Source organism: Phascolarctos cinereus, unplaced genomic scaffold (genome assembly GCF_003287225.1).
Source record: "Phascolarctos cinereus isolate Bilbo 61053 unplaced genomic scaffold, phaCin_HiC Scaffold_2;HRSCAF=192, whole genome shotgun sequence".
In the NCBI taxonomy this organism is placed as follows: domain Eukaryota; kingdom Metazoa; phylum Chordata; class Mammalia; order Diprotodontia; family Phascolarctidae; genus Phascolarctos; species Phascolarctos cinereus.
Window position 1 is genome coordinate 22,915,447 of NW_027555625.1, and position 70,424 is coordinate 22,985,870.

A 70,424-nucleotide genomic window follows, 5' to 3' on the forward strand; every position below is an offset into this window, starting at 1 on the left:
TGCAATGAGCCCTCATGAGGACCATCAATCAGGGAGAGCCCCCTCCCTATGGCCCCACCACCCTCAATTGCATTAGCTTGGGCAGCCCATTCATCATCCGGCTTGCCCCCCACCCCCAATCGGATTTGGGGACATGGGCAGGGGGACATAGGGTGAATCAGCTCCCATCCATCTCCTGGGCATCTGAGAGGGATCACCTCCTCCCCATCCCAGCCCTCCCTTCTTCGGTCAGCAGGAATACTGGCATCCCCCTTCCCTACCTCTTGATTAAGGGAGTAGGAGATTAATGACAGATCTCATTTGTTTAAATTTAAAACACCCTGATCCCTCCCCAACAGCCAGGCTGCTTCTTCCAGGGATGCCTGGGCCACATATCCTTAGAGATAACCTGCTTCAACCCCTTCATTTAATGGACAGGAATGCCAGGGTCCTAATGACTTGTCACCCAGAAAGTAAGGGGCAGAGCCCATCCCTCCCCCTGCCCCGGGGAAAGCAAACTTATTGCATTTTGGCTTTCTTGGGGCCTGGGAGTTTGTGCCGGCCCACCTGCCCGGGAATCCCCCAGCTGCTTGTTCCATTCTCACGTCCCAGAGCATAGAAGGCACATAGCTGTGGCCTGGAAGGGAGCCAGGCCTTTCCCTCCATCCCCCTGCCTTAGGACCGAGCTGGACTCTGCTAGGAATGATCCACCCCCTAGGCCCAGCCCCACGGAGCTGAGGGCAGGGGGACAGGGGAGACCCCTTGTTTCATCAGGCCTTTGGCCTACTTTGCTTTCCACCTTGGGAGTCTCTTTGGGGGCTGCCCTAGCCAAGCCTAAAAAAGGCTTACCCAGCCTCAGGTACTGGGGGAGCGGGGGATCTGTACATCACGACAATAGGGAAGAAGGCTTAAGTGGGGGTGTGTGTGTGTGTGTGTGTGTGTGTGTGTGTGTGTGTGTGTGTGTGTGTATGGGGTTGGGGTCTGTCTGTGAGTCTATGGGTAGGTGTCCTTGCATGGCCAGAAGAGTGTGTACATCTGTGACTCTGTCTGCCAATGCTTGTGTGTGCATCTGTGTGGCTGGCCATGCTCTCTCTCTCTCTGTGTCTCTCTCTGTGTCTCTTTCTTTCTCTCTCTCTCTTCTCTCTCTCTTCTCTCTCTCTCTCTCTCTCTCTCTCTCTCTCTCTCTCTCTCTCTCTCTCTCTCTCTCTCTCTCTCTTTCTCTCTCCTCTCGCTCTCTTCTCTCTCTGTCTCTCTCTGTCTCTCTTTCTCTCTCCTCTCTCTTCTCTCTCTGTCTCTGTCTCTCTCTCCTCTCTCTCTCTTCTCTGTCTCTGTCTCTCTCTCATTTATCTCCTCTCTGTCTGTCTATCTGTCTGTCTGTCTCTCCATCTGGGAATGTGTGTGAGTATGTGTGTTTCTCTCTAAGTAGGAAGAAGACTCAAGGTCTGTTGGAGAGAGAGACCTGACTTTAAAGACAAAGGACCTGGGTTCGAATCCTAATTCTACACTTAATGCCCATGTGTGACCTTGGCAAATCATCCCCCCCTCAGTTTCCTCCTATATAGAATGAGGGAGGTGACCTCCAAGGCCCTGTCTAGCTCCAGATTTATTACTCTATGAAATGCGTAATGGATGTGTATGTGTGAGTGTGCACATCTGTGTTTCCACACCTCCATGGGAAAACCCCACACCCTCATTTGCTGAGTAGTGGAAATTCAGGATGGAAAAGAACAGTGAGTCCTGGGGTCCCTAGGGGGCTCCCCACAGGGATGTTTTCCATGTCTCTTTTCCCCCCCAACTTTCCTTTGCCACCCTCCTCCTGAGGGACCCATTCCGTGGTGGTAGGTGCTGCCTGCGTCCACCTGCTCCCTGACTCTGGTTCCTCACCCTGGGGCTGTTCAGCTGAGGTCTCTGAGGAAGCCATTGCCTCGGCTCCCTGAAAGTGCCCCTCCCCGCCCCAACACCAAGCCCGGCCAGCCTCTAGCCTTGGACACAAAGCCCTCCTCCATCAGCCTGGGACAGGACAGAAGCCAGGCTTTGGGATATCGGGCCACCTCTGCTACCTGGAGAGGGAATGTCTGGGCTAGACCGACTCTTTCCCTGCCTGCCTGCCTTGGTCAGTGATTCAGGAAATGCCAGTGTGCCAAGTGTCAACATCTGCCTGAGCTGGGTAGAGCCTGGGGTTGCCTTGGGGGACAAGGGGAGCTGGACATTCTGAAATGTCCGGCTCCTCCTTCATCTGCTCTTGCTTGGCATCACTGGCACCGCCCTCATCCAGGCCTTGCCACTCGGACTCCAGCAGTCGTCTCCTCACCACTAGCCAGCTTAGAGGCTCCTGGATCCGAGCTTAAAGGGACCCCAGAGGCCATGGAGTCCAACCCCCTCATTTTAGAGGTGAGGAAACTGAGGCCAAGAAAAGGCAAGTGATCTCTCTAAGGTCACACAAGCTAGGAAGCACCAGAGATGGGATCATTCTCAGCTCCAAAACCATCTATAGCTCCCTACTACTGAGTAGAGAAAGTCCTCTCCACCATCTGCCCAGCCCATTCTTTCAGCTTGATCTTTTGTTATTGCAAGAGTATCCTTTGTAATCTCTCTATGGTCCAATTCAAACACTTCCTCCTCCAGGAAGCCTTCCTGATCTCTGCTCTGTGGACCACAATCTTTGCTCTTTCTGACTCAGTTGCACATTTTTGTACCTTCTCAAATCATTGATAACACTCCTTTTGCATTATACTTCTCCATGTTGTATCTTATAACCTATCTGACTGTAAACACCCTGTACCTTCCCCAACCCTCTACACAGTTGCACAGTGTTCTGTATTCACTTGGTGCTCAATAAATGTTTATTCGAGTCTCACCTCCTCCAGGAAGCCCTCTAGTTCACAGCCTTTCTGTCCCCAATCTCCAATGATGACACTGACTCTCTGAGCCATACATGTGGCCCCTCTCACACTCAGCAGCACCCTGAGTGACCTTGCCACAGAAGCTCTGAGGCTACTAAATCCAGCCCTGACAGATGAAGAAACTTCTTGTGGCCCAGAAAGAATGAGCATCCAACATCACACAGTAAGCCAGAGAGAGGATTTGAATCCAGATCCTCGGTCTCGGGGTCACTGCCCTTCCCTCTGTGGCAAGCCAGCCCCTCTTCCTCTGATTCCCCGCTGCTGCCACTACTGGACCAGGATTCCTCTTAGGAGCTGAGCTGGCTGAGGGGAGGTCACAGGATCAGAGGAGGTCAAGTTTGGAAGGGATTTTAGGAGATTCTCTATGTCTGCCCACCTTATTTTATTGATGCTTTTATACGTTTTATCAACGGCTTTAATTTCTTAAACCACAATGATTTCCCCTAAATAAATCTCCGCCCCCCCGCTCCCCACCATGAATCCTCTGTTGTAATGAGGGAAAAAAAAATAAGTAAAACTCAGCTGGAAAAGTGAGCACATCTCTTGGTGCATGCAATGTTCCACATCCATAGTCCCCCTCTCTCAACCGTCTAGCCTTTCTTCCTGGGACCAGAATTCTACCCTTTTAGAGGAAGAAACTAAGGCCCATGGGGGTGATTTGCCTGAGATTGACCAGAGTTTAAGTAATAAAAGTGCTCTTAGACTTTTGTTCCTTTGTCCTTAGCCCTAGGTCCTAATACCTGGCCCTCCTTCATTCATACCGGGCCCTCCTGCACTCCTCATTCATCTAGCCTCCCCAAACTGAATGTGATGTGGAAAATCAAAGTCCCTGATCTGGGAGGGTCCCTCAATGAGGGTGGGTTGGGAGCAAGGCCACCCTGCGGCCCCAGGCTGCAGAAGCTGTTGAGGGGTCCCTGGCATGCTCCCCCTCCCTGGGCAGGCAGTCCAGGGGAGTGTACTCTCCTCTACAAAGAGAGTGGTGAGCTAAGAAGGGAAATGGGGGAGGAGTCTAGGAAACACTGGGTGTCAGCACCCAGCAAGACCAGGAGAATTCAGACCTAAGGGATGGGGACAAACCCAGGGGCAACATGGCTTAGGAGCCCACGTCACAGATCTAGGGCTGGAAGGGACCTCGGAGGCCTTCTTGTTGAATCCCCTCCTTTTACATATAAGGAAACTGAGGCTGAAGAAGGGGGGATAGAAAGCCCAGAGGCAAAGGGCATGCACACACATGCATGTGCACACGTGTGCATGTGTGTGTATGTGTTGTAGGGACCAAATGAGAGCTGAAACGCTTCAGACTTCACCAATGTGGTCACCCCCTCCAACAGTGCAGTTCACAGATCAGTCCAGCCTGATTGACTTGTCTTCATAATCCCAGTGACCCTTCTTGCTGGGGATCTTTGACCCTTCTGGAGGCCCCAGAGAGTGTCCTGTCTGCTAACCCTGCCTTCATGAGGGCCCCCTCCTTGTCCAATCCTGCCCATCCTGCCTCTGGGGAGGAGAGGGCTTCTCTCTTGCCTCTCCCCTCCCCTCCATCTCCTGAGGACCCTAGCTTCTTCCCTCTCTAACCCCATCCAGCAAAATGAGGGATGCCAGCCAAGGTGGGGCCACTGTCTCCCTGAGTTGTTTACACTTTCAGGGACCCATGGGCCAGGAAATGGGAGGGCCCTTTTGAGAGGATGGAGGGAACAATGATGGCAGAATGAGGCTGCCTCCTCTCATGCTGGGCTGGGGGAGAGGAGGGGAGGGGGGAGGGCCTTTCGAGATCACTTCCTCTGTGCCTGGCACATGTGCTGGGTGCCTTACAAATCTCTCTTCTCCTCACAGTAAACCTGCAAGACAGGCGCTACTATTGTCTCTGTTTTATATTTGAGGAAACTGAGGCAGACAGAGGTTAAGCAGGGTCACCCAGCTTATAAATGGGCAAGACCCAGGAGATGAGGCACAAAAGTGAGGAGGGGGTTTGGAGGAAGGGTCAGTGTCAGAAGCATCCCCCGACCTCTCCCTTCCCAATAATTACAATTCTTCAACCCCGCCCCAGTCTAGAGAGAGCCACCAAAGCCCAGGGGTGCCTTCTGGGCTTCTAACCATGGCTTCAAACCCAGAGCAATGTAATCTTTACAAAACATGTTTCTCAAATCAGGCCCAGAGCTCTCCCCATCTGAAGAGGACTGCCTTCCCAGAGGCAGATCCGCAATAGGGCACCTAGGACAAAGGTGTTGTGGGGGGGGGAGGCTGAAATACCATGACCAAGATCGCTCCTGGGGCACCCAGGATTGGGGCAGGAGGGAGAATAAGCTCCCTCCCCCAGAATGGTGCTGTTCGCACCCTGTGAGTCTGCAGCCCTGGATTCCCCTACCCCAGTTATAACTCTGCTGAGAGCCCTGGATGCCCCCACCCCAGTTATGACTGCTGGGAGCCGATGAGAAAGTTGGGCAGAACAGTTGGTTGTCTCCAGACAGATTCCCCCCGCCCCAATTTGTTCTCCCTCTAGCCTCTCTCTTTTTAAGGAGACATCATGGATTTGGCCCAGGGGATGAGAGAAAGCTCAACATTTATGCAGTTGTTTGTAAACAATTCCATAGCCTCTGGGGCACAGAAGTGTCTGGGCTTTGAGTCTCCCCCCACCCCATCATCATTTAAAGCAGCCGCCTGAATCCCTCTGATCCCACTGGACACTGGCCTAGCTGCTGCCCATCGTGGGGATGGAGCTGGCCTAGCCTTGTCGTCCCTCTCTGTGACTGCTGAAGCCAGAAGCTCCATCAGAAGGGAGCTAGATCAAGGATGGGGCTGACGTGGACGGGAAAGCGCCCACAGCATGGCCAGATAGCCTCCTATGAGCTGCCTCTCCTCTCCTGGGACACTCCGCCATGGTCTGGTAGTGAGGCATGAGCGAATGATCCCAAGGTGTCCCTGTAGCAAGACGAGGCAGGACAAAGGTAAGCCTGTTCCCCTCTGCCCCCCAACTTGGGAACCTTCTCTCAGGACCTGGGGCTGGGGCAGGAGAGGAAGCAGCCTGGGAAGGCCATTGAAGTAAGGAGAAGTGTGGAGTCTGAGCTTTGTTGCTCTGTGACCTTGAGTATGTCACCCCTTTTCTCTGGGCCTCAGTTTCCTCTGAAGTAAAAGAGAAGAGTTAGACTAGGTCATAGGATTCAGAGTGGGAAGGGACCTTGAGAATACCCAGTCCTTATTTTATAGATGATAAATCGAGGCCCACAAACAGGAAGTGACCTTTCCAAGGTCACACAGGCAGTAAGTGATTGTACCACTAATCAATCAGGGGCTCTTCCTGCACCCCATGGTCTCCAAGTTGTCTCCAGCCTAGAGAAGCTGCAATTCCATCATCGTCTCCAAAGACGCTGATTCTGAAAAGGACCAGCTATTGGCCGTTGGGGTATTCGTGTTTGTTGGTGTTGTTTTTAATAAACATTCTTTCAGTTCAGGTCCCTGGTGAGGTGAGCCATTGGGTCCCCCTGGGTTGGGGGGCAGGGCAAACACAAGGCCAAGACAAGTGCCCAAATCCCTGCCTTCCCTTTCCTGTCAGGGGTTTGAGGGCTGACAAAAGCCTCTGGTTTTCTCTGTCACGCTTTTCTCCTCCTCGGATCCCCAATTGTGAAGCCCTCAAGGACATGTAGTTGGGTCCTTTGTCCCCGAATGTAATTCGATAAACTCCAAGCAGAAACACACAGCCCTCTTCGTCCTTTCAAAAACTGTTACTGCCGGGGAGAGAGGGAGGGGGGAAAGAAAAGATATCTGAGATCTTTGATTGAACATTTAAACACGCACACACACACACACACACACACACACACACACACACACACACACACACAACACACGGGTTAGTGCGGTGGGGTAGGGGGGTGGTGTCGGAGGATGCGCCAGGGAAAAAGGTTTCATCTGGGCTAAGACATCTGCAGCCTCCTTCCTGAACTTGGTTGGGGCTGGGGGAAGGAGGGGATTGGGGTCTTGGGACAGACTCCCTCTCTCTACCCACCCCACCCCACCCCCCAGCTCTTAAAGGCTCCCAGGCCCTTGTTTCCAACGCCTGTGGTGGGCGGTACCGGGGCAGGTTGGATTCTATAAAACTGTTGGCTGCCAGGCCAGGGCAAAGCAGGCCAGCATTCCACCCTCACTGCTGCCACCGCCACCGTGGTGAGTCTGCTGCCCGGCCCCAAGGGATCTTTGGGGTGGGCACCCCAAGCCTGGCTGTCATCTCCTTAGAAGGCTTCCCCACCACCAGGCCTACTCACCCCTTTACTTTGTGCCTGGCCAGAGAAGGGGAAAAGCATGGGTCGGGGGGATGACTAGATTTTATTTGGGGGGAGGTGTTCCTATTCAGTTTGTAAAAGTTTCTCTTGGGGGAAAATTTCCCAGGATTGTGGGTTTACAAAGGAGAGGGGCCAAGCTGCTATTCCCCATGCAGTCCCCAAAGCACCCCCCAAGGGGTCACCAGTGCTCAGAGAAGGACGAAAGTTCTCTTGTTTCAGGGTGATTTTGTTTCTTCTCCTCAGTGATTTGTCTGGGGTGGGGGAGAACTGTGGGGGGTCCAGGGCTGTGCCCGCAGCCGTCTCATGTGGAGGACAGTTGGTCCGAGCTTCCGCGCTTAGTGCAAGAAGACTCAGGAACCAAGAGAAAGAAGGGGACAGTGGGTGAGTTATACCCAGGGGTGAAGAAGAGGAGGAAGAGAAGAATGGGGGATGGGGCGGAGAATGTTCATCTGGATTTTCAGATATATCTGAATCCCCCATGGGGGGTGGAGGGTATAGTCAGGAGAGAGGGAGGGCAACTAGGGAAGGGGGGGCTTCTTTCTGCAGTGGGTGGTCTGGGAAATTTGGAAATGGTGAGGTAACCTCTAAACCTGAAATGGAGAGAGCTAGACGGACAGAAACAGAGAGTGAGAGAAAAAGAGAGCTAGAGAGAGAGAGAGAGAGAGAGAAGAGAGAGAGAGAGAGAGAGAGAGAGAGAGAGAGAGAGAGAGAGGACAGAGAAAGAAAGAAAGAGGATAGAGAAAGAAAGACAGAGAGATAGACACAGAGAGAGAGAGAGAGACAGAGAGAGAGAGAAGACACAGAGAAGGAAAGAGAGGACAGAGAGAAAAACAGAAAGACACACACAGAGAGAATACAGAGAAAGAGAGAGGATAGAGAAAGAAAGAAAAGACAGGAAGAAAGAGAGGACAGAAAGGCAGAGAAAGACAGAATGACAGAGAGAGAGAGAGAAAAGAGAAAGAAAGAGGGAGAGAAGATAGAGAAAGAAAGAAAAGACAGAAAGAGAGATAGACACAGACAGAGAAGACACAGAAAAAGAGATGACAGAGAGAAAGACACACACATGCACACACACACACAGAGAGAGAGAGAGAGAGAGAGAGAGAGAGAGAGAGAGAGAGAGAGAGAGAGAGAGAGAGAGAAAGTGATCTTGCCTTCTGGACACTGGGGATTCCCAACACTGAGGCGTAACCCAGGGAATAGTCTGAGAGCTCCAGTATCCATATTTCCTTTCTCCTGAGTTTCAAGCCTGGTCCAGTTACAGCCAAAATTGGGACTGTGGGGTCACAGCTGGGAAACCCGAAGAGACCATAAGGGCCATAGTCAATCTCCTCATTTTGAGGCTTAGGGAGCCCTGAGTCACACAGAATCAGAAAAAGCAAGAATTTTAATCAAAGGCCCGTAATTCCCAATTCTCTCAGAAATACTAGCTCACAATGGTCCAGGTGTCCATTTCTACCCTCCCGGTCCCTTGACCTGGGCTGCAGGAAGAGTGTAAAGCGCCCCCAACTCTGGGTAAGGGTGAGAATCTTTGTTGTTCTTTCTCTTCTCTCATCCGAGGGAGGTAGAGGGGACTGAGCACTGTGGAGACTCCAGGGCTTGAAGGCAGGATGCCGGTCACAGTTTCAGCGTCCAGAAAGTCCAGCCCATACAGCCTTTACTGGAGGACCTCCAAGGAGGGGGATCCATTGACTCCCCCCTCCTGCCCGCCACAGCTTATTACGCCCTATGCTAGCTCTCAATATCTGGAAGTGTTGGGGGACAGCAAACCCAAATTCGCTTTCTTTCACCTCATCCCCATTGCTGGATGGCAGAAGAGGGCACCAGTACCAGAATAAACTTTCTATTATGAGGCTGTTAGCTGTCACCCAAGAAAGTGGGTCAGGGAAGGGACATGGGGTCTCATCTGAAGGGCCAGCTTCAGATTGCCCCAATGCCAGAGAGTGTCTAAGAACCCTCATGCTGGGCACCCTTTCTCCATCTCCCAGATTTCCTCAAAATGGGAAGGGGTGAATTTCCCCGGACTCAGAAAAAGGCTTCTCTGGCCCCCTTAATGGGGGCTTATCCCCAAGTCATCAGCCTCAGCAACCCTCTGTAAAGCAAGATTCAAACAGTACAAATGGGGACTGAGCCAGGGCCAGGAAGGTCAAAACCTTCTGCGAAGGGTGTTCTGGCAGTGAGATGAGATGATTGATTTAAGGCACCGTACAAAAGTCAGCTATCATCCATCATCATTATTTCTCCCATTTCGGCTCCAGTCTGCTCACTCCGTGACCTGCCAGGCTCTTCCCTCTTCCAGATCTGTTTCCTCACCAGCCAATTTGAAGGGTTGGAGTGGGGGGCTTCTGAAACTCCTCTCCAGACCCAGATCTATATCCCCTGTGACTCTACAGGTGTGTCCATGGACAAGTCACTTTGTCTCCATGGACCTGCCTCAGTCTCCTCATCAGTAAAATTGGTTAGACCAGATAGTCTCATGAGCTGTGGATGCTATGGGCATAAAGGCTGCTTTTGTTAGGGAGAGACGGTGAAATGGGCCATTCTGGCCCTAGGTCTGTGATCTAACTTGTCAGCCTTGGGCATCATCGAGGGCATGAGCCACTGCTCCTCAGAGCACTGTCACCAAAACCTTCTCCATGGGACCCAAGGCCCCTTCCCTCCCTTCCCTTCAGGCCAGGGTTACAGCAGTGGGGAACACGGTACTGATTTCCAGTGATTTCCATTCTGGACTTAGCCCAGATCACCTGGGCTCACCTCTGCCCACCACGCACACACCTTTAAAAAACCTCCTCCCCAAATGCACCTCCTTTCTCTGGAAAGGGAGGGGGCTGTAGCTGCATCATGTTTCACACACAGTTAGATGGGGTTACTTTGTCAGTTTGGCTCCAGCTGTTTTTCTTTGTCACAAGGGACGACCCACAATGGGGCTGGGGGTGGGTGAGGTGGAGTATATCCAGAAATGACTGTGATGAAAATCAAAGGCATCAATACCATTTTAATTAGAAAACAAAACCATCTCCCCCCACTCCCCAACCTCAGTCCTTCTCCCCCTTCTCCCTCTTCTTCCCACCTGGGTTTCCACCCTCTAAGCCCTCCTGGGTGTTAGTAGGTCAGGGCTAGACAATGGTGCTGACCATGTCTCCCACTCCTGGGCAAATCTGTTCCCTTCTTTTCCTGTCTCACTAACAACAGACCTCAGAGAGGGTGAGAATGGCTCAGTGCGGCCCAGCCCCCCTGCTGTGAACAGAGTACAGAGCTCAATGACTAGGGAAAGGGAGAATAGCTGCGTCTGAGTTTTCTTGTTACTTTGTCAAGTCCCATATTGGCTGATCAATCCTGGATTGATATGTAGAATCCTGGATCGAAAACCAAGGCAAACAGGAAAGAGAAGGGCCCTTCTTTCCTGAGAACCTCTGGTCTGATGGCAGAGGCAGGGGCCCTGCCCTCAAGGATCAGAACTGTGAAAGGTAGAAAGATGGTATAATTCAGGGCAATAGCATGTCCAGTGTGGTGGGGGTTGGACTCTGCTATGTCTCCTGTTAGATGTGGGGCCCGGGGGGAATCTGTTCTACCCAGGGCTCTTGGATCAGGGTAAATAGAATTGGGGACGATGAAGTGGCCCTTCCCTCTGATTCCTCACTCCTAGTTCTTTTTCTAAAGGGGACAAATTGGCTCTCACACATCTTCCTTCAGACATCCTACTGATTTTGTGCCTTCTTCTCACTCTGCTAGACCCAGGAGATATTCCTCTCCCTGGATGGTCACCTGCATCCTTCCCCTCCTCCACCCCTGACAAATATTCCTAGACAAGTCTGCCCTTGAAGAAGGGAAGTCCAATAAGAAGGGAAACAATGTGGGTGATGTATTCTGGAGGCCATAATCTGACAAGAGCAGCCCCAGCCCAATGCCAGTATGGGCTATGTCTCTAGCAGAGGAGATGGCAGCTCATTTCTTGTGGCCAATGGCCTGTGTTTGTAAATAGCCAGTGGGATTAGAGGTCAGTCTAGGACCGGCATAAGGGTTTAGTCCGTAATTGGTGAACTGCCAGTCTCTTTGGGAAGTTGTCTGGCTCCGCTACCTGGACCTCAGTCCCACTAGGCCTGTGCTCTGGGAGGATACCCCCAAGGAAGTTCCATGGAATGCATTTGGATGTTCCCCTGAACTCCCAAGGACAGAGCTCCTCCCATTCCCCAAAGGCCACTGGTCTAGGAGGATAGAAACCTCAGTTTGAATTCTGGATCTTTGATTACCCTGCAATCAGTTATTTAAACCTCTAGCCTCCAGCTTTCTCATTTGTAACAGCAACAGATTGAATTAGATATCTTCTAAGGCCTGGTCCTGTAGAAATCCATGTATGTCTTCCCTGATACTCAGGGCCATAACTAGGGCAGGACAATTGGGCTTTGTCCCAGGGTGCCATATAAGGAGGAGGCTGTCCTCCACCAGCATAGAAACAAAAGAGCTAATTAGTTAAGATAGGATGCTACCAAGCTCTTCCCAGACCTCTGCCTAGCCTCCTTACAGCTGAAGGCCCAATTTGTGAAGTTCACCCTGATGACAGTTTCTAGTGCTTGCTCTGGGTATAAAATGCCCTCATTATGACTTCGCACTTTCTCATTCTAAATCAAGGGTTCTTAAGCTTGTTTTGTGTCCTGGACCCCTTGGGAAGTCAGTCTTGGGGAGCCTGTGGGCCCCTTCTCAGAATCATGTTTTATAATGGATAAAATACTTAGGATTTCAAAGGAAGCCAATTCTATCAAAATATTGTTATTTTTAAAAATTAAGTACAGGGATCCCAGATTAAGAACCCCTGTTCTAGAGCATCGACATTCAAAGTAGGGGCAATCATCTCCTGGGAGCTAAGTGTTGCTTCCAAAGTTTCATGAAGATCAGTAATTTTGGGAGGTGGGGGTGGGTGGAGATCTGAGGCTCTCCCTTTCCCCATGTATTCTGCCTGGTATCTTCTATCTAGGGCCATTTACCTTCTGTAAAATGGGAATAATAAGAGATCTCCCCAGCACCTAACAGGGTTGCGAATCATCAGAAGATAGACCCGAAGGAGCTTGGAGAGAGCAGGAAGGGTAGGGTTGTTATTCACAGACATTTTTAGTTCTAATTTTTCCCCCAGGGGCTGTTTGGAGCAGGAGCAGGGAGTGTGCAAGAGAGAGAAAGTTTGCTTCTAGTCTGAGACTGTTGTCCCAGAACTCACTTCATCCAGATGTGAGAAGAGTTGGGGGAAGGGAGGGAGGGAGTCCTGAAAGTGAGTTCTGACCCTGGCCCCAGGTTCCTCATGGGGGCTCCCAGACAGACACAGAGACAGAGGAAGGGCAGCCAACAGACAGGTGCAGAGGCTCTAGGGCTACCAAAGTCTCTGGAGGATGGGAGCCATAAGGGTCAGAGAGTCACCACAGTGGGGGTCTTTGTGACTGGGCAATGTAGTGGACTTCTGAGAGGAGATAGTGTTTCTGTCTTTGTTTAAGAGGAATTAGACTGACAGGCAGGTGGTGGCTTGATTGGACGTGTGACAGGGTTAGGAGAACCCTGGGGGATGCATTGGGGGGCTCCTGGCAACTTCCCCAAGGCTAAATGTCTACATCACTACTGTTGTCTCCCCTCCCATTCCCCCACACAGATCAGACAAGCATTTATTAAGCACCTATTGTGTGCCAAGGCACATTAGGTGCTGGGGACACCCAGAAAGGCAAAAACACTCCTTCCCTTCAGGAGGAGTGGAGACTACATAGCAATAATGAGGCATAGACATGATAAATACTGAGAATGTAAGAGCGAATGTCAAAAGGAAGAACGTGGGGGGAGGAGTGAGGATGAGGAAGGCCTCCTCCAATGGTGGGAAACTAGGAGATGGAGATGAGTATGGGGGGCAGCCAGGGAGTGCGAAGACAGAGCTGGGTGATGGACATTCATGGGATGAGCCTGGGGCCACTGAATTAGAAAGTACCTTCGGGGTAATCGTGTGGCAGAAGTATGGGGTGGGGGGAAGGGCCATGCAGGTGGGGATGGGAGGCCAGAGCCCTGATTCCTGCTCTGGTGGCCCCCTCCTTTGGTCACCGAGAGCTCAGCCCCACTTTCCTCCCAAGAAAGCCACAAGAGGCGCTAATCAGCTTGTTTGTGCCCAGCTCCAAGCTCTGGTCCCTGCCGCCCCTTACAGGGCAACAAAGCCACAGCTAACTGACTGGAGGGAGGGAGAGAGAAAGCGAGGGAGGGATGAGAGGAGTAAGGATCAGCCATGAGGCTGCCCCCACCTGCATCCCGAAATAACCGCTCTGGGTGCAGAGAGGCCAAGGAAAGCTGCCCGTGGGGCATTGGCCCCTCAGTCCTGGGATGGATGTGAGGTGTCCTGTGTGAGTGTAGAGCATACCAGGGGTGTGTGTGTGTGTGTGTGTGTAGGCTATATTTAGAGCCCTTAGGGTTACCTTTTGCATTGTCTCTATTTTCTAAGAACATGAATGGCAGGAGGCTGCCCTGCTACCACCCCCCCAAGCCTTTATCCTTCTGGCCTTCCTGGACGTGGGGACAATGAGGCCCAGGAAAGGAAGAGGAGGGGGAGTACTGTATCCCCTGAAAACTGCAGTATTCCAGGGCAGTACTGCAGCCATGGGCTCAGCTAAACTGAGGGGGGGGGCGGGGTAGAGCAGGGAAAGCTGCAGCTCCTGCAGGCCCTCAGCGACCCCAGTTTAGTTACTGGAGGAGACAAGGTACTAGAGAATAGAGAAAATGAGAGTTGAATTGTAAAGTATTGGTTGGGAGCTAGGGGGAGAATCATAGCCAGCATCTTCAAAGGGAGTTGATGAAGGCTTCTGGGAAGAGGTGGGACTGAAGGATGGGAGACAGTCCAGGGAAGGAAGGAGACCCGGTTCTGCTGGGAGCACGGCAAGGATGAGCAGGCTGAAGAAGTGTGGCTCATACCATGGGTTCTTAGGGACCCCAGATTTAGAGCTGGGAAGAATAATAAACCTTAGAGATCATCTGCCTCACCCAGCTCCCTCATTATACCGAGAAATAAACTGAGACCCAGGGAAGTATCAGGGACAGGATTTGAACCCAGGTCTCCTTGATTCCAGGCTCCAACTCACTGGTCAGGAGACTGTCAAGCTGCCCAGCTCAGGACTCTGATCTGGGAGTGTCAACTTGTCATTCTCACCAAGGACCAGGCTTGGCTTAGTGGGTCTGAGCTCAAGGAGGCAGGAAGCACCTGCCCTCAGGGAGGTCCTGGGCACTGGCCTCTCCTCAGAGAGCCTCTATCTTGTTCCCTCCCTCATTAGAAGGGAAATTCCATGACTGCAATTTTAAGGGAGGTTTTTTTGGTTTTATTTCTGATTTTCTTTTTTGCCTTTCTTTTTATTCCCAGCACTGAGCACAGAGTAGGCACTATAATGCCTGTTGATAACCTGACAGATCTGCCTAGTGAAGGAGACACAGCCCCTTTGCTGGGTATACCCCCATCTTATGTACCTCCTTCAAGTAGGGAGACAAGTCTCTGACCTTAGGAAGTCCCTGTTCTGAGGGAAGAAACACAGTCCAACACAAGAAAAGGACAGAGAAACATTTAGAAGTAATGCATAATAGCACCTGCTCTCTCTCTCAATCTGTGTGTGTGTCTCTGTCTCTCTCTGTTTCTCTGTGTGTGTGTGTGTGTGTGTGTGTGTGTGTGTGTGTGAAGACAAAAGGAGGCAGATTCCCCAGTGACTGGGAGAGTAATGGAGGTGGGTGGAGGCCTCAGAGAAGGCAAGGCTCCCTACAGCAGGTAGATTTTCAGCAGGATCTGGAAGGAGGAGGAGGAATGTTCTTAGAAAGGAGGAAACTGGCCATGGAGGCCAGAAGCAATGAAGGGTATGAGCTAAGTTTAAGGGGCTGAGTCCTATTGAGATATGTCCTTGGCTGTCCAGTGGTCAACATCAGAAACAGATATGGTTTTTATCAGTGGAAATGACCTGTAGGAAAAGGCATGAGCCTCTGCTATATCCATAGACCATGGGGCCTTTCCATCTGACTTGCCTCTTAGATGTTCTGTCTCCCCGTTCTCTGACCTTCCTCCTGGTAATCTCCATCTAATGCTGGGTTTTCCTTAAATAATGCTTTTTCATTTGCATGGAAGAAGAAGGTCTATGGAAGTTGTCAGCTTCACACAAAGGCTAACTGGGTAACTTGGGCTAGGTTATTTTTCTTCTCCTGGCCTTAGTTTTCTCCTCTGTAAAATTGGGATAATACTACATTAACCTGCCAGAAGTCAGGGGTAGTTAGTCACTCCAGTTCCAAGATCTACAAAATCTAAACCAACTTGATAAAGCATCATTGTTATTTCTTTTTCAAAAATAAATCAGGAACTCATAGAGATAGCAGGGACCTTAGAGGGGGTCTGATCTAACCCTCTCATTTTACAGTTGGGGAAACTGAGGCTGGGAAAGGAAGTGGTTTGTGAGAGGTGGCACAGGAAGTACACAGTGGCAGACATAGAGACAGACCTCTGACATAAATCCAGGGCTCTTTTCATCCATATCATTTTCATCTCTCTCTTTTTTTGGCCTTGACTACCTAATTTTAGAGACACTTGGTAACCCTCGGTAGCTATGCCCCTCCCACTAATCCCCACCCCATGGCCCTCCATCCCTTTTTGGGGAAGGAGCCAACACAATTCTTTGGTGAAGCCCCTGACCTGGGGAGAGGGATAAGGAGGCTCCCTGAAGCTCCTCCCCCTTGGTCAGATGTGGACCCCCACAAGCGCTTCCCCGTCTTAATCTCCTAGTTACTGACGCTGACTCAAAGGCTGGAGGTGTTATTTCCCTTTTTTTCGGCTTTGTTTTCTTTTGTTAGGACGAGGTAAAAGGTGGAAGAAGGGAAGGAGAAAGGGTATGGAGTACAGGGTGTGCGTGTGTATGGGGGGGGTTGCTTCTCCCAGAGCTGCAGTGCCACAATTGTCCACCAGGTGGGGTTATAGGGCAAAGAGTGAGAGGGCCGGAGAGGCAGGCAGAGAGATTTCGCTCCCCCAAACCTCAGTGCGCCACAGAGACAGAAAAGCACCCAAACATATTTTGCACACACGCATCCAGACCCGAGCATACATGCCCAGGCACAAACACAGGGAGGACCTTGGAAGAAGCGGACAGACACACACACACACACTCACACGTGCGCACACGCACACGCAGACTTTCATCCTCCCGTCTGGCCTCCTCTCTCATTCATAGCTCCAAAGTAGGAACGCGGCGTTCAGAAAGCAGAGGCGCCGCTGGTGTCTGGATTCGAGAGAGAAAGGTGCGAAGAGGCGTGCAAGTCAGTTTCCACCGCGCACACCCACACCCACAGCCCGCACACATATCCACCACAGATACTCCCCCCCTCCATTTACACCATACAGACCTACACGTTACTCCCGTTTAGAGGAAGGGGGAGTTGGATTACGTCTTGTTTTGGCACAATCACGGGGCTCCGGCGAGGAGTGGATGGAAAAGAAAGGGGAGGGGTTCCTGGAGAGATGAGAGCCCCCTCCTCAAATTAGACAGGCCCAAGTACAGGCCACCTTTTCCACCTCTGGCGCGCGCGCACACACGCGCACACACACACACCCCGCACAGCTCCACACGTTCTAACTGCAGGGGCACACATGTTGCGCACACACGTGTCATTCTCACACACTCCCCCCCCGCTCCCCCCCCCCGCCCCTGGGCAGCCAGCGCGGGAAGGTGGCGGCCCCTTTCGGAGCGTGTTTATTTACCTATTTGTATCAATGAACGCTTGTGCCCCGGGGCTCCGCCCGCCCCGCCCAGCTCTCGGACTCAGCAGGAGCGCCCAGACTAGCCCGCCTGGCTGCCGTCCGACGTGCGTCCAGCCGGCGCCCGGGCGGGGGGAGGGGGAGCAATCCCCGGTCACCCCCGACTCTCGCCACCCCTCTTCGGCTCGGCGGGCTGAGCCGCGAATCTAGGGCACTTTCTCCCGGGAGTGAGCTGTCCGGGAGGGGGAGGCCCCCTATCTCCATGCGCCTGTCGCCCGACCAGGCTGGAGGCTGGCAGCCGTGGTAGGGGGCTCCAGTGTCAGGGCTGGGGTCTAGGGGCCAAGAGATCCCCACTCTGACTGAGCGGGCGTCCTGGTGCTAGTGGGGTGTGTGTGTGTGTGTGTGTGTGTGTGTGTGTGTGTGTGTGTGTGTGTGTAATCTGTGTGTCTTTTCGTCTTAGGTGCCGAGCCCAGCGCAAGGCAGACGCGCGGCCCGGACAGCTGACAGAGGACGGATGGACAGAGAGGGCCGAGGGAGAGGCGAACTGAGTTTGATCCTTCACCGGCTACAAGTGGGTCCCCGGCAGGCAGGCGGGCGGGCGGGCGCGCATCCAACACTCACACGCTCCCGGGCCGCTGGGCCCGGCCTCTCACCACGCCTCCGGCTTTGTAAGAGTCGGGGGGGGGGCGCGGCGGGCGGAGAGGGGGAGGGGGGAGGCTGGCGGAGGGGGAGACTGGCTGAGCGCCCACGGCGCAGCCTCCCGCCCCTATATAAACACACGCATCGCCTCAAATCACATTGAGAAGCTTTTAAAACCACCAGCCCTGAAATCCTGCCTCCTGCTTTATTTCTTCTTCTGTTTTTTTTCTCTTTTCCCTCTTTCTCCCCTTCCCCCTCCCCCCTTTCCCTAGCAGCAAGTCCAGAGACCAGAGACAAAATCCTGCGGAGTGCCTGCCTTTGCTGATTGATACAATAACCCAGCTCGGCTTCTCCACCGCCCGCCCCCCAACCCCACCCCGCCTCACCCCCTCCCTCCTTCCCTCCCACCGGCCCGCGCCTCCTCCTCCTCCGTCTCCTCCTCCCCTCGGGCTCCGGCTCCGGCTCCGGCTCCGGCTCCGGCTCCGGCTCCGGCTCCGGCTCCGGCTCGGGCTCGGGCTGCTCTCGGCGTCGGTCTCGTCCGCCCCGCGTTAGCTGCTCACTCCGTCTCGTCCGCTCTGCTCTGCTCCTCACTTCTGGCCGCAGCCGTTGCAGGGGCGCACAGGCAGCTTTTAGAGGCTGAGGCACCGCATTAAAGTTTGAACTGATACAGAGTCGGGGGGTAGGTCCCCTCATTTCCCAAACCACCACTTCCTTTCCTCTTCCCCCCAAAAGTTTTGGGGGTTCTCCGGTGATTTTTTGATCTGGGGGAGACACCCTCTCCTTTCCTCCTTAATTAGCATTTTTAATTTTTTCCTCCGAAATTGGAATTAAAAACAAATCCTTTGGACGAATTGATTGCACTTTAATTTTTCGTTTTTGTTTCATCTTATATTTTTTTAATTAATTAATTTTTTTTGGCCTTTCCTCGGAGCGAGGGGGAGGGGTCCGCCGGCCCAAGTTTTCCCAAGTTCACCAAGCGTGGTGCTTGGAGAGCGAGAGAGCGAGAGAGCGAGAGCGGGCGAACTTGAGCGCTTTGTCCTTAGTCCAGTCCCCGCCCCGGTCCCCTCAGCCGCCCCCCACCCCTCTATAAAGGAACACAAAACAAAGTTACACTTTGAGTGGCCTCGGGTCTTTTTTTTTTTAAGGCAGGTTCCCCCCCCCCATTCCCTCTGACACTTCAGGCTCTTTCTCCCCAGTCCCACCCCCTTGCCTTCTCTGCATCTGGGGAGCGGGCAAGGGACCCCACACCGCAGCCCCGTTTCCGGCTCCATCCTTTCCCTTTGCTCCCCTCCCCCACCGCCTCCCCTCCTCTCTCCCCTCCCTCCCAAGCACTTGGAGCCAGCCAGAGAACCAACCAAAAATATGCTCTTTGAGGGGTTTGATCTGGTCTCGGCTCTGGCCACCTTCGCCGCCTGCCTGGTCTCGGTGACTTTGCTCTTGGCTGTGTCCCAGCAGCTGTGGCAGCTGCGCTGGGCGGCCACCCGGGACAAGAGCTGCAAGCTGCCCATTCCTAAGGGCTCCATGGGCTTCCCCCTGATCGGCGAGACGGGTCACTGGCTGCTCCAGGTAAGGGCGCGCGCGCGCGGGCTCCCCTCCTGTTTGGACCGGTCCCAGCCTACTGCCGCAGCCCCTGAATGAGCGCTGTCTCGCCTCAGGGATGGCTGGCCGATTAGGCTTGGACTTTGGGGGCATTGGGGAGGAGGCTCCTTAGGAGGAGGGCACAGAGGAGCATACTAGGGGGTCATGAAAGGTGGCGCAGGTGGGAGGTGTGGCAAGAGGTAAGGAGGAAATGGGGTTCTGCTGAAGGGAGGCTCTCCTGTAGACTCCAGGCGAGGGGGAAAGGGGAAAAGTGCATGTCCACTTGGCAATCTTCTGGAAATGTGACGGGAGGTTAGACTGACCGCTGGGGAGTCTTACGGATAGCGAACCAGGGCGGCTGTGGAACCTGGTGCCTGGCGAAAGGGAGTCTCCCTGGCTGTGGGAAGCGCTCTAGAACCTTAAATCCACTTATCCTCAACTCCTCCAAAAACCATTTGCAGGAGTGGGGCAGGTGTAGAGTGGACCCTCAGAGATGGGGGGGTTGTATATATGGCAGTCCAGGTGTGAGTTCTTCAATGGGGCGAGCGTGTGGCTTTTGGCTGTCGAAGGGGAGACCCCTAGCCTGAGCACGTCGCTATTTCCTACCCACCTGCCTCTTCGGTGCTTCTTCGCCTGCTGTCTGGTCCCCACACTGCCGGAGCTGCGGCTGGGGCGGCCTGGGCTAGGCTGGGGGCGCAAAGCGGGTAGAGAGGAAGGAGAGGAGATTCGAGCCAGCCTTCCCAGGAGGACTTGTCTCTTTAAGGAGAGGGCCGGGTCCTGGCAGCTGGCTCAGCTTGGCCAGGTAAAGCTCGCATTCTGGGAGAGTATGTGTTTGTGTGTGTGTGTTTGTATGTCTGCGTACACGAAAGGAAAAGTGACAAGCTGGGGAAGCCCGAGGCACGCGGCTACCTGTTTGGAAAAGTTTGCTCTGTTTATTTATCTTGAAGAAGAAATAGGAGGGCGGCGAGGTTAGTTAGGGCTGCCCAAGGAAGACAGAGAAGGAAGGGACTGTTGGGCCACGTGTGACCCTGGAGCTCAGCTTGTGCTCCCGGTTTAGCCTCAGAAATCTCGCAACCCCAAGAGCCTTTGGGTATCTGGGGGTAGGAGTGAGGGTGGGGAGGACGCGGACTGGACTCGGAGGTATTGTGGAGATTAACCGGAATTAACCTGGTTAAGTGCTAGACAATAGCTATTGCAATGTGATATCCCCCCTGCCCCCTAGCTGTCCCTCATAGTGGGGTGGGGAGTGGGAGCTTTAAGAGCCAAATAGATGGTAGTGTGGATGGGGGTGGTGGGGTGAGGGTGGGGGGTTGGGAATGCAGAAGGGAAGCTGACCTGAAACCAAGCAGCGCTTAGCTTTCTTCCTATGGCGCTGGAGGAAAGTGGTGAGGGGGATGCTATGCACACCCTGGTAGAGAAGAGTCTGGTTAGAAACGGGAAAACCAGCTTGGAATAGCCGGTCTTGGTCATTTCTCAGGTAGATCAAGTGAGGGGGCGAGGGGAAGGCCATCTTTTACACGTCCCTAGCCCACTTTCGCCCCGTCGGGTCTCTGCTTCCGAGGGAGGGGCGCTCTGTTTGTCTCCCGCATTCCTTTAGCGGGAGGTGTGTGTGTGTGTGTGTGTGTGTGTGCGTGTGTGTGCGCGCGCGCGCTCCCGCGCGTTTGACACAATCCACTCGAGACCATCAGGGAGGCGCGGCAGCCTCCGAGTTCCTCTCCCTCCCACCTGGGCCGCGCAGAAAGGGTTAACAGCGGCCGACTGGGATTTTTTGGCCGCGAAGTTAAGAAATAAAATTTCAGAAGCCACAGAGGCCGCGGCGGCGGGCTCCCTACGCGGTCTGCAGGAGCTGCAGGCTTCAAATCACATCCCAGACGATCCTGTACCCACCCCCCCTGCCCGGCGCCCCCAGCCCCGCCCAGGGGGGAGTCCCACAAACTGAGAGGGCTTGGGGTTGCCTGCAGTCCAGGTCCAAGTGAGGGAGGGGGGAGGGGGCAGCGGCGTCCAAGGGGTTAACGGGCGCCCTGGTGAATCGGACCTTTATGTTTTTCGGGGCCATTTGTCAGATTTTTACGGGGGTCCCTCTAAGGGCTCTCCCTTTCCACTGAGCGCCATCTAAACAGAGCCCCGAGCTAAAAATACAACATTTTTGTATAAATTGGACTCGCGGCTGGAGTGGCCGCCCCGATGAAAGTCCTCTTTGTGGAGGCAGACGGTGGAAACGGAGGACAAATAAGTCTTTATTAATGCCACCAAAAGCGCACTTAATTATAGTTAAGCAGATCAGAGGCGAAGAACTGGGGAGGGGGAAGAGGGGGAGAAGGCGCCCTCAGGAAACTCACAGCCAACTCTAGAAAAAAAACAGGGAGCCCCCCAAAACCCACTGTGGCCCCCGCCCAGTGCAGCTTCTCCCTCTTATTAAGGGATAGCTCTCAAGTGAGTCGGCACTTAGGCGATCGGGAGGCCGTGCCGAGTAGACGGAGGCGGGAGCCAATATCTAGAGTCCCTCCTTCAGGGACCCCGAAGCTTCGGCCCCCCAACTTCTCGTGGGCCCGTGGCCTGCACAGGGGCCTTGCGAACTTCCCCAACTTTCTCTTCCCTCCTGCCCTTGCTCCCCAGACGGCTCCGGCGCGGCGGCGCGGCCTCGCTTCGCCCCTGTGCGGAAGGCCATGTGGAAAAGTGATTGAGAAGTCCTGGCTGGGTCGGAAGGCTGCAGCCCAGCTTGGAGCAGGGGTTCTAGACTTGCGTGCCTGTGCGTGTGGGGGGGGGCGGGGAGGAAGGAGGTGTAGATGTGGGTGTATATGAGAGACAGTCACACAGACATACACACAGATTGACTTCTGGTCTTCTTTTTCCCTGAAAGAAAGAAAAGTGAGGAGAAGGCGGGTTGAGGTGAGGGGGAGAACTCACGGGGATCGATAGGGGTTTGAAGAAAGACGCTGGGCTCATATCCTCCTCTTTCCCCCACATTGGTCCATTGGGTGGGGGTGGGAGGATCTTAAGACCCAACACGACCACCTCAGTGGGGGAGGAAAGGAAGGGGGCAGAAGGTAGACAGGTAATTTCCCTCCGGTGTTAACGGATTGGGGGTGGGGAGAAGGGGAGCCGACAGTGACCAACGTCGGACCGAGAGAGGAACTCTGCTTCCTCCGTAGCCCCCAGCCCTTTGGAAATTTTGAAGGGCTTCCTGTCATTCCAAAGCCCCCCCCCAACTCCAGGCAGCCTGGTCGGGGTCGTCCCAATTTACTGCCCGCCACCCCCTACTCCGGGCCCAGACGGCTGGGATCGAGTTACCTGCAGTCCCTGCTCACTAGCCCCGCACCCCGCCCCGCCCCTCCGGGCTGCGTAATCGCCCCCTAATTAACCCACAGCCGACAAAACCACTTCTGTGTCTGGCTTCCGCGGCGACCCAGCCCCTCTCCGCCCCCCTCCTCATCCCCCTCCTCCCTTCTTCTGCTCTGTCCCGCAGCAGGGGCTCCACCGTCCGCCCCGTCCCGATTCGCCTCGGATCCGCCTGGGAATCCCGCCCGGAGGCGGCTCGGGAGCCCTAGGGCGGCAGGGAACTCACTTTTCTATTATGGTTATGTTCTGAAATAAATTTATTATTTCAGTGGCCATAAACCACCCCGAAGCCCTGCCGCCCTCCAGAGTGCGCCGGCAAGACGGCGGATGACATCATATTAAAATACCGAGAAAAAAATTAAAATTATATATAATATATATTTTTTTGCCAAGCACAGAAATTCCCTCCCTCTCCCCCCACCCCGCCCCGGCACCCCCTCCCTACCCCGCTCTAGAGCGGCCGCCCCGGGGAGGAGGGGACGGTGAGCGGCTATAAATAGGCACTGGCCATTGGCCATCCGGCAGGGAATCGCCAGCCCGTGGACAGGAGCCTGGAAAGATTTATTCTAAGAGTGGATGAGGCGGGTTGGGTCGGGCTGAGGATGGGAGGGGGTGGGGAGCAGGGCTTCGGGCGGGGCGGGGCCGCTTGGGGTCCCTCTGGGGCTCGCGGCTCCGCACATCGCCCCGTACGGTTTGGAGAGCCGCAGTTAAAAGCCGGGGGCCAGGGGAGAGGGGTTTGTAGAGAAAATGTTATCCGACTTATTGCCAACGGGCTGCGCGTCTCCACTTATTACCACGGAGATTATGATGTCTTTTCCAGTTGGTGTTTGAAAAAAATAAAATAAGACGTCAGTGATAGAGAGGAGAGAAAGCAGGGGAGGGCTGAAGGGCAAAAAACAGTTCTGTTGGAGATCCTGCGGATCTCCCTAGTCCCTGAAGGTCACAAAGGGAAGAAGAGTCAGTGGAATTTCTTCCCTCCCCGCCCTAGGCACACACACCATCCAGGATGGACTTGGAGTCAGGAAGACCCGGGTTCAAATCCCGTCTCATATATTTAATAGCTATTGATTGTTGTGATCATCACTTAACCCCTCTCAGCCTCAGTTTCCTCATCTGTAAAATTAATGATAGTATCCAAGGAGCCAAGAATCAAATGAGATAGCATATGTAAAATATTTGGGGACATTACCCAAAGTAGTCTGCCTCTGATTCCCCCAACCCTCCCCCAGCGCTGTTATCACGCTTACTATCTGGGTGATATTGGACATCACTTTATTTCTAAGGGCCTCAGTTTCCTCACCTGTGAAATGTGGGGATTGGACAAGACGGTCCCCAAGGTGCCTTACATCATCCTATTCCTCTCTATTCGCTTTAAAAAAAGTTTCCTTGATTGACCTGGAAATGACTGGCTGCCTATCTGTCCCTTCCCCGTGCCCCCCCTCCCCGCCCCCAGGGCTCGTGCTTCCAGTCGTCTCGGAGAGAGAAGTATGGCAATGTATTCAAGACCCACTTGTTGGGGCGGCCGCTGATCCGAGTGACAGGCGCGGAGAACGTGCGCAAGATCCTTATGGGCGAGCACCACCTGGTGAGCACCGAGTGGCCGCGGAGCACGCGCATGCTGCTGGGCCCCAACACCGTGGCCAACTCCATCGGCGACGTCCATCGAAACAAGAGGAAGGTAAGGCTCTCGACTCGCCTCGGCCTTCCTTGTGGGCAAGCTCGGTTTTCCGTTCGCTTGGTTTCATTTTCAGGTTTCCAGACCCCTGTTACTTTCCACGCCCCCTTCACTCCTCCCCTGACCAATCATTCAGGCTAAGGCTGATCTCCCTGTATCCTCGCACCAGCGCCCCCCACCCTCGCTAGGGAAGGGAAAGCTTCCTGCTACTTTGGGCAAATCGACATTTCTCCGGGTCTCAGTTTCCCCTCCTGCGAAACGAAAGCTTGCATTAGATGGCTTCAGGGGCCCTTTCCAGCTCCAGAAGGAAGGAGAATGTGTGTGCAGAGGCGCTCTCTATCCTCCACCAGTTCAAATTCCCAGGACTCTCTGGGCGGAGCCCCCTCCACCATCAGACCCTCTTGATCCCTTGGCCTCCTCCTTACCTGCTCCACCCGGGTTCAGGTCCTCTCTTCCCTGTGCCCTGCAGGCACTGTGGCGGAGATAGCAGCCCGCGCCCCCTGCGCCGTAGCGCCCTCACTCTGCTGGATCGCGCTCTGGTGACAAGGACACATCACCCCCTTCTTCCCACCCTTCCCAGCCCGAGCTGCGCGGTGCCCGTTCTCTCCCTCCTCCTGCCCCCTGGCGGTCTGTGGGACCCCGGGCCCTTCCCTAACCCCTCCCCCAATCGTTTCTACCTCCACCGGAGACGGGGAACGCCAGGGGACCGCCAGCGCCTCCAGTGGGATTGTCTTTGGCTTTTTCGTGTCTCACGATAGGCACTGGGGGCGGGGGGGGGGCGCGAGGGAGGGTTTCAGGCTTGAGGGGTGGGTTGGGAGCGGGGGTGGGGGGCCAAGCTCGTGGCAGTTGCCGAGTTTCAACGTTCGGGGTCCGAACCTTGAGACCCGGCTCGAAAGTTACGAGCATCCCAAGCTCAAACCGCTGCGTTCCTTCTGAGATTCTATAGAGGAATTTAAAAGGGCAATGCTAGGCTGGGGGTGGGGGGTGTGTGACCGCAGGGAGCGAACGGGATCCGGGCCCCTCCGGGCACTCACTCTGGGAGCCAGGAGCAGAACTTGGGCGCAGCGATGTGGGGGGCATCCCTGAGCACCCCCCTTTCCTGGCCGGCCCCAGGGCCCTAAACAGGAAGGGAAAGTAGAGGAGGGTGTTAGAGCTCGGAGTTCCCCAGCCCGCCCTGCCACGCTCTCCCGCCTCCTTCTCGCTGCCTCCGCAGCAGCCTCAGCGTCTCCCCGGGGTCCGCCCCGTGGCACGTGCTGTTTGAACTACAGTAACCCCAAAGCTGAGCCCGGAGCACCGCCCCCAACTTCCTTTCTTAAAGCTGCCAGGGAGACAGACGGCTGGGCACGCCCCCACTTCCCACCTCCACCTCCCAAGTCCTGGGTTCACTGGGTCCTCACCCAAGCTGGGGACAGGCGGCCGGGGAAAGAAGCTCCTTCTATTTGATGTACAGAGTTTGGGGGGCTGGGACAGCCTTCCCCTTCAAACGGGCTCAGAGATCTCGGGCTGGAGGGGACCTCAGGGACCAGAGCCCAACCTCCCATCCCCCTTTCTCTTTCCAGGCCTCAGTTTCTTCATCTGCAAAATGAAGGAATTGAAGTAGTTGTCCTTTGAGGTCTTTAAGGAATGATTATGAATGTGAAGGCACGTGGGGCATTGTCATTAATAGAGCTCAACTCGATTCAATTTAACTATCCCTAATTAAGAGCCTACTATGTTCTAGGCATTATAGACAAAAATAAGCAAACAAAATGAGGCAATCAGTCCCGGCCCAGAAGAACTCACGTTCTACCCAAGGAGCTTCTGGCATTTTAGGCTTTAAAATTTTTAATGCCTTTATTGCCATCGATTCATTAGAGCATTTCATTTCAGTCAGCAAGCATTTATTAAGAGAATGCTGTGTGGCAGGTGCTGAGGATACAAAGGAAGATACAGAATCAAAGAACTTCCCCGTGGGGGGGAGAGACCATGGTATCTAGATACACTAACTAGATACTAGATACACTATCCACTAACCAGCTCTACAAGATATTTACCCAGAAAAATACAAGATCCCTGGAGGAGATTCAGAAATTCAGGGCAGAAGGGGAGGGGGGCCTTTCTTCATCCCCCTTAATTGTTAATGCCTTCCCTCTATTGTTTTTCTCCAGTTTATTGTGCATGGATCTTGTTTGTACATTATTATTTTCGGGTTATCTCCCCTATAAGACTATCTTTTGCCTTTCTTTGTATCTTCAACATTTAGCAGAATGCCTGGCACATATACAGACTTAATAACTGCTTATTCCTTCCTCCTTTCTCAGCATTGTGCCAGACACAGGGAAAAACAAACTTGATAAGATTGTGCTAGCAACGGGACTCTGGAGTTAGAGGTTGTGGGTTCAAAACTCACTTCTATGCCCAAGATGACCTGGAATCATTGGATGTCTCCCAGCCTCAGTTTTCTCATTTAGAAAATGGGGATAATAATGATCAGTATCTCATAAAGTTGTTGTGAGGAACCAAAGAAACCATGTTTGTAAAGGCCTACAAACCTTAAAGCTTTATCTAGAAGCGACTTTATTATATAGGAATCCAGGGGTTATTGCTCTGCTGCCGGCATTTCCCTAAGGTGACCAAAGGTCTGTGTGTGGCAGTGTGCCCACAGGGAGCCTTTAGTCTAGTAGGAGGCAAGCAGGCCCAGGCACATGGACTATAGATCTGGAGCCAGACAGGACAAACGTGGAATTCTTTTTTTTTTTTTTAACAGTTTACCTTTAGGGGCATCTAGTTGGCGCAGTGGATAGAGCACTGGCCCTGGATTCAGGAGGACCTGAGCTCAAATCTGGCCTCAGACACATAACACTCACTAGCTGTGTGACCCTGGGCAAGTCACTTAACCCCATTGCCTAACTAAATTAAAAAAAAAGATTAAAAAAAGTTAACCTTTAATTTTAATAATACTTGTTATGTTTAAATAGTCATCAATGCATCTTTATTTTTGTATCAAAGATAAAGGTTATTTTAAAATTGTTAGGATTTCTATGCAACTTGAAACTCTGTAGCTTTTGTAAGCAGATTATATTGGGTCTTTTGAGTTTTGTGTTTTTCTATTTGAAGCCAGTTGTAAGGATGTGTAATTCATAGGCTCTTCAGTCCAGAACTGGAAGGGATTTCTGAGGCCAGCCCCCTCATTTTATAGATGAGGGAATGGAAGTTATTTACCCAGGGTCATGCTTCTAGTAAGGAGGAGGGCCAGCATATAAGCCCAAGTGATACGATACACTGCTTACTAAGTAAATAAGAGATGGGAATCTAGTATTGAAGGAGGAGGGAGACCCCACAGGAAATCAGAGACAGCTTCCTGGAGAGGGTGGGCTTTGGGCCATTGCGCAGTCCCTGAAGCCTGCTCATCCAATAGCCCCTAGGGATCGGGCTTGGAGAAGAGTTCCTTGGGGAAGCGTTTGAAGACTCCCCTGGAATAGAATGGCCGTCCATCCTTTAGTAGGCAGGGAAGCCTTCCCTTAAGGGAAGGAATACAGAAAAGGGAAGGGCGGTCTTCCTTTCTAGGAGTTTCCAGGCTGGTTTTGGAGCTAAAAACACACCCAGGAAAAATGTGCTCTCATCTCTCAGTAGAAGGTGGCAAGTGTCTAAGGAAGAATTCAGACCACATGTGCTGTCCAAGTTTTGAGGAGGGAGATATCCAGAGACCTGGGATGCCCTGCACCCTTCCTGTCTTTCTTGGGAAGCCAAGCTTGAAGGGAGCCTTGAAGGATGATGGGAAAAGATGGACTTGCATGTCAGGAGTCTCGTTGGACAGGGTGCACCTGTAAAGTTTCTGTGCCAGTCTCAGCGTAGGTACATGGGCTTCAGGAATCCAGCCAGCAGTTTGTTGGCATTCTTGTTGTGTCTGACTCTTTGTGACCTTATTTGGAGTTTTCTTGGCAGAGATACTGGAGTGGTTGACCATTTCCTTTTCCAGCTCATTTTATAGGTGAAGAAACTGAGGTAAACAAGGTAAAGTGATTTGCAAGGATAGTAAGCGTCTGAGGCTGGGTTTGAACTCACGTCTTCCTACCTCTAAGTCCTTCCATCTATTCACTGAACCACCTAGTTGCCCAGCCAGCAGGATGCAGACCCTAAAGTGTGGCAGTGAGGTGTGACCTCATTTGCTGACTGGTCCAGTGGAAAGAGCCTCGGTTAGAATCCTGGTACTTCCACTTATATCTGTGTGACCTTGGACGAGACACTTCACTGTGAGCCTCAGTTCATCAGAAGAGGTTGGACAAGATGGCCTCGAAGTCTCTTCTGGCTTGAAATCCATTCATCTTGTGAATGGAAAGGCTGGGGTTAGGGGGTTAGAGTCATCGAATTTGGGAGTGTAAAGGGACGTCAGCAGCCATTTAGTTCTACCCTAGATGGAAGAAATCCCCACTAACCTTGGACGATCCATGGCCAGGCTTGGGTGTCATTTTGAGGCCAAGGTTAGGACTCCATCTGTGGCCAGGCTTCAAAGCTATTTTGTGGCTCTTTGGGGGGTCAGTCTGTGGCTAGGGGACAGGACTTAGTCTGGGGTGGGGTTTAGGGCTTGGTGTGGGGGATAAAGTGTGGGGAATTCCTGGCTGGGTGTGGTGAGGCCTCCCTAGTAGAGGCTGAGAGTCACTCTTTCCATTGGTACCAGCCTTCGCTCCCAGCTCTGGGAGGTCTGGCCAGATGTTTCATGGGCCATTCTTATACTTACACTGCCTTCCAGGTGTTCTCCTTTCAGCTGTCCTGGTGGTCCTGGGGCCACTATGGGCTGTGCTGCTAGTGAGAGTCCTGAATGAAAATTGTTCTCAGCCTCCCACAAGCCTGCAAAATCAGGGTGGCAAATGACTCTCTTTCCTTGGACAGGGGTGGGGGGAGGGAGGCTGTAAGGTTCAGTATCCTGCTGGCAGGGAAGAGAAGGAGCCAGGAGAGGCTTCTAATAGGCCAAGAGATGGACCAGATCAGTCGGGGGTGGGGGTGGGGGAGGAAAGAGAATAAGCCTTTGTATAGCACCTACTGTGTGCCAGGTACTGTGCTAACTGCCTTTTTTTTTTAAACAAGTATGATCTCATTTAATCCCTACAACAACCTTAGGAGGATAGTTGCTATCATTATTCCCATTTTACAGATGATGAAGTTGAGGCAAATAGGTTAAGTCACTCACTCAGCCTCACATAGCTAGTAAGTGTCTACTGCTGGCCAGATTTGAAGTCAGGTCGTCCTGTTCTACTCACTGCATCACCAACTGTCTGTAACCCAGTCAAGGCAGTGTGCCCTAGTGGACAGAGAGCTGCCTGAAGAGTCAGGGAAGACCTGAGGTTCAGTCTTACCCCTGACAGATGCTGGGTGTATGGCCCTGCGCAAGCCAATTAACTTCTTGGTGCCCCGAACAGCCTTCCAAAACGTAGATTTGTAATCTTTCCTTTGTCCCGGATCCTTTTGGCAGTCTGGTGAAACCTAGGGACCCCTTCTTAGAAGAATGCTTCTAAATACCGGAGATAAAATGCATGAGATTGGAGAAGAAACCAATTCTTTTGAAATACAGTTTTTGAAAATATTTTTCATAAGTCCAGAGAACTCATGTTTAGAACCCCTGCTAAGGCTTGAAGTCAGGTCCCAGAGCAGAAGCCAGGAGCAGTGGGGAGGGTCATGACACATGACCCACCGTCAGGGTCGCTTCTAGGTCTATCTCTGATGAAAGGACTGTGATAACTAAAATGGTTAGAGAGCCATAGTTTCTGGGTAACTTCATCATTTTATTAATAAGGCCAGAAGATTATTAATAAAAGGATGGTCATTTGGCCCTCTCTCTTAGAACAAAGGCCCCTGTGACTGTGGACTCTCAGTTTATATGCCCTTTGAAAAGGAGGTGTTCCTGAGGGTTGCCTAATCAGCCCTCACTGGCTAACACAATGTGAGGTGGGCTATGTTGGAGTACCTGGCTTAAGTCCCTCAAATCTTGGTCAAAGAGACATCAATTTCCATATCACCTGTCTTGATAATAAGGAGGATCAACCTTTCCCTAGACCTGTCAGAGCAAACACAATGAGCCAGAAATACGCTCATTAGCCTAAACTTAGAATTTCTTTTACTTGTCTGATTAGATCTTGGCCTGGGGAAATCTCTAAGAGAGATTTCCCACACTGGTTGGTTTTCTGGATGAGGAAGTAGGAAAGGAGGAAAACTCTGGTCTTAATACAATAATTAATTATTAAAAATAAGAGAAATATTCATTTCTCACAGGACCCCTGATCCCAGCATCCCTGGCTGCCCCCACAACTTACTCCTTTGACCGAATCTGTCTCTTCCTCCTTGTCTTCTTCCTCCCCTCTCGGCCCCTCTTTCCCCCCTCTTCTTCCTCCTTTCCCTCTTCTTCCTCCCTTCTATCTCCTTCCTCCTCCCCTTCCCTTCCCCTCAAGCTCTCCTGTCACTCTGCTGAGCTCAGCCAGGTGAGCCAGCCCTCCTTACTGAATCTTTTTGCTGAGGGCTCTCTTCCTCCTCCTCTCCTCCTCCTCCCAATTGCCTCTACTTTGTCATCATCTTTGTTGTGGAGATTCTAGAGCACCTCGAATTGAAGGTTATGGCTTGGTTGTTGACATGGGCAGGGTGGGAGACCCTGGCACAGAGCCCTGGCATATGTCATCCTTGGAGACCTTACATTGGGAGGAACCCTAAGAAATGTTCCTTTACCTAGGGAAAGGACCAGACATCTTGTCTCATATAACAACCCCAATCCCATGATATTTTAGAGCTGCAAGGGACTCCAAAGCTCACTTGGTCCCACTCCCTCTTCTTGCACATGAAGTAATTGCAGCCCAGAAACTGAGACTTGCCAAAGGTTGCCCAGGTCAGAGACTTAGCAGGAGTGGGATCTGACTTCCTTGGCAGAGCCAGGGCTTCTTCCCCTGTGCCAGCCTCCCTCTCTTGTTATAGGAGATCTCAGCTCAGCTTTTCTGGGCTGCTGGACATCTATGGACACCTCCTGTCACCTGTCTGGACTTCCACTCATCTCATCCTCAAGATAGTTCTGTTTTCTCTGATGGTTCTCCAATTTACAGACTAATCCTTTTTGTAAGATGCTTCTGAGGATGATGACTTTGATGGAAAGAAGGGACTGTACTCAGCTGTAACTGACAGAGTATCCGAGTTGGCCTGGGGGACTGGAGGATTATGGGAACATGTGCAGGAAGAAGTCACGAGCCTTGATCCTACAAAGCCCCTGATCTGAGCCTGGAGATGAGACCTCATCCCTTCCTTAGATTAAGAATATTTTCAATGAGATAGAATGAACTGAGGCGGTGAGAAGAATTAGGACACTGGAATCAGAGGACCCAGTTTCTGGAAAACGGCAGGGTTGGTCCTGGCTCAGTGCTTGGTGTGCCAGGCCAATGCCACCTTTGGGACAGGGAGGGGCTGTGTCCCAGCAGAGCTCCAGGGTCAGCTGACTGCATCTCTCTCCTCGGCCTGTTAATAGATACACTGACAACCCCTTTGTTTTGCCAACAGAGCTGGTGTCCTTCGCCCACAAAGTTTCTATTTTGCCAGGCGTGAGGTGGGCTGGAGGGAGGGCCATCAGTAGGCTGGCTGCCCACGAGTGATTAGGGCCCAGAGATAGTCAAGCAGTGAAGGTCGCCTGGGGAGATGGAGGTGGGGGGAGACTGAGCTGAGTGCCTGGGAGCAAGAGGAGGGAGGCTGTGTCTGGGTGAGGGGGAGGCTCTGGGGTCCTCCCCTCAGACTTCTTAAACCTTGGAGTGTGATCAGCTCAAGGCTGGCATGGTGTTTTTGTTGATGGCTCTGGACAGCCTTCACCTTGGGAAACTCCCATCCTCTGGAGAGAAATGAGGCCTCACCCATTATACCTAAAGAACACCGGGGAGGGGAGGAGGGTGAGCTACCTTTGAGCCCCTCAGGGTGCCCATGCTCACTCTGGGCAAGGAGAATGAGTCTTCTCTGCCTTTACCTACCACCCACCCCTAGACTAAGCCTGCTCTGAACGGCGGGGACACATTCTGCTACATGCTGCTGGGGATACCTTGACAGTCTTTCCCTCTCTGCCTTGGTTTGCCTCTCTGTAAAGTGGGGGTGCTGGACTTAGTCCCTCTCTAGCTCTCTGACTCTTTCCAGGCCTAAATCTGGTGCTCCTCCTTCATCCTCAAATGATAAGGCCCGAGAACCCTGGCTGTAGAGGTGGAGGGGACTGTAGAGGCCATGGACTCATTTTATATGTAAGGAACTAAGGTCTGGGGGGTAAAGGTCACCTAGGAAGTGTCAGGTGACCTTTGAGCCAAGGTCTCTGAGGTGGTCAGTGACAGACCAGCTGGGCCCAAGGCCCAAGTAGAACTTTCCAGGGACAAGGGACCTAGACTTATGAGGGGAGCAGAATGAGGGCAGTTATCACCCACTTCCAGAAGAGGGCTTCTTCCAATACCCACTCCTCAAGAGCGTCCCTGGATTACAATCCAACTGGCTCCATTGAGTCAGAGGAGCTGAGTTCAAATTCTGGCTCTGATACTTACCCCCGAATGTGACGCTGGGCAAGTCCCTTCCCACATCTGAGGGATTTGGGCTCAGTGACTTCCCAGCTCTAGATATGTAGGATCCCCTGGTCCCCGCTGTTCGACTATAGGTAAGTCACTATCTCACTCTGAGCCTGGGTTTCCTTCCCTGTCCTTGTGGAACAATTCCAAGAAGAAATAAGTGGCCTGGATTCTGTGATTTCCAGGGGTCCATTCCACCTCTATATTCTCTCATTCTGTGATCCTAAGACATGGTGCCTGTCCTCAGGGATCTTATAGTCTACCTGAGGAAGTCATAACCACATTAATAATAGCTAATATCGCTATAGCCCTTAATAGTGCTACATAGAAGGTTCATGGAGTCCTTTACATGGATTATTTCATTAGATACTCGCCCTAACAATCCTGTGAGGTAGATGCTGTCATCACCCTCGTGATGAGTAAACTGAGGCAGACAGAGATTAAGGGACTTAACTGGGTCACACAGCTAATGAGTGTCTGAGGCAGGATTTGACCCCCTATCTTCCCAATTCCCCAGTCTGGTGCCCTGTGTACTGTGCCACCTTCCTCTGAAAGCATAATAAGACAATCCACAGTGTGGGAGGCCAGAGGAAGAGATCAGAGGATCCTGGAATAATCAAGGAAGGCTTTCTGGAGGAAGTGACCTTTGAAGGTTCCTTAGCCAGAGGAGCTAATCTGGGATTGAACAGGAGAGGAGGTCAGGCGGATTCTGTGAGGAAGCTGAGTCCCCAATAGGAGTAAAATGTCAGACAGTGGGATCCCCTTCCCCTCTCTACTCTTATCTGATTTGAATATAAAACACACACCTCTACCTCAGCCTGCACAGGTTGGTAACTCAGTGTGATTCTTTCCATCCGTACAATGGGTCTCCAAGTGGTCTGGCTGTCCCTGAGTCACAGCCCTCTGGGTCCAATCCTGTTCTCCTACTGTTGACTGAGAGTCACTGGCTCTAGGGAACTGCCTCCATTCAAGAGATTCCCTTCTCTCTGCCTCGCCTTCCATTGCTCCCTGCACCCCACCCCCAATCCTGCCAAGCTGCTGCCCCCAGTCTAGTTGTGGTTCTATGGGACCCAGAAGACCTGAGTCTAGCCTCTGACCTGCCCCCAACCCCCCAGAACTCCCTGAGGGAGAGCCCTGATATGAGGTCCAGAAAATCAGAAGAGACCTGGCCAGATAGGCACTGGATTAGGCATCGGAAGACCTGGGTTTGAATACTAGCTCTGCTGCTTAACATCCTTGTGTCCTTGGATTGTCACTATGGACCTCAGTTTCCTTCTCTGCCCAGTAAAGGGCTTAGGTTCACTGATCTCCAAGGTCAGCTACCTTCTGGCTCTGATCCAGCTTGGGTGCCTTCAAACACTCATGAAATGTGAACATTTCCGGGAGACAGTGAGGATGTGGGCCATGGTGCCTGTTGCATAGGGAGGGAAAATGAGGGAAAGACAGAAAAACAAAAGGAAGGAAGGGAGAAAGAAAGGAAGGAAGGAAGGAAGGAAGGAAGGAAGGAAGGAAGGAAGGAAGGAAGGAAGGAAGGAAGGAAGGAAGGAAAGAAGGAAGAGAGAAAGAGCAGGATTTCCCCCAGGGTCATGAGTGTGGCTGGGACCTTCCTTCAAATCCTGTCTCCTACTCTTATTAGCTGTGTGACCTTGGTCTGTTCACTTGACATTTCTGTTCATCACTTTCCTCATGCAATGAGGACATTGAACTCTGACCTCTAAGTCTGTGATTCTGTGAGCCTATGATCTAGCTAGTCTCCCCCTACCCCCATTGTACAGGTGAGAAAACCGAGGCCCAGAAAGATGAAGTGATTTATCTGTGGTTGCACAGAGTTGCCACTAGCAGGAGTGGGATTCGAACCTAGGTCCTCTGAGGGACTGAGCTGGGATTCTTCCTGATGGGACCTGACATTCCTGACTGTTCCCTTCTCTTCATTCTTCACCCAGCCTCATGGAAGCCATGTGCCCCTAGCCTCCGTTCCCGAAGGACTTACACTGTTGCCAAGGTCTCACTCTCTGTGCCCTCTTCCCACTGACCTTGCCCAGGGTCTGGGCTCATTCTCAGCCTCCTTTGCATTTGAAGTGTTTTGGGGAATGGGGGTGGGGGTGGGGAGGGAATTCAGGGGAAGCTCAGAGGAAAGAAGGAAGCAGTGGGGAGAGGGGGAGCATTAGGCATGACCATAGCCTTGGGCACCAGTCATCCTTAGGAATCCCACAGGAGAAGGGGCAAGCGGGTCGGGCTCTTTCTGAGGTTTGCCCAGCTACTGACCCCAGGGTGGCTGATTCAGACTAAGGCTGCCGATTGCCAAAAACCCAGGCCTTGGGTTCAGACCAGACCTCCCTTGGGTGTGGTCCTTTTCAAGAAGGGCTGGGCCTTTCCGAGCCATTGATGGTTCTAAGAAATGTTGAGGTTGGTTAACACTGGGCAGGATGCCCTGGAGATCTCCAAGGGCCAGGAGGCTCCCATATAACCTTGGCTTGGGCTGGTCCAGAAGCAGGAATGTCAGCTTAGTGACCTAAACACACAGAGGTCACTGAAGCTGAGCTTTAGAACTGGGAGGGGTGTCAGAGGTCAAGTCCAACTGCCTTCTTTGACAGAGGAGGGCATGGAAGCCCATAGAGGGGCAGTGAGTTGCACAAGGTCACACAGTCAGTTAGTAGCAGCCCTTGGATTAGGACCCAGTCTTATCTCTTACCTTAGACAAGGGCTCTAGGGCTCTCTCTCTCTCTCTATATATAGTCAGATTCTGTGATCTCTAGGGGCCCTTCCAGCTCTGTCCTCTCATGCTATGATCCTAAGACATGGTCCTTGTATCTCAGTGTTCTATCTCTGTCTTTGTCTTTCTCTGGGTCTCTCTCTCTCTCTCTCTCTCTCTCTCTCTCTCTCTCTCTCTCTGTGTCTCTCTGTCTCTCTGTCTCTCTCTGTGTCTCTGTCTCTGTCTCTGTCTCTCTCTGTCTCTCTCTGTCTCTCTCTCTCTCTCTCCTCTCTCTCTCTCTCTCTCTCTCTCTCTCTCTTTCTCTTTCTCTCTCTGGATCTCTGTCTCTGTTTCTCTCTGTCTGCCTCTAATTCTTGCCTGCCTGCCCCCCTCCAGCCTTCCCCAGAGGAGCACCCTCCTCACCTAACAAGGGCCTGACCCCTTTCAAGGTTCAGGCCACTGATTATCATTCCTCTCAGTCCCTGCTAAAGAGACAAACTCTCCCCCTCAATGCCCTGCCCTGATGGAGTCCAGCAAGGTAGGGGATGTGGGTAGATATTGGGGACTGGTCTGGTCTCTCCATGCTCTGATGACCCTGGGACTTCCTTGGAGAGTAGAGATTCATCAGGTCATCACTATGGGGAAGCAGGCTTTCAGGGAGGGATGAAGCTAAGGGAGAATGAGGCATTGAGTCACTGTGTGCCCAGAACTGTGCTCAGGGCAGCAGCATCCTGGGAAGTGCTCCCTAATAGCCCACTGGCTTTGCCATGCTATCGCATGGACCAGCGCTCTGGAATCCCTGAGCTGGAGTCCAGGGCTCTTTCTGGACAAGTTCTGGAGGCAATGTCATGGCACAGGGGCCAGAAGACTTGGGCTCCATCTCAGCTTGGTTCCATGCTGGTAGCCTAAGGCAAGTTCCTGCTGTCCTCTGGGCCTTGGAAAAGGAGGGTCTCCAGAGGTGTTTCTCATGTACTTTGCACTGGGCTGAGATAAGAAGGAGATGATTCCTGCCCTTGAGGAGCTTCCATTCTACTTCCTTGGTCCCCTCCCCATCTGTACTATGATGTCAATGAGGAATAAGAATAATATGTATAGTATTTATGATGCTATATATTGTATCATATGCAGTACTTATGATAATAATAAGCCACATTTCTATAGTACTTCCTTCACAACAGGCCTGGGAGGTAGAAAGAGCATGTATGACCAGCCCCATTTTGCAAAGGAAGAAGCTGAGGGCCAGAGGCAAAGTGACTCAATGGTTGATTCACCATGAGACCCACCGTTGGGATCCCAGATCAAGAAGGAAGAGGCCATCAAATCCAAGCCTAGTTCCATCAGTTGTATGTGGGAAAAGTAGGATTTGAACTTAGGACTTCTGACCTTTGAGCCAGTGATTTTGCCACTGTTCTCTCCATCCTGCCTCCCAACTCCTGAGTCTTAGAACTGAGATTTGAACATAGGGAGTTGCCCAGGCATTTTGAGTATTTGTACTGAGATTTGCTGGGGGCTCCAGGGAGTGCTGAACATCCTCTAGAGAAGGGTGGGGGGAGTGATGGGGACAGGAAGTCCATCAAGGTTATGTATGGGGAGAAGAGCCATAGAGTTACTTTTGGACAGTGATAGGTAAGATGGGAGTCATTCTCTGCAGCTGCCTGGGAGATGGTGCTTGGTGGACCTGCTTGTGGCCGCAAAGGGTCATGGGCCTGTCAAGGTGACCTTACTGGGTGGGTGCTTTCCCTGGATGGGTGGAGAGAAGGAGGCAGCACCAGTCTGAACCCTTGGACACTCCAGTGTGTGCTCTTGGGACCTAGCCTGGCCCAGCTAGGTGGCCTGGAGATGAGTACTCTGGCTTCTTGCCCTGGTTCCCAAAGCCCATCTGTTTCTCCTTCCCTTACCTCCCAGGTAGTGCCATCTAACTTCCCTCAACATCTGTCACCCACGGACCACTCTTTCTTGTGCCCTGGAGGAGCTATCTCCAGCCAAAGTCTCCAGTAATGTTTTAGCATCCTGCCTTCTCCCTCATCCCCCACCTCCTGTGCCAGACTGGGTGCCCTTGTCAGCCCTTACATAGTCACTCGGCCCTCCCCAGTGGCACCAGCAGCACCCTGGGTTGGTGTCTTTATCAGTAGGACAAGAAGTCATCTCTCCAGTAGTGAAAAGAAAGTCAGAGGGCCTGGGTTCCAATCCCAGCCCTCCCCTTATTTCCTTAGAGTTCCAGTGGGTTAAAAACACCTGGAGACCTATCTCCTTTGGATCCTGAGACAGGAAAGATTAGGGGTAGACAGAAGGAGATCTTTCTATCTGCCTGACTTCATTCATTTCTGGAATGAGTTACTGAGGCCAGCTATGAAATCCTCCTTTTTCTGGGGTGAGCACGTGGTGGGGGAAGGGGGTGGGGGAGGGGGAAGACGCTGGGGAAGTTAGTAGCTTGGAGGCAGGGGTGAGTTAAGATGACCCCGTCCCTATCTATCACCGAAGGCCACTTCCAGTTTTCTGTCCCCAGTGGGAGCAGACCCCCAACACCCGCCCCCCCTCAGACTGTACTGGGCCATCTCTCTCCTCACTCCTTCCTCCCCTCCTTCCCTCCCACCTCCACAGCCACCAGGGATTTCGGTATGAAAGTGCTATTGTGAGGCCTGGCCGGGCCATGGAAGGGCCAGGGCTGTTATTTCAGCAAACCCTCTGGGCCCACGTCCCGGCCCTTAGCCATGCACGTCTCCGGCCAGGAAAATGTTACCTTCTCCTCCTCCAGCTGACTGCAGGGGAAATTCTCAAATTTACAGTTTGTGAGGTTGTTATGTTTGGGGGGGCTTGGGAGTGCTGCTTGGGCACCAGCCCCCATGCATGCGTGCGGTTGGAGTTCTGGGGGCAGCAGGGCCCCAGGAGAGAGATTTTCCCCCTTCCTCGGCCCTGGCCCACCTCTGCCTGCCTCCCCTGCTGACCTCCTTACCTTGTCCCTCCTTCCACCAGCTTGTTTCATCCCCTACCCTCCTCCTGTTGGGGGGGGGGCACAGAGAGGGAGATCGGTGGGATATAGGCCGGGCTGGGCTAGGCACCCACAAATAAACAAACAGCCCCTCTCATCTCCTACACACCATGGGCGGGCGACAGGCTGCCTGAAAAAATGTGTGGGGAGCTGAAGGGGGAGAGAGGGGGCTGGGGCGGGGGGACCTTGGGGAGCCAATCAGGAGGGAAGAGGGGAGGGGAGGTGGAAACAGGGAGTCTGGCCATTGCCAAGAGCAGTTGGGAAAGATAGAAGGGATTAAAAAGGCATCTTGTCTAGGGTTTGGCCACACTTTTTTGATTGGATTAGAGAGTCCTTGGGGTTGGAGGTCATATTCTTCATCCCTCTGTCTCTTGGAGTTGGAAGGAAAAGGAAAGGTCATCTAGTTTAGCCCCCCCTTCATTTTACGAACAAGGAAACTGAGGCACAAAGAGGTTAAAGTACTTGCCTAAAGTCACAGAGGTAGTAAGTAGCTGAGCTAGAGTGTCCAAGGAACCCCCTCCCACACCCGTTTCCCATTCAATTCAAGAAATATTTATTAAGCACCTACTAGTTCCAGGTACTGTGCTAAGCACTGGAGAAGCAAAAAAAAAACAGTCCCTGACCTCAAGGAGCTTACAATCTAATGGTATTCAAGCATCCCTCAATAATCAGCCATGTGTCTGTGGCTTTGAGTCCGGTCCTCTCGGTCCCCTGCCAATGCAGGAAGCAAGTTGACCATTAGGGATATTGTAAGATGCACTCCCCAAACTCACTCCCCCCAACTGGCCCTATAGTCCTGTGCATTTTGTAATTTACCAAGCGTTCTATGTACATTATCTCACTTGAACCTCACCACAACTCTGGGAGGTGGATACCATGGGTATCATCACTTGTGTTTAACAGGTAAGAAACCGAGGCTCAACTGAGACTTGCTTATGGTCATCCAGCTAGTTAACGTCACAGGCCAGATTCTAGGTGTTTTTTCCCTGCCGCCATGTTGATTGTCCAAAATGCTGGCTAATCCACCCAAGTCATTCAATCGGAGATTTGTTTGTACTTCTTGAATAGGACCAAATATCAGACTAGATCAGCTAAGAGATCGGGAGAGCCTAATCAAATGTAGGCTGTGCTTTCTTTAGCCCCGGGATCCATGGCCCAATCAATTCACCTTCTCGGGTCTCAGTAATGGAGCTGAGACATGGACGCCAGACCTAATGTTGGCCTCTAAGGCTAGCCAGTGTTCATCACAACTGCTATCTTTTGTCTTCAGGCCAATGTTGTACCCTAGAGTTAGAAGGTAGACTTGAGGGCAGGAATGGCTTTGGTCAGCTTTGTCTATTTATCACTAGTGCCTAAGTCTGCCTGGAATTATTTACTAAAGGCTTATTGAGTTGAATACAAAGATGAGCTAAGACACATTTCCTGCCCTTATTTCCTGCCTTTCAGGAGCTTATGGTCTAATGGGGGGGCTTAAGACATAGATGGGCAGCCATAGATGGCACAGTGGATAGACTGCTGGGCCTGAAGCGAGGAAGACTGGAATTCAAATTGACCAGACACTGACTAGCTGTGTAACCCCGGGCAAGTCACTTCACCCTGTTTACCTCAGTTTCTTCATCTGTAAAATGATCTGGAGAAGGAAATGGCAAACCGCTCCAGTACCTCTGCCAGAAAGCCCCAGATGGGGTCACAAAGAGTCAGACATGATTGAAATGACTGAACGACATGACAGACAAGGACACTTTAACACAAACCACATAGGAGAAGGACAGGGAAAATCCACAGAAGAGCTCGTGAGAAATGAAAAGGGCCTCCAGTTATTTCTTGTTGGGGCCATCAGGAAACAAGGGCAAGTGTTCAATTGGTCGATCAACAGACAGGCATTGATTGAGTGCGTGATGCTGGCCAGGCACCCAGCTCTGTGTTGAGCATACAAAGACAAAAGCAAACCAATTTCTGCCCTCCAGGTGCTTACAATCTATTGTCGAGGATAACATGCCTGCCTCTGTATAGGACTTCTACTGAATGAACACGAGAGAGTTTGGATTGGGGGAGCTCTAGGAGCTGAGGAAGCCAGCAAAGGTTTCATGAACATCTTCAGCTAAGGCTTGAGACTCTCATCCCCAGAAGTACAAGAAGCCCAGGTAGCAAGGCAGTACATTCTGGGCTAGTGCCAAGGCCCCGAAGTGAGAGATGGAGGGGTGTGTGTGTGTGTGTGTGTGTGTGTGTGTGTGTGTGTGTGTGGACAGGGAGTAAAATAGAAGAAGACCAGAAAGGTAGGAGGGGACTGCCAGGTGGTCAAGGCTCTGGATCGCTCCTCTTCTGTAGGTTTTCTCCAAGATCTTCAGCCACGAAGCCTTGGAGACTTATCTCCCCAAAATCCAGCTGGTGATCCAAGACACTCTGAGGGCCTGGAGCAGCAACCCTGATGCGATCAATGTCTACCAGGAGGCCCAGAAACTCACCTTCCGCATGGCCATCCGTGTCCTCCTGGGCTTCAGTATCCCCGAGGAGGACCTCACTCACCTCTTCGAGGTCTACCAGCAATTTGTAGAGAATGTCTTCTCCCTGCCTGTCGACCTGCCCTTCAGTGGCTACCGTCGGGTGAGTCCAGCACCTTGGTCCTGAGCACATTCTCAGGGCAAGGGCGCCATACTGGGCATTGAAGCCAGGGGGGAAGGTTGGAGTAAGCAAGGGCCCCTAGTCTGAGGGCAAGGCCCCCTCCTCACAGAGGGGTCTTATGTTCTGAGGTAGCTACAGGGGCATACCTATCCAGGACATGCAGAGGGCAGAGAAGAAGCCTGAAATAATGGAGTGGGTTGGGGTTGGAAGTTGAGGGTCTTCTGGGCATTTCTGAGTGAGATAAATCAGAATCCTGTGGGGAAGATGTGTGCCCAGATCCTTTCAAGAAAGATCTCCTTCTGGGAAAGCTGGACATGAGAGTCCTCGTAGGCTGAGGCTGGGGCATAGATAGGCTGGACTCTTCTCTAGCCCTGAGACTGTGTCCGCCGGCATCACTGCCCTTGTGCCCTTGCTACCTTCCCGTAACCTTGTCTCGGGGACAACGGGGGAGCTTGGGCTCCCTTCTCATTCCCTCAGTGGTGCCCGCATTCCTGAAGGCTTCCCTTCCCTTGTAGGGCATCCAAGCCCGGCAAACCCTGCAGAAAGGGCTGGAGAAGGCGATTCGTGAGAAACTGCAGAGCACACAGGGCAAGGATTACTCGGATGCCCTGGACATCCTCATCGAGAGCAGCAAAGAGCATGGCAAGGACATGACTATGCAAGAGCTGAAGGTGGGCAGAGCCCTGCCCAGGGTCTGGGAGGGGTCTCAGAGGCAGTTGATCCCAGCTCTCTCATCTGACAGCAGGGGAAACTGAGGCTCAGCAAGCAGAAGGGACTTGCCCTTTGATGTACTAGGATCACATCATGTCAGAGGGAGGCAGATGAGGAAACTGAGGCACAGAGGCTTCAATTTCAAAGTGGCTTCCCAGGATCAAGTAGCTAGGAAGTATTTGAGGCAGGATTTGAACTCAGGTCTTATAGAGGAGGAAGCTCTGGGAGTTCAAGTGAGTTGGTGGCACCAGGTGGGAAGAGAACAGTTGGGATAAGAGACTTCTAGGTGCAAGGGTCAGCTGCTCCTTCCCCAAAGGTGCCTCAGGGATAGCTGAGGGGCCTTCCGTCAGCTCTGGGGCCAGAAGAGGGGATTCTGGGTAGTGCCCGCTCAGTGGATCCTTGTGCTGACCATGCCCTCCGTGCCCACTGCAGGATGGGACCCTGGAGCTGATCTTTGCGGCCTATGCCACCACGGCCAGCGCTAGCACCTCCCTGATCATGCAGCTGCTGAAGCACCCCAACGTGCTAGAAAAACTGAGGGAGGAGCTACGAGTTAACGGCATCCTGCATAATGGCTGTGTGTGCGAGGGTGCCCTGAGGCTGGACACCCTCATCGGCCTGCGCTACCTGGACTGCGTCATCAAGGAGGTCATGCGCCTCTTCACGCCCATCTCTGGTGGCTATCGCACTGTGCTGCAGACTTTCGAGCTAGACGTGAGTGTGGGCTGTCAGGGGAGAGGGAGCCCCTGGCCTGATGGGGGCAGATAGTCCATCTCCAGTCTCCTGGAAAGAGTATGCTCTGGCCTTTGGACTCAAGGCTGCTGGATTTGAATCCCTGCTCTGTCATTTACGAGTTGTGTGACCTTGGGCAAATGACTTACCCTCTCTGGGCCTCAGTTTCTTTCTCTGTAAAGTGAGGAGATTGCGCTAGCAACGTTTGGGGTCCATTTGAGCCGTAGGATCCCACGCCCTGGTCATCACCCAGCTTTTAAGGCTCCTCTGATTACTTCCCTCCCAGATCCATTCTCAATGGCCTTCTCCCGTTTGTTCTAATCCTTCCGCAGGGCTTTCAGATCCCCAAAGGGTGGAGCGTGATGTACAGTATCCGGGACACACACGACACCGCGCCGGTCTTCAAGGACGTCGATGTATTCGACCCTGACCGCTTCAGCCAGGCTCGGAGTGAAGACAAAGATGGCCGCTTCCACTACCTCCCCTTTGGCGGCGGCGTCCGGACGTGCCTGGGCAAACATCTGGCCAAGCTCTTCCTGAAGGTGCTGGCGGTAGAGCTGGCCAGCACCAGTCGATTCGAGCTGGCCAGCCGGACATTCCCGCGGATCTCCCTGGTCCCCGTCCTCCACCCTGTGGATGGCCTCAGCGTGAAGTTCTTCGGACTGGACTCCAACCAGAACAAGATCCTCACCGAGACCGAGGCCATGCTGGGGGCCACCGTCTAATGGGGCTCCCTAGTGATGTCCTCCCCCTCCCCCTCTGCCTTCCCATAGCTTGGGTGGGGAGGGGAGCCGGTAAAGTAATGGGGGGGGGGTAACAAGGAAACCTGTGTCAGTGTAGGGGGGGACCCTGGAAGCAAAGAGAAAAGGCTGAGGGGGGAGGAGAGAGGATCGCTAGCTTTTCTCTCCTTTCCCTTGGTGGCCCACACCCTGTGGCCGATGCCAAAAGGGTCATCCCCACCATAAGGGGCTGGGAAGAGGGTCCGTCCCTTCCTTTTGGAGCAAGGGGTTGATTTTCCTTCTCTGACTCCCCTCTACTTTCCCTAGTCTCCCCCAGCCCAGCCCCTCCTTCCTCCCTGCATGGGGTGGAATCGCTTGGTGCTGCAGCAGCACCGAGTAGACCGTGATCTGCTGGTGACCCGCATGCCCCTTACAGTGTTAAACGTGTGGTGTTAACAGTGTTTTTTTGATGTTGTTGTTCCACATTGTTCCCTGCCCTCCTCCCTTCCCCCCAATGCCGCATTTTGTTTCTGTTCTCCTTTGGGTTGGGGTGAGGAGGGGTCTAAAGTGCAGGGAAGGGAGCTACCCACTTAGCTTATTTCCCATCCCCCAACAAGACCTGCTCTACCCCCACCTCTTACCACTGCTCAGACCAGGCCTTGAGCCCCTCAGAACCTCCCCAGGCTTGGGGGTTACCCTGCAGCAAGGCATTCTGGGTGACAGCCCTGGGAGGTGGTGAGCCAAAGTGGCTGTGAGTTCCATTAGGGCCCCTCACTGCCAGTTTGGACGTTTGAAATCACCTGTTGCTGCTACTCTTCCCCTCTCTTCCCCCCTCCTCCACCTACCCCCGCCCCCAGCATTGGCCCTGGATGCCCAGGGTGAGCACACTCAGCTTCACTCTCCCCACCTATCAGCCTTGAGCCAGACTCCCCTCCCCACGCCCAACCCCTGCCACTGAGAGCACTTGCGCTAATAAGCCCCTCCCCATGCCATGCCCTTATATTTATTAATGAGTCCCAGGGATGCCTAGAATTTGCAGGACTGGAGAGGTCGTCTGTCTCCTCCACTGCCCCTGCCTCCCAACCATAGCCCTATTCTTAATGATCTCCTGAGAGAGAGGAGGAGGAAATCATGATCTGCCCCAAGCCCTGGCCCCCTGATCCACTATCTGACACCCTTCCCTAGGTCAGAGCATTCTTCTGATGGTCTAACCATAGGCCTTCTTGCTGCAGGTGGAGTATGCATCCTGCATAGTCAGGCAAGTGACCTGTCACCACGAGCCCTTCTTACAGAAATGCCAACCCTCTGGGGATTCAAAGGCCGCTTTGACCTCGTGCCCTGACCTAAGTCCCCCTTTCTCCCCCTCTCTCTCTGGGTGGGTGAATTCAGAGCAGAGGGGACGGGGATAGGGCCGCTTCTTTGAGAGGGAGCTGACCCTCTATCCCTACCCTGTCTCTTCTTCCACCAGGTTCCCCAGACCCTTCCCTTGTCCATATTTCCTTCATGCCATTGGCCCATTAGCCTCTGCTCCAGGAGGGGAAGACAAAGCGGAAGGAGGAGAAATACTCAAGCCCCCTTTTCTTTGAATCTGACTTGAAGCCTCCCTGCTAGAGTCTCCCTACTGACTAAGGACAGAAATGGAAGGGAGCTCTGAGAAACAGTTACTAAATGAGGGTTCCGGGTACCCCGCAGATGGTGTGCCTGGTACCAAGGTCCCTCTCACCTGTGGGTGAGGTTTGTCTGCTAGGAAGTCAGGGCGGGGAAGAAGGGGTGGCCAGGACAAAGCGGGATGTTGTTCACTGGGCTTCCTCTCCCATTCCCAACCCCTACCTTGTTCGGCTCTTTTCCACCCCATCCCATTCTTCTGCAGCTCCATAAACCATGGGTTCAAAGTCTAAGAACCCTAGTGCAGGGTCACCTTGAAGAATGGCATTCTGGGTAACATGATGCAAACCAGCCAGGACTTGGGGGTGCACCTCTATCTTTCAGGAGACTGGAGAAGAAAGGGGTGGAGGATTCTTCAAGGAGCTTGGTGGGCAGAGGGTTAAGTGGGTGGCTGGGCAGGAACCAGGGACCCAGTACAAATGCAGAGAGAAGCCAGGAAGGAAAGAGAAGGAAGAGTGGACCCAAGGCACTTGGCTTGATGGGCTGGTTTCAGTTTTAGGCCAGAAGCATCCATCTGTCTGCAGCTTGGTTGTATGCCCAGATCCATGTGTACACACATGTATCTCTGCATGTGCGTGTGTCTTTTAGCACTAGATTTAGATGGGGGCATCCTAACAAATACAGCCCCTCCGCCCTCACACACAAAGCCACCCCTGCAGTGGGTTTGCAGAATAAAGCACTTTTGATGTCGGGGCCCTGGTGGTGGCGCGCCCCCCCCCCCGCACCATCCCAACCCTGCCCAATTTGCTATAATATTATTTTATACACAAAAAAACCAATGTTTTTGGTTGCAGAAATGTTATAATTTGTTTTTTTGTCTGTCTTTATAAACTATTATAAGTACTATTTTTGTTATAATTCAAAATAGATATTTAGTATAAAGGGTTTTTTTTTGCTGTTAAATATTTGTTATTTAGTAAAATATGACCCCCTACCCCCATTATTGTAAACGTGGTTCAAAAATATTAATATGTTTTTATCGCGATTGTTTTTGTTGGTTTTTTTTTAATATTGAGCAAAGAGCGCACTTGTGTTTGGTTTTTGTGGTTTTTTTTGGTCATTGTTAATGGAGCTGGTGCTGTGTGTGTGAGTGTGTTCTCTGTTGTGTGGTTTTTAATATGTATATAATATTTCGTGTGGCATATTAAAAATGAATGTTGTGCGATTTGTGATCTCAAACATAATCCATGTGGCTATTTTACAGACTTCCATAATAAAAAGAGGGGATTCTGCCTGGCCTTCCTTCATTTTTTTGGACTTTGGCTTTTCTTTCCAGAGCCCCATGGGAGTGGGGTGAACGCAACATCCCTTTGCCATCCTTTCACCTGCCTGTGGGCGGTACCACCCCATAACCAGAGCTAGAACCAGGGTGAAGTCACCAGGACTTTGTCCCAGGACACCCTAATTTAGGGGGCACTGACAGCTATGAGATTCTTCAGATTCTAGAGACAAATGAGCTAAGTACCTAGTTAGCAACACTGCTTAATGAAAATAAGCCCAGAACAGGATTTCCCTGGTAGACTCATCTTCGGTGAGCCCCTTCCCCTCTCTGGCCATCCCCCCTCCTCTCCAGCATGGCCCCTGGAGGTCCTGGGACCTCTCTTCTCCCAGGGCTGTGTATCCCAGCGTCTATCCCACCTGATTGCTGATTCAAGGTCGTGTTTCATGCTCCTCCTTCCAGGCTCACTTTGTGCTCCGGAGCCTGGGAACAAGGATTCCTAGTTCTAATCTAGCCCAAACCCTTCCCTTTTCTTAAAGAGCCAGCAAGCATTTAAGTGCCAATGAGGTGCCAGGTGTTGTTCCAGGCGCTGGAGATAGAAACAAAACAGTCTCTGCCCTCAAGGGTTTACGCTTTTCTGGGAGGGATGCAGTATAGACAAAGATCCACAAAGAAATCCGGAGAGGGAAGAAAGACTGGCAGTTGTGAGAATCAGGAATGGCCCGTGGGAAACAGGTCGAGATTGAGCTGATCTTGGAGGGAGGGGGCTGCGGGCAGGTGGTCTGGGCCTAATGAAGATCTGTGAGGAGATTCCACTGTTTTCCCCACTCCCAGAGTTCATTTCATGGGATCGAAGCATTTAAAGCCAGAAGGGCATTTAGAAATCCACTAGTCTAACTTATTTTACAGAGGAGGAAACTGAGGCAGAGAGAAGGGAAGTCTAGGTTTACACAGGTAGCAAATAGCAAAACTGGCATTGGGCTCGGGTCAACTGACCAGATACAGAGCCTTTGACACCACCCCATGCTATGCCTGGGAAGGTCTCTGTCTAATCTAAGTCTTTCCCAACGTCACAGGGGTCCCTTACTCCTCATTTTATAGATTGTTCAGGGTGAAATCTCAACCAGACTTCTCCCAGGGGAAATTTCTTGGGCCAAGCGTGGAGGAGGGTGCTGGTGTCACCATTCCTTGGAGCAACAGGAGAGAGATCAGGAGGGTCAGAACGAGGGCGGTAGCGTTGGCAGCATCTATCAGCAGATAAAACTACAATCATAAGAGTTGGAATGGAATCCAGAGCCCGCTCCCTTATGTTTATGAAGAAGAAACCAAGATCACGCAGGTGTGGGATTTGAACCCAGTTCCTCTGGCTCCCGGCTTATGAAATATATGAGGAAGTATTCTATGAGATATGAGGTTATGGGTTAGAGAGGAAACAGTGGAAGCCAGGAGGCTCTGGAGCATTGCAGAGCGTGGAAGCCCAGGGCAGACACCAGGACCAGGGACATGTGCGTCTGCACCCCGGGTTCCCTGGGGCACATGCCCCATTGTTCTCACTCTGGTTCTATCTCCTTCCCCAGAGCCATCCCTGGCCTCCTTCTCAGGCCACCCTGGGCAGCCAGGCCAGTGAGGCCTGGCCTGTTTTGGAAAAGGTGGCGGTCCCTGATATCCATCCAAACCACCTCCCTGAGACCCAGGACAAACAGCCTCAGTGTTTGCCCTTCTTCCCGCCAACCATTTGCTATCTAATTACTGGGACTGGAGTCCCCTGACCCCCCATGGAGGGTAGACTGACGCAGGATCCCACCCTTGCGGGAGGGAGGAATCCCGCCTGGGTTTCCGACCCATGTGACCAGTGCTAAGAGCCAACATTCCTTTCCCTAGGTGCCCCCTCCCCCAGAGCCCCAGCTCCTGGCCAGGGGTGGGGGTCAGGCCTGGGACCCACAGTGCTCCCTCCGCTCTGGTGCCATGGGCCATACCACAGAAGAGAGGTTTGTTTGCACTTTGGAAAGAAAACACACACATACACACACGGAAACATTCCCCTTAGTAAGTTTTTTCCCTTCTCCTGAGGCTCCTGTGGAACTCTGGAATTTTCTTTGCCTGGTCCCCACCCAGCTGTGCACTTTCTCGGGGCTGTGTCACCTCTCTGCCCAAGGCCTGAAGGGAAGGGCTGGGATGGCCTCGAGGCAAGCTACCTGGCTTCCAGAATTCACCAAGCTCAGGCCTTGGGCCACGGCCCTACCCACACAGGACCTCAGTTTCCCTCTCATTACACTGCAGGAGAACGCCCCTTTTTTCTCCAATCTGGGAAAGAGCTTTGGAGAGTGAAAGCAGCATAGATTCACAGAGGGAATACCTGACCGACAGAAAGCATTTTTTAAGTGTGCCCAGCACTTTAGAGAGGATTATGGCAGAACTGCCTCAGACTAGGAACTCCCTGAGTGCATGGCCTGTGACTCTTCCATCATACTAGGGGCCCCCCAAAGGCAGGAGCTGCTACCACCCCATTAGACCAGGGGATCCCTGAGGGCAGGGGCAGTGTCTCTCTCATCATCAGAGAAGCTCCCTGGGGCATGGTCACTGCAGTCTCACAGTCTGGTGGAAAGAATGTTGGAGTTGAAAATGTGCATTTCAATCCAGACTCTATAATTTACTAACTATGGGACCTTTCAGCAAGTCACACAAATTTTCAGGGCCTCTGTTTTCTCATCTGTAAAATAAGCAGATTTTACTACTAAGCCAATGGTTCTTTTTTTTAAGTTAACTTTTCTTTCTTATTGTGAACTCAACAATCACAACCATTTCAAGACACGCAAAGGTAGGGGGAAGAGAACTATACAAGAAACTATGAGCTTCTGCTGAACAGTTTGTTATAAAAACATCTATGTATGTGTATACGTATGTATAAAAGCTTGGTGACAGACTAACAGATGACTCTATCGGTAGCTTTGTGTCTTCTGCGCCCTTCCCTCCTCTGGGTTCCTTTTCAAAATGGTTTATTGGTGTTTTCTTTGTCATGTCTACCCCTACTGATTGACAGGCCCAACCCTCCTTTTGCATTTTTTTAATCTTATTTTTTTCAATTAACAAGCATTGCTTTTTTATTAATATGTCTCTCCCACTCCCATCCCTTCCACTCGAACAAAAAAACCCCCAAACAAAACCAAACCCAAAAGGCAAATCCCTACATTCACACAAACACAGTTCAGCAGAACCAGCTCCTACTTTGGCCATGTCCAAAAACGCACGTCTCTTTCTGCATTTTAAGTTACTCACCTTTCTACTGGGAGGGGTGGGAGTGAGTTTCATATTCGTTCTCTGGGACTTGTGGTTTATCATTTTGGTGATCAGCGTCCTAGTCTTTCAAAGTTGTTTTTCTCTATAATGCTGTCATTGTATAAATTAGTATCTTGGGTCTGTTCACTTTGCTCTGCAGCAATTCATACATGTCTTACTGTTTCCTCTGAAATTGTCTCTCATCATTTCTAGATGTCATCTAGACTAGATGACCACCCAGGTGTCAGCCAACCCTGATATTCCATTACATTTCTATACCACAATTCGTTTAGCCATTCCCCCATTGAGACGATACTCCTTTAGTTTCCAGCTTTTGACTACTATGAAAATAGTTGTTATAAATATTTTTCTACATACAGATACTTTTCCTCCTTCTTTGATTTCTTTGGGAGTATAGACCTAGTACTGGTATAACTGAGTCAAAAGGTGATATATTGGGCCTCTTTCTGGACACTGGTCCAAGCTGCTATCCACTGTGGCTGGATCAATACTCAGCTGCATCTCAGTATATTTTCATCGGTTGTCATCTTTGCTATCCTAATAGGCATGAGCTAGAACCCAAGTTGCTTTATTTTGAATTGATCTAATCATTAGTGATTTACAACACTTTTTTCATGTGATTGCTGATAGCTTTTGCCTCTTCTTTTGAACAATTTATCTACTGGGGAATGGCTCTTAGTCATAAATTTAAATCAGGTCCTTACGTCTTAGATATGAGATCTTCATCAAAAAAGCTATTTGTACAGATTTCCCCTCCCTGTTTTTCCCCTCCTAATTTTTTACTGTACTGAATTTGTTTACTTTTTAAATTTTACATAATCAAAATTGTCCATTTTAACTTGTGATCCTCTCTATCGCTTGTTTAAACATGAACTCTTCCCCATTCCATACATAGATACAAAAAAACATTTTTTTCCTTGTCCTAATTTGTTTTGCAATGTGACTTTTTATATCTAGGTCATATATCCATTAGGTGCTTATCTTGGCATATGGTGTGGAATCTTTGTCTAAAGCTGATTTCTGCCAGACTGATGTCCAGTTTTTTCAGAAGTTTTTGTTGTATAGGTTATATAGGTTAAGTCCTTCACTCAGTATCTGAGGCCTTTGGGTTTTTGCTTGCTTGTGTATCTGCTCTGTTCCACTAATAGTCCTTATATTTTTTAAACCAGTATCAAATTGCTTTAATGATTATTACTTTGTAGTATAGTTTGAGATATGGTTCCCTTCCTTCCCCATTATTTTTCATTATTACCCTTGAGATTCTTTTTTTAAAATTAATTTATTTTGGTTTATCAACAATCACTTCCATAAGCTTTTGAGTTTTAAATTTTTCTCCCCCTCCCCCCCTCCCCAAGATGTCTCACAATCTGATACAGGCTCTACATATACATTCCTATTAAACATATTTTCACATTAGTGATGTTGTAAGGAAGAATTAGAACCAATAGGAGGAACCACCAGAAAGAGGAAACAAAACACAACAGAAGAAAAAAAAAATAGCAAATAGAACGCTTTGATCTGCATTCAAACTCCATAGTTCTTTCTCTGGATGTGGATAGCATTTTCCATCATGAGGCCTTTGGAGATGTCTTAGATCCTTGCATTGATAAAAACACCCTTGAGATTCTTGATCAAAAGTTTCCTCCATAAGAGTTTCATCATTTCCTGCCACCCCCAGGTCTATAAACTATTCTTTTGGGAGTTTGATTGGTATAGCACTGAATAAGTAAATAATTTAGGTAACATTGTAATTTTTATTATATTGGCTGAACTTAGCCATGAGCAATTACTGTTTTTTCAATTATTTATATCTGTCCAGACCATTGGGTCTAAAACTTGAGGTATGAACTTTAAAAAAAATCATATGTTTTGACAATTGTATTTTGACATAATTGGTTTCCTTTGTTAATTCTATGTTTTTTTAATTTTACATTTAAAAACATTACTCTCAAAAGGAGCTTATAGGCTTTTTCAGATTGCCAAAAATGACACAAAACTGGTTAAGAACCTTTGGTCTAGATTGATTTAAAGGTTGTTTTTTTGTTGTTGCTGTTATTTTGTTTTGTTTTAACAGTACAAGCTTCTGGATTTTGCCTCCTCCTGTCCTCTGGGCATTGGAATTGGAAGGAGTTAGGAGAATTTGTGGCATCAAGAAGGTGTTTCAGAATGCCAAATCTGTCACCCCTGACCTTTGACCCTGTACCTGATTAGTCTTCATGGGCCTCAGTTTCCTCATCTGTACAATGGGGGATTGCATTCCTTCTAGTTCTTATTCTACGATTCTATGACCTAATATCAGGAGCAGGAAGGGTGAAGAGAGATGAGCTTGTTATTTCCATGGAAGAGGCCCAGGTCTGTCAGGCCCATCTTGGTTGCCACAATATCCTGCCTGGAGGTCATGGACCTTGTTGTCTGGTCAAGTGAAAAGCTTCATTTTCAAGTAGGAATGGGTGATCAGCAACCAGTAGAGAGACCTCGGAAGAAGGGAGCAAAGTCTAGCTGTAACCAGAAATTGTGGTGTTTGTGGAATGCAGCAGAAACATAGGCTGGAAGAAAGGGAAACATGATGAGGCAGGGGAGGACCCCACCAGTTGCTAGCTCCATCCAGTGTTTAATTATTTTTTGCTAACTTGGTGCTAAGCACAGTTGTTTCTATGCTGCTGAAGGATTTCAGGTGCTATAAACTAAATTTGGTGTCTTGGGGCAATACCCTGATCACCCTGCCCCAGGTAGGCTTCTGGAGGGAAAGGATCAGAATGGAGCTCATCCCTGCTCTGCCATCACCAATCTCCTAGTGTCCACAATTCACCCCAAGGTCTCTCTACCTCCAGCAGGGGCTCCGGAGAAGCAACTAGCTTGAAATTGACTTGTGAGAGCCCAACCTTTTCTAGTCCCAAGCTCCTCTCAGTAACTTTTGAGGCATCTGTTCTTTAGGAATTTCCCCAAATCTTTATGGACCTTACTTATCTTCTCAGTCTGAAGACCCTCAGGGGAATTCTTCAATGGGTCCCTGGTTTGACTTCCTGCAGTTTTTTCTGAGCTCTTTGAAAAATCCTGGTTCTATGATCTCAGTTTGTTAGGATGAGGTCAGATCTCCCATTTTGCATTCTTAAGGAGCCTAGAAATGTCTGCCTCGCCCCTCTAAGCCTCCAGTTTTGCAGTCATGTCTGACTCTTTGTGACCCCATTTGGGGTTTTCTTGGTGAAGATACAGGAGTGGTTTGCAATTTCCTTCTGCAGTTCATTTTACAAATGAGGAAACTGAGGCAAACAGGTGAAGTGACTTGCCTAGGATCACATAGCTAGTAAGTATCTGAGGCCAGATTTGAACTCAGGTCTTCTGGATTCCTGACCCCACTCTATCCACTGAGCTATCTAGTTGCCCTAAGCCTCCATTCTTCTAGTTCAAAGAGGAGATGATGTTTCATTCTGGCTTTACATCTGCTCTCTCTGCCTCTTGGTCACTTCTGTCCCCCTCTTTGATCTCTCAATTTTGCAGTTGCAGAAACTGAGACCCAGAGAAGCCTAGCTCACATGACTGGTAAGTAGCTGAACCAAAATCTAATTCTAAAAATTAGAATTATCAAAAATTGGCATGAGCTGCCCCAGGAGGTCACGAGTTCTTTCCCCTTGAACATTCTTCAAGCAGCATCTGGATGACCACTTGTCGGACAGTGGGATAATTATCCAGGTATGGTTTGGACTAGTCATGGGGTTCTTAATCTTTTTTTGTGTCCTGGACCCCTCGGGCAGTCTGGTGAAGCCTAGCAACCTCTTCTCAGAATAATCTTTTTAACTGCATAAAATAAAATACATGGGATTACAAAGAAAACCAATTCTATTAAAGTACAACTATGAATCTATTTACACCCCCCACACACACCACATACACAAGTTCACAGAACCCCTATTGCAAACTGAACTAGTTACTGTGGTCCCTTCCAGCTCTGAAATGAGATAAGATTTTTAGAGCATTTAGCCCAGTGCCTGGCTCCTAGTGGACATGGAATAAGTACTTGTTCCCTTCCCCCCTTCCCCTTCTGAAATTCAATGACTCTGTTATCCTGTGAGGCAGATAGGTCAGATGTTGGAGGTTTGCGACTGCTAACCAGGACGATGAGCCAGCTGTTCAAGGCCAAATTCAATCCGTTTTAAGATAACTTTCCTTGAAGACTTTGTAACTTCGTCATCTTATGCTAAATTTGCTTCATTTTATCTCTCCCCTTCGATAGTCCCATCCTGGGGTATGGTTTCAAGTCATGGAACTTGAACACGGAAGAGTCTCCAAAGAACTGACAGGTGAGGACAGCCTAAGAGGCGGTGGACTGATGCTTGGCGAGCATGGGCAGGGTGCCACAGGTTACAAATGAGGAGTTGCCCCAGGGAGGCAGCATAAAAACAAGATGGCGGATTATGTCATAAGGTCACAAGGAAGTCCCCAGGGTAGCTATACAATGTCAAGAGACCTAAAGGATGGCTCATGGCACATTGGATGGACTTTGTAGGACAAATTTATAGATGGGTTTGGATGGGGGTCACCCAGGAGAAATGGGCACAGAATGAGATAATTGCTATCTGTGTTGTTGCAAAGAGCAATTACCTCAATGAAATCCTACAATGATCTTATTTTCTACAATGTCTCTAAGCCCATGTCCGGAACACTCTCTCTCCTTATCTCTCTCAATTGACATTCTATTTTTCCTTCAAGGGTCAGCCTAGGTATTGTCTCTTTTATGAAATCTTCCCTAATCTCCTCCCTAACACTGCTCCCCAGTTGAAAGTTAGTTAGTCCTTTGCTTATATTCTTGCAGAACATTGCATCTGGATTTTCTCTTTGCCCTGTTATGTCCTACATCATACTTGTTTGTACCTTCTTACTAGATTGTAAACTCCTTGAGGGCAGAGATTGAGTTGTTTCTTCATCTTCTCTACAATGCTGAGCACAGTCAGTCACCTAATAGCAGCTTAATAAGTGTTTGGGGCAGCTAGGTGGTGCAATGGATAAAGCCCCAAACCTGAAGTCAGGAAGACTTATCTTCCCAAGTTCAAATCTGGCTCCAGACACTTACTAGCTGTGCAACCCTGGGTAAGTCACTTAACCTTGTTTGCTTCAGTTTCCTCATCTGTAAAAAGGGCTGGAGAAGGAAATGGCAAACCACTCCAGTAACTTTGCTAAGAAAACCCCCACTGGGATCAGGAAGAGTCAGATAGGACTGAAAAATGACTGAACAGCAAGAAAAAGTGTTTACTGAGCTGAATTGTTAGAGACCTTTGACAAATCTAGCCTTGGTTTGGAAGAAAGAAAGGGAGTGCCAAGGCCTTGGGCTAGTTCTTTTTTCTTTTTCTTTTTTTAGATTTGATTCTTTTTTTTCTTTTTTTTTTTGGGGGGAGCAATTGGGGTTAAGTGACTTGCCCAGGGTCACACAGCTAGTAAGTGTCAAGTGTTTGGTCTGAGGCCGGATTTGAACTCAGGTCCTCCTGACTTCCAGGCCTGTGCTGTATCCACTGTGCCACCTAGCTGCCCCCCAAAGGGCTAGTTCTAAGAGGTGGTGAGATGATCTGTCTCTCCTATCCTTTCCCCAACATTTAGCAGCAGATGCTTACTAAATGGATCATGAATCGTTAGAGCCCCGTCACTAAAAGCTAAAAAGTAAAACCCATTGTACAACTCCCATCTATTCCAGTGGGGTTTAAGGAAGAATATGGGCTAGCCTATTGAATTGGTTAGCTAGTACAGGGACCCTGACTGCTTGCAAGGCCTCCTTGGGTGCCTCTAGGTAAGGGGTACTTACCTTCAACCTTCTAGAGTTCTTAGTTGCACACCAGTCATAGACATGATAGTAAAAGCACCATCATCTGTGTTAAGGTTAAGGACAAAAATTTGTGTGCTGTGTGACTTGAGCTCAGTTTTCTCTCGTTAACTCAAGTGCTCAAGTTTACAATGCCATCCACATGAATATTCTCTCCAGTGATGCAGATAGCAGCTCATCCACACCTGCCCATCTTTTGAGACTCTCATCTGTGTTCTCCCAGGTGTTCCCAAAAGGGTTTGCCCAATGTTCTGGTGGCCTTCCTCAGTTCTTCCTGATTTCCCAAGGACACCAGTGGAAGACGTGCACCCATTGGATATTCTTCACTCTAACCATGTGAGCCACCCTCCTTTTTTTGATACAACATTTCTTTGATGAATTATTTGCTTTATTCTTTCTACTTCCTTATTTGTTGCAAGCTGGTGATGTCATCATTATGATTATATTAGGATCCCTCTGGTTCTAATTGGTGAGTTTTCACCATTTTTTACGTAACCTCGATCCCCACACTCCTGTTCTCTGATCTTTCTGACCATTGGTGCACCGCACCCCACTGCCTCTGCTTTTCACCTCTAGCTTTAGAAATAACAATTTTATCATCACTATTATTCCTATAAAGATGTATGAACCAATTGTCCTGTGGGTTCACTTACTCACCATCCCTGAGATTACCCTGGCCAAAATACCCTTCCTTGTCCACTGTTGCCCTATGTGTGTTGTCTTCCTTTATTAAAATGTAAACTCCTTGAGGGCAGGGACCATATTGGCTTTTTCTGAATGTAACCACATTGCTGAAGTCAATACTTATGTAGTATATGATCTGTGACAACTATCCCAACCCTCACTTGCATTGAAGAGCCTGGCTACCAGAGCATAGCTACCATGTTCCCTCAGCAGTTATCTCTGAGGAGTTAGGAGCATCTTTCTAACGCGTTATGGATCATGAGCCCCCACCAGTGTACCTGTCAGCATGGATTATAAGTAGATATCAACTAGTCAGCCAGGCTTAACTAGCTTTAATAAAAGTTACTCACTAAGGTGGTATAATAAGAATTAGCACAAAACATTTCCTCAAATGTTTGATGACAATGGGCTTTACTTTTAGCTTTTAGTGAAATGGCTGTAATGATTACCACTTCATGATCCATTTAGGAAGCATCTGTTGCTAAATGTTGGAGAAAGGTTAGGTGATACAGATCATCTCATCAACTCTTAGAACTAGCCCCTTGAGCCTAGCCCAACGCCTTGGCACTCCCTTTATTTCTTCCAAACCAAGATTAGATTTGTCAAAGGTCTTTAACAATTCAGTTCAGTAAACATTTTTTGTGTTGTTCAGCCATCAAACATTTGACTCTCCCAACAGTATTTAGAGTCCAGGGGAAAGTGAGCTGAGGATTAGAGAGCACATATGGCAAACTCACAGGTCCTGGAAGGTTTTTTGGTTTGTTTGTTTGTTTGTTTCAGAAGTCTTCAGGGTATTCCTCTTGTGTATGGTACAGTTTGTCTAAGGAGCTCTTTGGAGTACCTTGTATTTATGCCCAGTCTATCCTTGGCTCCTAATGTAGAAAATGTCATCAGCTGTCATTGTCCCAGGGATACTGCTAGGACACTAGTGAAAAGTCCAAATCTACTGGTCCTACAAAGATCATGGGGTTCTCTACTGATGAAGGTCAGGTGGAGGAGGAGGAGGAGAAGGAGGAGGAGGAAGAAGAGGCACTCTCTTCCTCATACCTTCTTAGGTGTTTAGCTAGAATGTTCCCAATCCTCCGCCAAGCATTCAGATCTCTGGTTCTCACTAGTTCTATGATTTTTATGCAGCTTCAGAGGGTGTGACCAACTTCCACAGGCAATCCAAGTAGACTCCACACCATACCTTGGGTGGTGTCCAGACCATGTTCACACTTACTGAATAATCTAGACTGTTCTTATCTGATAAATGTATCAAGGTGGAGAGTCTTATCACACACTTTAATTGTCTAGGTGGATTCCCATCCTTGTACCTAGCACGCAATAAGTGATTAATAAAAGCTTTTTCATTCACTCATTCATTCTGTGCCTTCATTTCCTGATCTATAAAAGAGAGATGCTAATTAGGAGAACATGAACTCCTTGAGGGCAGTCCTTTTTTATTTCATCTTTTTATGCTTGGTATCTAGAACAATGCCTGCCACATACTATACTTTTTTTTTAGGCAATTGGAGTTAAGTGACTTGCCCAGGGTCACACAGCTAGTAAGTGTCAAGTGTTTGGTCTGAGGTCAGATTTGAACTCAGGTCTTCCTGGCTTCAGGGCCAGTGCTCTATCCAGTGCACCACCTAGCTGCCCCCACATACTATACTCTTAATAAAAGTTTGTTGAATTCAACTGAGTTCAATTAAATTATATAGCACCACAAAGCTAGAAGTGGCATAGTCAGAGGGTAGAACGCTGGTCTTCTAGCTCCTCACTCAGTATTGTTGTCGTTGTTCAGTTGTGTCTGACTCTTTGTGACCCCATTTGGGGTTTTCCTTGGCAAAGATACTGGTATGGTTCACCATTTTCTTCTCTAGTTCATTTACAGATGAGGAAATTGAGGCAAACAGGGTCAAGTGACTTGCCCAGGGTCACATAGGCTGGGTGGATTCTATCTCCACTGTACCACCTACCTGCCCTCCTCGCCCAGTATACCTTCCACTATACTACAGTCAGGAGTTTCTACAGAGAAGCTGGTGGGAAGCATGCATCCAGGATTCCCCTCTGGAAATGGAAAGAAGGGTGTAGCCAGGGCATTATTTGGGATGGTGCAAATGTGGTCATGCAGGGGTATGTCCCTACTGTGCCGGGCAGGCGGTGACCCCTCTGAACAGATACCCTGGCAGCCCCCTGGTGCCCTGAATTCAAAGATCACAGATCATAACACCATTATTTTAAAGTCAGAAGGGACCACAGAGGCCACTGAGTCCAACCTCCTCCTTTTACAGAGAATGTGCCCAAGGCTGCACTGATAGTAAGCAGAAGAGTCAGGCTTCAGACCCAGATCCCTGATTCCAAATTCAGCACTTTAATTATTATTGTTATTGTTATTATTCCATTCTCAGATTTCTGAAGTACTTTGCATCCAACCTGATTCCCTTGGGTTGCAAAAACTTCCTGCATGGGTAGTGGAAGGGTGGGGCAGGGATGCCTGGGGCTCCCAGGCTCTTTCCACATCCATCCTCCCCACCTGATGTGAAAATATGACCCAGCCCATCTCCCAGGCACTTTCATTTCCTGACCATGGTAGCATCCTCAGGCAACTTTCTACATCTTTGAGGTCACATCCAGAGGTCCAAGGGAAGGGAAGTGGCAGGAAGAGGACCAGACAACTCCTCCTCCCCTATTCCCCTACCCCCAAACTCTAGTTAATGAGAACTCCTCCTCCTCACAATGGGAGAAGAAATGAATTCACTGAACAGCTAGTTGGCTGGGATTCGGAGTGGGGAATGTGAAATAACTCTGCAAAGGTAAGTTGGGTGTAGCCCATGAAGGACTTCAAATGCTAGGCAGAGGTGTTTGGATTTTACCTTAGAGGAAATGGGGAGCAGCCATGAAAATTTTTGAGCACGGATGTTACTTGGTCAGACCCAACTGTGGTGTAAGAAGATGAATTTGTCAGTTGTGTGCAGGATGGTCTGGAAAGAGAAGAGACTGGAATCAGAAAGACTAGTGAGGAGGTGATTGCAATAGCCCTGATGGAGATGATGAGGATATGACCCAAGGCATTGTCTGAATGAGTGGAGAGTTGGAGGAAATGCATTTAAGAGAGCCTGTGGGGGTGACACTTGACAAGATTTGGAAACTGATTGGTTGTGAGAGGTGAGGGAGAGGGAGGGGTCAAGGATGGCTCTGAAGTTGGGGTCCTGTGCATGTTTTCTGCTCCATTAGAAAGCTCTTTGGGGCCAGTATTGGATTGTAAGAAGGAATACAAGGAAAACAATTCACCTGTATTTTAGCAAAAACACTTGACAGTCTTTCTTGCCATTCTTGGGGGAAAAGATGAGAAAAGTGGGTTAGAAGATAGTACAATTATTTGCATTTAGAACTGATTAAATGACTGAAAACAAAAGAGTAGTCATGAAAGATTTGGCATCAGTTTGGAAGGTCTTGAGTGGAGGGTCTCAGAGATCCTATGTTTGACTCTATGCTGTTGAACATTTGCACCAGCAACTTGGATGAAGGTGCATTTGGCATGTTCATTAGAAGCGCCATTGACACAAGTGGGGACAGGTAGCCAACATATGTGATGACAGAATCGGGATTCAAAGAGATCGTGACTGGTCAAATGAAATGACATGAAATTGAATAGAGATACAGCAAAAGTCTTACATGAAAGTTCAGAAAGTTAGCATAAGCAGTATAACATGCAGGAAGTATGGTGAGGCAACCGTTTGTCTAAAAAAATGATCTGGGATTGTTGGAAGATGCCTGTAACGGCGAGCGGTTGCCTGCTGGCGCTGCTGGGCCAGGCCCGCGCCCCGGCGAGGCGGTGGCCCTCCAGCGGCGCCCACAGCGAGGAGCGCTCGGGCCGCTTGTGGAGGACTCTGACCTACTTCGTCGCGCTCCCCGGAGTGGGGGTCAGCATGCTGAACGCCTACCTGAAGTCGAAGGACCATCACGAACGGCCCGAATTCGTCCCCTACACCCATCTCCGCAACCGAACCACGCCCTTCCCATGGGGAGATGGAAACCATGCTCTATTTCATAACTATCACGTCAATCCTCTCCCAACCGGGTATGAGGAAGACTAAAGAAAACTTGGACCGTACTAATCAAGCACTGGGGGACCACAGCAGCAGCTGGACCATCCTTTTCTTTCTATGTGGAACAGAAAATTACATGGGACCTTAAGTTCACTTGCATCACAATAGTGACAAATATGCTGACCTTTTATCATTTTGCTTGTGATTGGGATGGCTTAAATGAATAATTCTTACCCTAAAAAAAAAGATCTGGGAGTGTTGGGTGGGGGACCGCAAGCTCCCCATGAATAAGCACTGTGATAAAACAACCAGGAAAGCTGGTGAGATCTCCTGAAACTGATGAGAGTCACAGCCCTCAAGCATTCATTCCATTGTACTCTGTCCTCCTCTGGAGGACTCTGGGCAGTTCTGGGTGCTACATCTGGGTGTTTCATGAGCTGGAAGACATTCAGAGGAGGGCTTCTGGGGGGTCTTACACTCATGCCGTTGTTGAAAGAATTGGGGATGTTGACCCTGGAGAAGAGAAGGCAGAGGGGGAGGGGCATAACTGCTGTCTTCAAATACTCCGAGGGCTGTCCTGGAGAGGAGGAATCAGGTGTGTTCTCCTTGGCTCTGGAGGGCAGAATCAGAAGAGATGAGGGGAAGTTAGAAAGAGGCTGGTTTGGGTTTGATGTAAGGAAAACATTGACAATTAAAGTCTCTAAAAATGGAATGGACAACTGAAGTGGGGGGGCATATTGGTCTTCATCACCACTTAACATCAAACACTCTCTAAATGAATGCCTTTTGGGCTAATTCAGCCACCATACCAGAAAAAGGAAAACCGTGCACAAAACTTACAGACGACAATGATAATTACTACTGTAACAACAGCAACAACTACTACTGCTACTACTACTATTCAATGGCTAACATTTATATAGCAAATTAAGATTTGTAAAGCACTATATATATATATATATATATACATATAAGTATGAGTCTATATATAGCATGTATATCTATCTATACACACACACACATATGTTATCCTTTGGTCCTCAAAATAGCTCTGTAAGGTGCTATTATTATCTTCATTTTACAGATGAGGAAATGTTCTTCCACAGTTAGATATTTTTTTCAGGGTTCTACAACTAGAAAGGGTATGAGGCAGTTTTCATCTAGGTCTTCCTGATTCTAAGTCTGGCCTGTCTATCCACTAAGCCAGGTAGTTGCCAAATTTAGGAGACAAAATTTTAAATGTATTTGGCTGGTCCTTAGTCTCATATGGGTAGGAACATGGTGGAGAAGGGTCTCCATAGCTCTTGTAGTATGTGAGTCCTCCAGGCTTGTAGACATTTCCTGGTCTTTTGGTCCTTTGCTTAGACCTACGAGTGTAACCTCTAAGGGCTAGATTGCTGGCTTTCACAAGATCAGAGAAGCCTGAAGTTGGGTCTTTGGTTTTCCTTTCCGTACTGAGTTGCCCTGTGTGGACAATGAGTTTCCCGTAACTTTTTTATGCTTCCAAGATCTATAGCACCTGGGACTTATGGGGGTTAAAGGTCAAACTTAGCAGTCTAACTTCATAGAAATCCTTGCACCTGAATCTGTGAAAGCTAGTCTTACATGCCCTCAGGCTCAGGATGAGAGGAAGAAATGATTCCTATGGATGCTTTTCTTCCGAGTTCATAGCTTTAAAGAGCAATGGGGATTGACAGAGACCAGATCGATTTTTAGCAATTCAAAGTCAAGAATCAACAAGAAACCACAAGGGGCATTTTAAAGAAACAAAAAAACCAGAGTGGAAAGAAATGATCTCTCTCTCTCTCTCTCTCTCTTCTCTCTCTCTCTCTCTCTCTCTAATCTCTCTCTCTCTCTCTCTCTCTCTCTCTCTCTCTCTCTCTCTCTCTCTCTCTCTCTCCCCCTCTCTCTCTCCCTATAGTAAGGTTTTTTTTTTAACAAAAAAAATCATACAAATAACATACATATACAAGGGATATACAAAAAATTTAGTGATATGTTACTTAGAAGGAATACTTTTAGTAACTATTAAATATATTTCTAAGCTAGTGAGCCAGCATTTTCACTTTCCTCACGATGACTAGTTTAACAGAAAGCAAAGAAAGAGGTCTTTAAGATAGCAAACCAGGTAAGCACATGGTGTTATTTTTTTTCTCTCTCTTTCCAGGAATGAGAAGGGGAAAACCATTATGGTTCACACAAATGGAGGGAAAGGAAGGTACTTTCTAACAGAAATCAAACTTTGCAATGAAATAGCCCTTCTTTCTGGTGATTGCTTTTGTTTTTAATTGTGAAATAAAACAAGCATTTCCATAAGATAGTATAATAAAAGATGATTGCACATGAAACTGCAAATCTATTATGTACAACTTGCTATTCCCTTTAAATATATAACAAAATTTCCATGTACATTTCTTTTTTTTCCCTTTTTTCCCCTCGCCTGACCCTAGAGATGGCTACTGTCAAACACAAATATATGTATGTATATAAATATATGTAAAAAATCATTTTGTACACACTTTTATTTACCACTTCTTTCTCTGGATGCAGATAATGTCTTTTTTCATATGTCCTTTGTAGTTAATTTGGGTATTTATAATAGTCAAAATGACTTAGTCACTCAAAGTTGTTCTTAAAACAATATTGCTGTCACTACACGCAATGTGCTCTTAGTTTTGCACATTTTACTCTTCATTATTTCATGCAAGTCTTTCCAGGTTTTTCTGAAATCATTGAGCTCATCATTTCTTATAGCACAGTAGTATTCCATCATAATTGTGTACCACAACTTATTCAGCCATCCCCAATTGATGGACATCCCCACAATTCCCAGTTCTTTGCCACCACAAAGAGAGCTACTATAAATATTTTAGAACATATGTGTTCTTTTCCTTTTTCCCTAATCATATTTTGAAATAAACCTAGTGATGCTGGATCAAAGGGTACAGGCAGTTAATAACTCTTTGGGCATAATTCCAGATTACTTTCCAAAATGGTTGGATCAGTTCACAATTCCACCAACAATGAATCAGTGTCCTAATGTTTCCACATCCCCTCCAACATCAGTCATTTCCCCCTCAATCATTTTAGCCAATCTGACAGGTATAAAATGAGATCTCCAGGTCGTATTAATTTGCATTTCTCTAATTTTTGCTTTTGGCAATTGCTTTTGTTTGTTTGTTTTGGCTAGGCAATGGGGTTAAGTGATTTGCCCAGGGCCACACAGCTAGTAAATATCTTGAACTTGGGTCCTCCTGACTCCAGGGCCAGTGCTCTACTCACTTCACCATCCAGCTGCCCCTGGCAATTGCTTTTGAAAGGGAAAAGGGACCACCAATGACTAATTCCTCAGTTATGATCTTTGAGCATCAGAAGGCTATGGTCAACCACTCTTTCAGCTGATAATCTTAAGCGAAAGTACATTTAATACAAAAGAAAGAAGAGGAAAAAGAGTCAGAACATTTGTTTTCTTTTTTTGAGGCAGTGGGGGTTAAGTGACTTGCCCAGGGTCACACAGCTAGTAAGTGTCAAGTGTCTGAGGTCAGATTTGAACTCAGGTCCTCCTGACTCCAAGGCCAGAGCTCTATCTATTGTGCCACTTAGCTGCCCCAACGTTTTTCTTTAAAGTTTTGAGTTCCAAATTCTATCCCTCCCAGAACATTTGTTTTCCATGGCTGCTTTTAAGAAGGGTCATTCTAGAATTTGAGGTGCAGGTTGTTTTCGAAGAAAATTTGATAACCTGGGAAAATAAAGCAGATTCCCTGGAAAAACTTTTCTTTGACTAATTGTCTCAGGTTCCATCTTTGTGACTTTGAGGGTAGACCTTGACTTCTTCTAGGCTGAGAATTTAGAGTCAGAAGAAATTACAAGAGGCTTAGCTTAATGTTTCATAGATTGGGGGCACTTTGGGTCTATGAGGTGGATCAGCAGATGCATTTAAGAGGCTAGGGAAAGGCCACCCAACACAGCCAGAGATAATGGATGCTCCCTGCTTTGGAGACACCTGGGAAAAGGCTAGAGGAGCACGTGCTGGGGATGGTGTAAGGCCAATCTTTTCTTGGGTATAGATTGGACTAGATGACCCTGAAAGTTCCTTCCAATTGAGATTTTGTGAATTCCTTAAAGTGATTCAGACTCTGTGTGCCCATCCCTGAACTTCTTAGAGAAGAGACAGAAGAAAGAGAGAGTAAAATTTCTTTCCTGAGAATCTTCTAGATGGATTTGTCTAAAAGACGACTCTCCTATGGGGAGAGAGAAAACAATCCAGGGTACTGGTTAATCAGGCTGTAGATTCTGTGGTGCATACAGACAATAAGTGTTAGGAAAATAGAGATCCTTGAAGACTGAGGAATTCAGAGAAGGCTTCCTGGAGGAGGTGAGACTTGAGTTGAGCCTTAAAGGCTGGGGAAAGCTTATAAGGGCAGAGAGGAGAAGAAAGAGCACACAGGTGGGGAAAAGAGCCTGAGCAAAGTCTTGGAGCCGGGCTACAACAATCTAGCCATCAACCAATAGCCATTTATTAAGGACTTCCTATGGGCCAGGGAATACAAATTAATTAAGAATAATTTTTAAATAAATGTCTGGAAATACAAAAGAAAAGCAAAAAAAAAAAAAGGGAGAGAGAGGGAAGGATGAAGGGAGGAAGGAAGAAAGAAGAAAATAAGCATTTAAGAGCCTACTATGTGCCAGGTCCTGTGCTGAGCCCTTTTTTGGGGCAGTTTTAAATGTTGGACTTAGGATCCTTTATCCTCCCTCAACCCCCTAGCCCCACCCCCAACTCTATTGTTTAGAATGGGGCTCTTCTGAGTTCTGGTGGAGGAGGGGGGGGTGGTATGTGGGAGAGACAACCCAGAAAGTAAAACAAGGCACATTCTAGTTCTTCCCCTGTGGGCTTAGAGCCTTGTCAGACCAGACCTTCTCATTTAATGAGCCAGCTCAGCCTCCATCATCCTTTTTCCCAGGGTCCCACAATCTGTGTCTAATCTCCAGCTTGAGAGGGCTGGGGGCTAGGGAGGTTTGAGGTTTCTCTTTATTAATGAGGGCTGGGGAGGGGGGGGAGTAGAGGGGAGGAATCACAGTCATCACTACTCCCCAGTCTTGGTTTTTCAGGCAAGTCATGCCTTCAGCTCACACCCTGTGCTTCCCACAGCAGGGGTTAGAAACTCAGGGAAGGGAGGTCAGGACTGGTTGACTAGAACAGGAAAATACTGGGCATGGAATAGAGAGAAAGGGACAAAGAAATGGAGATGGGAATGGAGAGAGGATAAGCGGGGAGGGGAATGACAGAGAGACAGGTACAGAGATGGATAGATGAAGGGGTGGTAAAGAAACAAAGGGCCAGATCCGAGGAGACAGATGGAATGAAAGGGGATAGAAAATAGGGAGGACATGGAGATGGGGAAGGAGAGAAATGATGGAGAAAGAATTGGGGAGAGAGATCAGAGAAAAGGAGGAGAGAAAGAAAGAAAAAGAGAGAAAAAAGAAAGAAAAAAGGGACAAAGAGATAAGGAGACAAGAAGAAGGTGACAAAAAGTCATCCCTTTTTCTCCAACAAAGAGAAGGTTGGAGAGACAGTGAAGACCCAGGGAGAGAGAAATGAAGGAGAAAGGAAGAATAGGAAGGAGAGAAAAATAAGAGATGATATGGAGGTGGGGGAGATAGGACAAGAAACAAGATAGTGAGACTGGGAGAAAGAAGGGTGACAGAGAAATGGGAAGAGGTGGGGGGCAGTGAGATGGGCTAGGATGGAGATAGAGATAGGGAGAGAGAAAGGAGCCAAACAGAGAATGGGAGAGGCAGACATGGTAATGGGGCAAGGGAGCAGAATCTCCTATTTGCAGAGGGTAGCCTCAGCCTTGGACTCTTGACCCCATGACCTGGCCTCCTGAGAAGGGGCCTGACCAGCCTTTGAGCTGTCCCTGATTCTATAGGGACCAGAAGCTGGGTTCCCCATTTCTCCCCTGCAGCGTGACCAGCACATCTTGACTGTGTTAGACTGCATAGGGTTTTTGCAAATGGAGACCACATTGTATAATAATTAAGATGGGCCCCTGCTCACTACTGTAATAGAAAACTCTTCAAAAGAGAAAAGTATTTGTTACATCCCAAGGCCTGGAGTCAATGTGGGTACTTAATGGGGGTTAAGAGGGGATGGATAATGGAGTCGGGATATCTTGGGGATCGTATTTAGAATGAGGCTGGATTGCCAGCAACCTCATTTCAATCCCGCCACCCACTTTTTGGTGTGGCTTCAGGAAAGTTGCTCTTTGAGCAAGAAAGGCTTGGAAACTTAGCTTTCCACCTTTGGAGGAGGCAGCATGGGGTCAGAGAAAGGGAGGTGAATTTGGATTCCCCAGTGCAGGAGAATCTGTTTCTTACAATTGGAATGTCTAGTTTCTACATCTGCAAAAGGAAGGCATGGACTAAATCAGAGTTTCTTAACCTGGGATGTGTGAACTTACTTTTTTTTGGGGGGAGGGGGCTAGGCAATGGGGTTAAGTGACTTGCCCAAGGTCACACAGCTAGTGAGTGTTATGTGTCTGACATCAGATTTGAACTCAGATCCTCCTGAGTCCTGGGCTGGTGCTCTATCCACTGTGCCACCTAGCTGCCCCAAATAAAGACATAGGGTTTGGAGGTGACAATCTACTTTTTTTTGTGTGTGTGAGGCAATTGAGGTTAAGTGGCTTGCCTACAGTCACACAGCTAGTGTCAGGTGTCAAGTGTCTGAGGCCAAATTTGAATTCAGGTCCTCTCGAATCCAGGGCCAGTGCTTTATCCACTGCGCCACCTAGTTGCTGAACTCACTTTTAAAAAAACGTTTTGCTAATTGTATTTCAATAGAATTGGTTTCCTTCCTAACCCGATGGATTTTATTTTACTTGTTTGGAAATAGAGTTCTGAGAAGGGATCCAGAGGTTCTGCCCAATGGCCCAGGGGGTCCATGACACAAACCAGATTATAAGAACCTCTTTCCTGGATGGCTCCCATGTTCCCTAATTGTGTGAATTGCATGAAAGCCAATTTGCTGCCTTCAAATGGGCAAGGGAGTGAAGGCTGTTTTGAGCATCAGCCTGGAGGGTACACTGTGATTTCCCCTAAGTTGTCATGGGATCATAAGAACACAGGATTAGAACTGGAAGGGAATCTAGAGATAGGGCACCCCAAGTCTCACAGGGGAGAAGTGGTTGCCCAGAATTATGTAGCTAACAAGACTTAGAATTGAACCTAGCTCCCCAGAGCCCCATCCCAGGCTTGCTCCACTATAGTGCTGCTAATTCTCTGTCTGAGAAAGTTATGTAGCTGAGATGCCTTGGGAAGGGAGCAGACAGTTGAAGCTAGGGATGGTGGCTGGGGGGAAAGATGACCCAGGACTGGTCAGTTCTTGCATCTCTTGGGAATCAGGAATTAGAAATGCTGGGATCCAATCCCGGCTCTGGTATTCACTAGCTATGGAAACCTAGGCAAGTTACTCCCCTACCCCCTTCCCAGGCCTCAGTTTCCTCAGCTGTAAAATGTGGGTGGTCTGGACAATCTCGAAAGACCCTTTCAGCTCTAAATCTGATTGCACATCTCATCACCATTCTGAACAAGCAGGCACTCTTGTAAGGAGCGGGGAATCAAGAGCCAGGTAAAAAGCTGTGCCCTGATGGATGGGAAAAGAGCAGAGAGCAAAGCTGACCCTCTTCTTGCAGATAAGCCTACCTGCCCTATTCCCCTAGCTTTGGAGCCGTATAAACCTCAGAGCCATGGGAACCCAGAGGGGTAGACTATAGGTCCTTGGTGAACAGGGACTAATTTTTGCCTTTCTTTTTATCCTCAGCACTGAACATATTACCTGGTATATAGTAGGTGCTTAATAAATGCTTGGTGACTGACTGACCTGGAAGGGCCTTTAGAGATGATGTAGTCCAGCTGTTGCCAGAGACCCAGAGAAGAAAATGATTGTCCCATGGTCCCACAGCTGGAATTTAAACCCAGGACTTCTAAGCTGCATCAGGGGAGGAGAGATGGGAGAGAGAGATGTACCTGGAAGGTGATCTCAATATTTTATAGAGCCTGGCAAGGAGCTAAATATTATCATCATTTTAAGTGGTCAGAGAATTTGGGCGATGGAGGGACACAGACAAGACCTAGTCTTGGGAGAAACCATGAGGTTATAGGATCTTGGCTCTAGATCTGGAAGGACCCCAAGACCATCTGCTCCAACCCCTATATTTGACAGGTGGGGTTACGCAGGCAGCAAGCTTTAGGGGAAGGATTCGAATCCAGATCCTCTGACTCCAGAGCCAGTGTTCTTTAGGCAACTAGGTGGATAGAACCCTAGACTTGGCTTCAGATACTTATCCAGCTGTGTGGCCCTAAGTAAGTCTCAGCCTCTATCTGCCTCAGTTTTCTTATTTGTAAAATGAGGACAATAGTAGTAGCACCTAATTCCCAGGGTTATTGTGAAGATAAAATGAGATAATTTTTGTAAAGTGCTTTCCAAACCTTAAGGCACCATGTAAATAACACTATTGATATATATTTTTAAAAAATTAATTAATTTTGATTTATCAACTATCACTTCTATAAGCTTTTGAGTTTTAAATTTTCTCCCCCTCCCTCCCTACCTTCTTCCCCAAGACGATGTGCAATCTGATATAGGTTATACATATACATTCCTATTAAACATATTTTCACATTAGTGATGTTGTAAGTAAGAATTAGAACCAATAGGAGGAACCACCAGAAAGAGAAAACAAAATACAACAGAAAAGAAAATAGCAAATAGAATGCTTTGATCTGCATTCAAACTCCATAGTTCTTTCTTCGGATGTGGATAGCATTTTCCATCATGAGGCCTTTGGAGATGTCTTAGATCCTTGTATTTCTGAGAAGGGTTAAGTCTATCAATATTAGCCATCCCACAGTGTAGCTGTTACTGTGTACAACATTCTCCTGGTTCTGCTCTCTTCACTCAGCATCAGACCATACAAGTCTTTCCAAGTTTTTCTGAAGTCCGCCTGCTCATCACTTCTTATAGCACAATAGTATTCCATTACATTCATATAACACAACTTGTTCAGCCATTCCCCAGTTGATGGGCATCCTCTCAATTTCCAATTCTTTGCTACCACAAAAAGAGCTGCTATAAATATTTTTGTACGTGTGGGTCCTTTTCCCATTTTTATGATCTCTTTGGGATACAGCCCTAGACGTGCTATTGCTGGGTCAAAGGGTATGAATACTATTGATACCTATCATAGCCATTGAGTCAAAGTTCATCATTTAACAAGTGGGGAAACTGAGGCTGATAGAAAAGACAAATTACCTTGCTCAAAGTTACCCAGGAGGATAATGACAGAGCAGGCAAGAGGACTCAGGTAAGGTCTTTCCTCACTGGAGAGACATGGTTTACATGAAAAGAACAATGGGAGAATAATACAAGATAAGATGCCTAAGAAAGAGAAAGACTTAGAAGGCACTTGCACAGAAGAAAAAAAATTCTGGGGTCACAATGGTCTATAAGCTGAATGGCAGCTAGGGGGCACTGTGAACAGAATGCCAAGCCTGGAGTCAGAAAGACCTGAGTTCAAATATGGCTTTGGACACTTTGTAGCTGTACAATACTGATCACTTAACCTGTTTGTCTTAGTTTTCTCATCTGTAAAATGGGGTCATAATAGCTCCTACCTCTCAGGGTCAAATGAAATTATAATTGTAAAGCACAGTGCCTGGCATGTAGCAGGCACTATATAAATGTTAGTTGTTGTTGTCTGTAGGGCAGAAGAGTTGGCAAAGAAGTTTGGGGGGACTGAATGGGATTAGAAGTTGTGGGAGCACAGGGAGTAGCAGCAGCTGTACCTTCTCGGGAATGTCCTAATTAATTCTGGTCCTACTGGACAGGATGTGAGAGAAGAGAGACAATAGAGATATGGTCAGAAGGATGGAAAGCAGACCCCTTTGAGGACAGCATTGGACATATGATAGGTGCTTAATACATGTGGACTTGAAAGGAAAAGTACATTGCAGCAACATTTATAGGAGACAAAAAATAAAGAGACCATCAGTAGAAACCCCCTAACATCCAACTTCATCCTAATGCACAGGACACTAGTAACAAGGAAATGAATGAGAGGTCTAAAAGTGGGGCGTCTGGTAGGTATTCCCAAGACTTGGTGTAATGAAACCTATGGCCTTGGGATGAGCTACCTTATTCCAAAGGGACGGTACAGGTGAAAGGTTGTGAAGGGATGAATGTCATAATATACTAAGAAGATGGACTCCTGGGAGAAAATTCAGAAGTCAGAGAGGAGAAGCACGATAGAGGATATTCAGAAAGAGATCCACAGAAGCAGAAACAGAAGCAGCAGCACCTTTGGAGTATACTACAAACCACTGAGCCAGAAAAAAGAAATAGATGAAGAGATGGAAGAACAGATCCCAGGTCTGATGCAATAGGATGTTATGGTAGCGATGCATACTAATGCCGGACTTCTCTCTGCCAAGAGCAGAGATGCTAATCCTTTCTTGACTTGCCTCAATGATAACTTCACCTTTTCAATGATAGAGGACCCAGTGAGGGAAACCTTTATTCTGAAATTGATCCTCA

The 70,424-nt window shown here is 49.4% G+C and overlaps 1 protein-coding gene, 1 long non-coding RNA gene and 1 pseudogene across 2 annotated transcripts; 2 read left to right on the forward strand and 1 right to left on the reverse strand.

The window, feature by feature from the left end:
• The first annotated feature begins 17,675 nt into the window (after window positions 1-17,675).
• Window positions 17,676-46,034, forward strand: CYP26B1 (cytochrome P450 family 26 subfamily B member 1). Its single transcript, XM_021001163.2, has 6 exons — window positions 17,676-19,091; window positions 23,896-24,120; window positions 40,667-40,942; window positions 41,476-41,631; window positions 42,104-42,385; window positions 42,736-46,034. The coding sequence occupies exons 1-6, from the start codon at window positions 18,888-18,890 to the stop codon at window positions 43,126-43,128; spliced, it is 1,536 nt and encodes a 511-aa protein (XP_020856822.1). The 5' UTR covers window positions 17,676-18,887; the 3' UTR covers window positions 43,129-46,034.
• LOC144455724 (uncharacterized) lies at window positions 24,539-25,345 on the reverse strand. Its single transcript, XR_013484418.1, has 2 exons — window positions 24,795-25,345; window positions 24,539-24,653 (listed from the first exon to the last, which is right to left on the reverse strand). It is a non-coding gene; the product is annotated as an uncharacterized LOC144455724 (long non-coding RNA).
• Window positions 46,035-59,551: 13,517 nt separating the features above from the next.
• On the forward strand, window positions 59,552-60,076 carry LOC110218472 (cytochrome c oxidase subunit 6A1, mitochondrial pseudogene; annotated as a pseudogene).
• The last annotated feature ends 10,348 nt before the right edge of the window (window positions 60,077-70,424 follow it).

Bases quoted from the DNA above. Each gene is read 5' to 3' on its own strand.
- CYP26B1 (XM_021001163.2), top strand. From the start codon at position 18,888: ATGCTCTTTGAGGGGTTTGATCTGGTCTCGGCTCTGGCCACCTTCGCC. The intron at 19,092-23,895 runs GTAAGGGCGCGC...CCCCGCCCCCAG, and splicing joins CGGGTCACTGGCTGCTCCAG to GGCTCGTGCTTCCAGTCGTC. The intron at 40,943-41,475 runs GTGAGTCCAGCA...CTTCCCTTGTAG, and splicing joins CCTTCAGTGGCTACCGTCGG to GGCATCCAAGCCCGGCAAAC.